The sequence below is a fragment of the Durio zibethinus genome, chromosome 3, assembly GCF_047325235.1.
Source record: "Durio zibethinus cultivar Kanyao isolate XHJ-2024 chromosome 3, ASM4732523v1, whole genome shotgun sequence".
Lineage (NCBI taxonomy): Eukaryota > Viridiplantae > Streptophyta > Magnoliopsida > Malvales > Malvaceae > Durio > Durio zibethinus.
Genome location: NC_143164.1, coordinates 10,253,122 through 10,325,210, shown reverse-complemented (window position 1 = coordinate 10,325,210; position 72,089 = coordinate 10,253,122). Strand labels below are relative to the sequence as shown.

The 72,089-nt window shown below is 30.9% G+C and overlaps 3 protein-coding genes, 2 long non-coding RNA genes and 1 pseudogene across 6 annotated transcripts; 3 read left to right on the top strand and 3 right to left on the bottom strand.

Moving 5' to 3' along the window:
* The first annotated feature begins 2,626 nt into the window (after window positions 1-2,626).
* On the top strand, window positions 2,627-4,283 carry LOC149519608 (uncharacterized). Its single transcript, XM_089757809.1, has 4 exons — window positions 2,627-2,949; window positions 3,260-3,553; window positions 3,728-3,740; window positions 4,123-4,283. Exons 1-4 carry the CDS (start codon window positions 2,860-2,862, stop codon window positions 4,281-4,283), a joined length of 558 nt encoding a protein of 185 aa, XP_089613935.1. The 5' UTR covers window positions 2,627-2,859.
* Window positions 4,284-5,445: 1,162 nt separating this feature from the next.
* Window positions 5,446-6,576, top strand: LOC149519607 (uncharacterized). Its single transcript, XR_016338878.1, has 2 exons — window positions 5,446-5,968; window positions 6,082-6,576. It is a non-coding gene; the product is annotated as an uncharacterized LOC149519607 (long non-coding RNA).
* Window positions 6,577-32,518: 25,942 nt separating this feature from the next.
* On the bottom strand, window positions 32,519-35,118 carry LOC149519606 (uncharacterized). Its single transcript, XR_016340933.1, has 2 exons — window positions 34,997-35,118; window positions 32,519-34,894 (listed from the first exon to the last, which is right to left on the bottom strand). It is a non-coding gene; the product is annotated as an uncharacterized LOC149519606 (long non-coding RNA).
* Window positions 35,119-35,432: 314 nt separating this feature from the next.
* On the top strand, window positions 35,433-37,373 carry LOC111299176 (uncharacterized). Its single transcript, XM_022894221.2, has 2 exons — window positions 35,433-35,580; window positions 35,668-37,373. The coding sequence occupies exons 1-2, from the start codon at window positions 35,433-35,435 to the stop codon at window positions 37,143-37,145; spliced, it is 1,626 nt and encodes a 541-aa protein (XP_022749956.2). The 3' UTR covers window positions 37,146-37,373.
* A 6,416-nt stretch (window positions 37,374-43,789) lies between these two features.
* LOC111299169 (protein BYPASS1-LIKE-like) lies at window positions 43,790-45,600 on the bottom strand. The gene has a single exon (XM_022894213.2). It carries the CDS (start codon window positions 45,369-45,371, stop codon window positions 44,133-44,135), a length of 1,239 nt encoding a protein of 412 aa, XP_022749948.1. The 5' UTR covers window positions 45,372-45,600; the 3' UTR covers window positions 43,790-44,132.
* Window positions 45,601-64,763: 19,163 nt separating this feature from the next.
* Window positions 64,764-66,033, bottom strand: LOC111299163 (uncharacterized; annotated as a pseudogene). Its single transcript, XR_016335979.1, has 3 exons — window positions 65,968-66,033; window positions 65,801-65,871; window positions 64,764-65,588 (listed from the first exon to the last, which is right to left on the bottom strand). The product of XR_016335979.1 is annotated as an uncharacterized LOC111299163 (transcript).
* Window positions 66,034-72,089: the final 6,056 nt, after the last annotated feature.

The following is a 72,089-nucleotide window of genomic DNA, read 5'->3' as shown; positions in this document are numbered from 1 at the left end:
AAAAAATAAAGCTCATAATCTCAGATCTTTATCATCAAAATAAATTTAAAAATGAGCTAGAAAACAGATTAATTATTTCAAGTTTCAACCATTCAATCGGTATTTTCGGCATTCAAATTCAAATCAGCCTCAAGTTTTCAATCAACATTCAAGATCAAATAAGGTAAGAAAAGAAAGTTAAATTACTTTTTTTTTATAAAATTTTTGTAAAATGATATGTTGTGTCTTGTGAGAGTTTGAAAGACGAATGAGGTATCTGTAGATATTAGGCAAGTCAGCAAGTGATAGTGATAAAGGGATGTGAAAGAAAATGAGAGATGAAAAAAAAAAGAGATAAGAAGAAAATTCTGGAAAGCCAAGGAATGCAGCACGAAGAAGAAGATGAACAGAAGAGAGTATTAGCATTTCTAGAAAGGTCTGCCGTTTGCTAGAAAGAATTAAACAAATTTGAGATATTAGGCACGTGGGGAGAGATTGGATGGGTGGGGAGGATTGGGTGTGGTGGGGCATTGAGGAGAGGGTGGGGAGGGATTGGGTGTGGTGGGATGTTGGAGGGAAGGTGGAGAGAGATTGATAGGGGTGGAGAGGGATTGGGTGTGGTGGGGTGTTTGGAGGGTGGGATTGAATTTTTTTATTTAATTTTGTAATTAATTTTTGAAAATTTTTTAGATAAAATTTAATTAGTGGTTTTGAAAATTTATAATTAAAAAAAGAGATTCATAATTTAATATAATATATAAATTTTAAATGAAAATTTTTGATAAATTTTTTTGTATAAGTTAGATGAAAAATAATTAAAATTAAATATTATATTTTGATTTTGTTATTATTAATTTATAATTTTGTATCTGAATTTTAATATTTTTTTTGTTGTTTTGATATTTATATTATTGTCAATTCTTTTGATATTAGATTAATTCTTGTTATTTTTGTGTAATTATTGAAGATTGTGTTTGTTAAATAATTATTAAAAGTTGTTTGTGACAAAAAAAATTTTATATCAATTAATGTATCAAAAAAATTAAGTTACTTAACAAATTTAGCATTTTATGATCTATTACTCTTATTAAGATTAAAAACTAAAAAATAAAAAATATGGGTTTGAAAATTTTATTAAAATATAAGTTTGAAAACTTTTAATTTTTGAAATTTTTTTAGATAAAATCTAATTAGAGGGATTGAAGATTTATAATTAAAAAAAATTAAGAGATTAATAATTTAATATGATATACATAGAGATTGTAGATGAAAATTATTGATAAATTTTTTATATAAGTTAGTTGAAAATTAATTAAAATTAAATATTATATTTTGATTGTGTTAGATATTAATTTATAATTTTTTATATGAAATTTAATAATTTTTTTTGTTGTTTTGATATTTATATTGTTGCCAATTCTTTTGATATTAGATTAATTCTTACTATTTTTGTGTAATTATTGAAGATTGTATTTATTATATAATTATTTGAAGTTATTTGTGATAAAAATTTAATATCAATTAGTGTATAAAAAAGATTAAGTTATTTAATAATATTCTTAAGATTAAAAACTAAAAATTAAAAAATTTAACGTAAAATCAATTTTTAATGATGTAATAAGAAATATTAATATTTCTAAATATAAGTTTATTTTGTTTTTATACAAAATAGCAAGTATGCCACCATGTGAAGAGTTCTCGAGTAAAGGAGTAAAGGGTGCGCCAAATGATGATATAGGTTGACATTTTGGAACACCTGTGCCAAATACAAGAGGAAATATTTTATGTAAAACTTTGTGGTAAAGTTGTAAAATGAGGAACAACACGTTTCAAAGAACACATTGCTCATAAAACTAGCAATGTTACACCATGCCCCAACGTTACTGGTATGTTATGTTTTTTTAATTTCTTTGAAAATATTATTGTTAATTTCTTAATAAAAATTATAAAATTACATAAGCATGTGCAACTAATTTTCTCTTTATTTTTTAACTATATTATTAATAGGTATAGTAAGAGAAAGTATGATGAAACTCTTTCAAGAAAGCAAATAAAAAAAAGCTTACAACAAAAGGAGAAAAAATGAATTTTTATAACAGTTAAGAGGGGAAGATGATTATGAAGGATTTATTGATGAAGACATTGCTACTAGACAAGCCGTGCTAGATAGTATCCAATCACAACATGAGTGGCACAGAAGACAAGAATTCAGGCAAAGAACTAGTGGTTGGAGTAACGTATATGAAGAAGGACAAAGCTCTCATGGTTCAGTTGCTGAATATTTTGAAGAAACAATAAAGAAATCAACTCCAAATGAGTCTGAATTTTCATCAAGGGGAGTTATTCTTGAATTGGTTAGAAGTAAAAGTTCAAGACAACCAAAAGTAAGTGATTCATTTTTAAAGACATTAAGAAAAAAAATGGGTGAATCAATATCAAAATTTTTGATATATGATCGACTTCCTTTTCAATTAGCAAATTCTTCATGGTTGCATAATTTGATTTCTGTGGCAGCAGAAGTTGGCCAACATGTAAGACTTCCAACACCTTATGAAGTCTCAGATGTGTATTTAGAGTCCGAGTATCAACAAGTTCATGAATGGGTTAATGGATTAAAAGCTTATTGAATGAATTGGGTGTCACTTTGATGTGTGATGGTTGGACCAATACTTTGAATCAAATGCATATAATTAATTTTCTTGTTTACTGTAGTAAAGCGACCATTTTTTGAAATTCTGTAGATGTCTCAAGTGTTCGTAGTAGAGATGCAAACTTTTACTACAGATTATTAGATGAAGTTGTGGAAGAAATTGGAGAAAAATACATTGTTCAAATAGTCACTGATAACGAGGCAGCACTTAAGGCCGCAGGAAAAGACTAATGGAAAAAAGAAAACATTTGTATTGGATAGCATGTTCAGCTCATTGTTTAGACTTGTGTCTTGAAGATATTGGGAAGAAAAAAAATATGGCAAAGGTTTTGGATGATGCAAAGAAAGTGACTTGTTTTATATACAATCACATTTGGACTGTTAATTTGATGAAGAAATATAAACAAGGGAAGCAAATACTTCATCCTGCTTTTACTCGATTTGCCACTCATTTTATACAATTGGAAGAAATAATGAGGCAAAAGCAAAGTTTGAGAGAGATGTTCAATTCAAAGGTTAGTACTTAGTAATTAGTACAACTATTTAAATCTAGCATCTTTTTATGATATTATTGTTTTAAAATATTAATTTAAAATATATTACTCTAAAAATTTATTGATGAATATATAGGAATTTAAAGATTCAAAATGGGGACAACAAAAATCAGGACCTGCTTATGAAGCCAAAAATATCATTTTGGGAAAAGATTTTTGGAAAAAAGTAGGCGATATAATAAAAATTTATGAGCCTTTAGTAAAAGTGTTGCGCCTTGTGGATGGTGATGAAAAACCAACAACAGACTTTATTTACGAGGTTGTGGATAGAGCTAAACAAGCAATTCAAAAACTTGTTGTTATTCTGCTGAATATGAAAAGATTATTAACAATAGATGGAGTTTCATGCACTCTGACTTGCATTCAATTGGTAAGTAAACCAAAAATATATATGGTATTTAAAAAATATGTTTATTTTTATACTTAATTGCTTATATATTTATTTTTTATTACTTTAATATAATATTATTATAAATTATGTTTAGGTTACTATCTAAATCCACAATTTCAATTTGGAGTGGAACATTCTGCAAATGTATTTAAGGAAACATTAGAAGGTATAAAAGCAGTTTTTGAAAGATTAGAACCTTCGATAGATACTCAAATTAGAATGATTAATCAGGTTAGTATTTAATACTATTTTATAACTTTAACATTTATTTTATGTATTAAAAATTAAATTATTTTTTATTTATTTATTTATTATTGTATTTTCAATCGATGTAGTTGTTATTATTTCAAAACAAGCATGAAACATTTGGTAATCCATAAGCACAAAGAGCTTGGAAGCAAATGAATCCAGTTAAATAGTAAGTTAAATAATTATAATTTATTTATATTATTTAATTGTATAGCCCATTGAAATTTAATTTAAATAATTTTATACAGCTGAGTGGTGGATGATATATGGCACTTGTGTTTCTGAATTATAAAAACTAGCAATCAAAATGCTTAGTCAAACAACATTTGTATCAAATTGTGAACGTAATTGGAGCATATTTAGCTATATTTACACCAAAGCAAGAAACAGATTGAAGTTTGAAAGACTCCAGAAACTTGTATATACCTATTATAACATGAGGTTGAGGATGAGACATTAGAAAAGAATGAGCATTGATGAAATAAATAATAGTTTTAGTCCTATTAACCTTGACCATATTTTTGAAGATGATGATCCGCTAATAGAATGGCTGCAAGAGAAAGAAAATTCTCTATTAGATTGTCAAAACTCTGATTGGTTGCTGCAGATAATTCTGATAATGAAATGAATGTTGAACGATCACGTCAATCTCAAGAAAGGAATGTGTCTCATTCAAATTCAAGTCCAACACCAAGTCAAAGTGATAATGGTGGTGGTTTAAGTCCAGATGATGATGGTGATGGTGATGGTGCGAATTTTGGTGATAATATGGATGCAAATCGACCTTACAGCCCATTTGGAGGAGAATTTGGGCTTGCTGCTACTGGTGGACTTTTCATTAATATGACAGAATACGGAGGAAATCCATTTGCTGAATCTAGTGAGGGTCAAAGTGCACGTACAGCTCGATCAAAAGGAAAAGCGAAGAAGCACCACTATGAAATTTTTATAGGTTCTTCATCTTTAGGTGAGAGAGCAAATTTTAGTAACTTTGAGTATAGTGAATCATCTACTAGTACTCAAAGACATTACTATCCACCAAAACAACTTAATTTTTGACCTTCTCATGGTTATCCACCTTCATATGGTTATTATCCACCTCAAATGTATCCTCCACCTCCTCAAATATATCATCCACCTCAAATGTATCAAGAACAAAGGCCTTAGGGATGGAGATGGAGTCAACTTCGCTCTCAAAGTGAAGATAGAGAATCTGATCCTCCTCATCATTCTATTATGTGGTAAAATTTGAAATATGTACTAATAATTGTAGTTAATGGAATTTGAAATTATTATATTTTTAAGTTTGTAATTTTATTAAATTAAATGCTTGGTATTTAACTATTATGTTTTGTTAATATTTGATTTGTCTAGAATTAATATTGAATATAAACTTGGCCAAGAAAAATTTTATGGATAAATCAAATATGAATGCTTTTTATAATCTAAATAAAATTGTGAATAATTTTTTTTAAAATTAAAAAACATAGAGTGTCATAAACTATTTTTAAAATCATTGAATAAGAGTTTTTATAATTATAATTATAATTATAATTATTATATTTTATAATAAATTGTGCAAAAAAAAAAATTTACAACCGTGATAACTGCAGTGACCGTAATTATCTTCGTTATATCCGAAAACGTGATAAATGTTGCGCGATCGAAAATATTACAGCAATCGCTATTTAAATCTCTAGTTGCTCCATCGTTCACTGGTGTCAGAACTGCTTCGAAATTTTCCCACGAATTTGTCTCAATCTTTTCTTCCTCGTACTCTATCTGATTTCTTCTAAAACTGTCTAGATTATCGTAGATCTGTGCTCGAAAGTCATGATTTCCATCTCAGTTTCTTCGTTGCTATGGCTGTCACCCTAAGATATGTTATTCACCTTACCTTTGTTTATCTTTTCACTGCATTTTGGAGACTTGAAACCTCTTGGAGAAAACCCAAATCAACCCAAGAGGGCATCTTTTCCTTTTTCTTTATTTTACCATTTCTGATTCTTTGTTTCTTTTTTTTATTCTTAACAAGAGATGCTTGGTGGATAGTAGATGATGGTGGCAAACTGATTTTAGGGGCGATTAGACGAGTCTCGACTATGATATGGACAGTGGTTCATGGTGGTACTAACTTTAATTCTGGTAATGAGATGATTGCACTTAGTTTTTACTGTTTTAGGTTGTTGTCTGATATGGGATTATGTGGTGGTTGGGTTTGCCGTGCTTGGGGATTGGATTTATTTTCTGTGTGCAAGGTTTAAGCAGTGTCTGTTTGGCTGAGCTTGTGGTAGAAGCAGGCTCTTTGGAGGTTGCGTCTTAGAAAGAGGTGGGTTGATGGTTACTATTTGGCCAAAGATTTGTGATGGTGGCAAGACTTGATCACGGTAATGGGAAAATGGCCAATGGTGGTTACTATATGGAGTTAGGCACCGATGACTAGATAAAACTGGCAATTCTTGGCCTGTTACTTTTTAATTTGGTAGAGCCTTTGAACTATGTAATATGCTGAAAATGATTTTTTAGTCTGGGTTTAATTAATTTGTTTGAATTTGCTTGGGGCTGTTTTAGTGGCTTCTTGAAGACTGGGTTTATTTTCCTATTTTCTTGTTTTCTGGGTTATGGCTGGGATTATGGTTAAGCTATGGTGGGGTAAAGATGGTAATCGAGAACTATCTTTTCTATGTCTGCTATTGTGTTGGTTGTTGATTGTTGGCTAACTTAGTAATAGATTTCTATGTAGTTTGTTAAAATCTGGGCCGAATTTTGTTATTGCTATTTGATTTTTAGGGTTCTGCTAGTATTAACACTGATTGGATAATGGTTGAAGGCGAGCTGGGATGATCAAATGCCTTTTTTCTACAACTATTTCTGTTTTCCTCTTTTGCACCAAAATTGTTGCTGCTTAAATAAGGACTAAGACCCCATAGAATACAAGATCAAAATACTATTCAGTTGAATGAGATTTTCATTCCTTATCTTATTTAATTTCAATTTTAATCTCAACAAGCTTATCTCTTAATTCTAATTTAAATTCAAACCTAATGGTTTATCTTTTGAAAAAAAAGCAAAGCAAACAATTACAAAGAGTAAATGGGCTTATTTTTTGTTTAAAGTCCAAAGGATGCCCAAAATTCAAATGATAAACCAAAACCAAATGGGCTAACCCCAATTCAAACTAACTTGAGAATAGTTCAAATAATCTCGTATAAAATAGAGTGTTTACATGCATGGAATGAACGCAAAGTTCTCAATATGATGCATGAATGTAATACATGTGGAAAAATACAATGAATGTCATGCAATTCATTTATCTTTTCAATTGTGGTAAATTTTATCTTCTTACTTTTTTTAACTCTCAACACTTGTGGTTTTCAACATGAGCTATCATATTCTATTAAGTAATTTCATCCATTTTATTATCTAAATTCAAAGATTTCTTATCAACATAGGTTATTATGCACGATCCACATGAGATATTATGCACTATCAAGTAATCTCATCTACTTCAAGGATTTTATTTTGAATTACTTGGGATTAACAATCTTTCAAGCTTTCTTATTACCCCTACTACTCCTTTCCTTTTTCTAAACAATATAAAGATCTTTTATGAATATTTGATTTACTCATCATTATTATAATATCACAACAAACACAATGCAATCATGTATTTCCTCAATCAAAATAGAGAGAAATAAGGCAATGTGAAAGGTCAAAAGGATATTTATTGAAAGAAATAAATTTGGTAAACAAAAGACAATAATCAATCAATAATTGAATGGGTATCAAATACCCAGAGAAGAAAATGACAATGGTCAATCAATAATTGAATGGATAATAAAATATCCAAATAATGAATGTTCCAACAATCTTGAGCAAAAAAATCCAAATTTTTTTTCTCAAAGCCTATTCCATCAACATTTTTAACATGATGAGCTTTATTAGACTAATTTTTCGCCATTGTGGTGAGACTTTCATGATGCTACTCCGTCCTTACATTTAAGCTTCCTTTTTAGGTTTTCAACTTAGATGCCCTCTTTTGACTCAAATTGCCTTTTTTGGGTTTTCACCTTAAGTCTTTTTTTTTTTTTGTTTTTCTATTTTACTTTGTTTCTTTTCTCTTTGCACATATTTTTCTCATCTTTTCTTATTTCATTTCCTTTTGATCCACAAGTGACATTTCGATCAAAATTTCAAACAATCCCATTACAAGTCTGTCTTAGCTCAATTCATGATTATTCAATTTGAGTATTCTCATTCGATCAAAATGGACTTTTTAAGGGACGTAACGTAGGCTAAGGTGGGGGTTATGAAAAAAATGGATAAAATAGGCCTAAAATATATTTGAAGGGTTATGAACCAAGAACCATTTCTTTTCATGTAGAACACTTTGACATTTTACACCACCAATTTTTTTTTCTTTCTTTTCATTTCTTTTTTTTTCATCATACTTTTTTTTTTTACATTTTTCATCATTTTTCAAAAAGATCTAAGCACAAAGGGTTTTGCCTTCAAAATCATTAAGGACCTTCATTATTCTTTTTTTATGAATAAACATTTTCACCTTTGCCCCTTGTGTGGGAGTGAACCTTGGTTAGTGTTTCTTCCAAAAAAATTTCAATAAGCTCAAATAGGGTAACAAATAGATAATTTTACTTCTTTTGTGAAAAGTAAAAGAAAGACGGTCATTTCTCATATCAAATATGAATACTCTTAATGAAAAACATTTATTGGCTAAGAGCAAACATGTGAATGAATCATTACAAAAAATCACTTATTGTATCTTTTTTAGCTTCCAATGATTAAAACTCTTTTTTTATTTCATTAAATCTATCATCTTTAACTTCAGCAATCCTAGTAGATTAAGAATCTTAACTAGTCAATCATATCAACATGAATAATACTTTCAAAATTGAATCCTAAATTATTGTTATGATTGTTTGAACATTCATTATTTAAAACATGGGATGGGTGCAATGGAAGGATATGGACAAGTGTATGTGTAAAAGAATGAAAGAATAGAAAATTTGAAAGAGGTGATGTAATGATAATGCATTATGCAAATTGTTTTATTGGAATAATAATAATTAAATTGGCCCATACATAAAAGATACCCTTAATACTTGGGTTTAAGTAGTTAGGTTTGACCCACTATATTATTTTTCCAAAGGTTTAATGATAGTAGGTAACTTCATCATCTTCCAATTTGTCACTTCATTGGCTGGTAGGATAAGATACGCAAATGGCTTTTCTTTTTGATCTTTAGTAGTTTCATCATTCATCATCATAATTGAGAACCCAGAAAAGGTTTTCTCAGATTCCATATAGCTTCTTCATTAACAACTTGAGATGACTTAGGATACGTGTATCTTTCAAAACAAAAGGTATCACCAAGATAAAGAATGATTAACTTTTCATTTTCAGGTTCACATCCCTTGAGATCAACTATTCTCTTATCTTTTCTATCTCTATCTACCATTTTAGGTTAATTACATTGTCCATTCTTGGTTAGCCTTTTACTTTAGTTATATTTACAGAATCAGCTACAATTTGATTATCACCCAATCCTTAAATCACCCCATCATAATTGTATTCCATGACATATATTTGTTACTTTGATATGAAAAGGATTTGGGGCTTTGATTGTCAAAACTAGTTTTAGAGTAGGTTTCTTGTGATTCTAAATTGACTTTCAATAGATTGTGAAAAGTTTGACCTAACTTTGTAAGGTTCTTCTTATTCCCTTATTGTATTCATTATAGCTTCTTCAACTTTCCCATAAAACTCAATTCGAAAGGCATCCATCATCTTTTGTAGCTTTTGACGAAAAATATCACAATGCTGGATAAAATGCCTCAAAGCCCCTTTATAATATTTGTAAGACTGGTTCAGATTTATCTTGTCATAATGATCTTTGTGACATAGAAGTACTAGACAAATCATATCCACTTTCATTAGAGCTTCAAAGACTTGTTCCAATAAAGTCTTAACATCATCAACATTTTCCTTGATGTGGTAAGCTTTATTACTACTTATAGCATTAGTTATTCTTGCATGATTTGGTAGAGGACTTCCATTGATGTTTGGCCCCTCAAAGGTATCAAAATTCAACATACGTTGCTCAATAAGTTATCCCACCTTGAATTTCAAATCAAGGCAATTTTTGGTTGGGTGACCTATATTCCTAGCAAGGTAGTTACATCTAGTATTAACATCGTACCATTTAGGATAGGGAGGCCTCAAAAATGCCAAATGGCTAGGTGCTATAAGGTGGCCTCTACTAAATGAGAGAATAGCTTAGTGTAGGTCATAGGGACGAGATTAATCTAGATCTTTTCTTGGGTAGCTCATGGCCCTCTAGAATAGTTGGCTTGTGCATTTGGTTGGGCAATAGGAAAAGGGGGTAGGGCCATTCATGATGGTTATTGGTTGAAACTAGGTTGATAAACAGGTGGTGTGGGATAGTAAGGATAGGTGTTTAGTGAAATGTTATGGATGGAATGGTAAGGGTCTTGGTAAATGGGGTATGAAGGAAATTGAGGGGTACCCTTTGAATTATAGCCCATCATGAAATATAGCCTGAACATTAGCCTTTTTTCTTTTTTTGGGTGCAACTCTTTTCTTTGTACAGACGTTTCATCCCTTTCCAACTTCCCATTCTTAATAGCATTTTCAATGATTTTCCCAAAGATTATCATATTAGCAAAATTCTTGGTGGCATTTCCAATCATTCTTTTATAGTAGAAAACCTTGAGAGTATTGACAAATAAAACTGTGGTTTCTTAGTCAGCCAATGAATTTTGAACTTGGGCAATCATATCCCCTCACCTTTAAACATATTCATTGAAACTCTTACTCGCTTTCTTCTCCATACTTTGGAAAGATATATGATCTGGTATCATGTCTATAATATGCTTATATTATACAATGAAAACCCTTGAAGTTCTCTCCATCCATGAACATGAGATCTATCTAGTTGCACATACTATCTAGCAGTTAAACTAGTAAGATTATATTGGAAAACATGGATGAGCAACTTCTTATTATGAACGTATACAGCCATCTTGCAACAATACATCGTAACATGTATAATAAGGCATTTGGTCCCATCATACCTTTCAAACTCAGGCATTTAAAACTTTGGTGGAATCACCACATCAAGGACCAAGCAGAGTCCAACAACATTTATTAACCCATAGAAATATGTTCCCTCGATAGCTCTAAGCTTTTGTTTAATAATATCTATCTTTTGAGTTTCAAAGCTTTCTTTAGTTTTAACAAGGCCAATCTTTAACTCTTCTTATTCTTTAAGATCATCAAGATTTGAAACTTGTGTAGGATTAGATGTCTTAATGTCAAGAACAGGGATAATGGAAGCAGGAGCAACGGTTGTTGGCATGTCAATCTATATATAAGGATAGTTTACGATGAATAGCATTTTACGCTGACCCCTTTTAGATACATTTACTGAATATAGGCCAAAACATTGGGGATATAATGGATCAATCTCATTTTGTATCACCACCTCTCCCACCATTTTCTTTCCCTTGCTTATGTCTTTTAGCAAGTAATAGTTTCCAATTACCCTTTCAATTATTCTTGTGCTTTTTCTAACTTTTAGAGGTAAATAGTGTTTTCTTCCTCGATGATCCTTACTTGATATCTAGTGTTGTAGTGCCTTAGATTTTTTGAAGATTGAGCTATCCTTGAACCTTGATTTATCATAATTTTTAAGAATTGTGATGACTTATTATCATGCACTTTGCAAAGATGTTTATACATGAATGCGATAATGAGGATTTACCACATAACAATTGTTAACAAAGAAAATCTTTATTAAATTGAAAGTTATTTCTAACCAAATCCAATATTACATCTATGAAAAGTTTAAAATTTATTATGGAAAGTAATCCCTCATTTGTCAGTATTGGCATTGCATTTCATTAAGGAAATCTAGCAACTCCAGGCCATGTTCTCCTACTGATGGCACCTTTGTCTTCCATTCTTCAACTTTGTCTACCATGTCCTTGTCTTTGTAAGTAGCCATAGTGAGTAGGCACTCCAACTGGTTATGGTTTCTCACAGATGCCTCCTTTGTTTACTCACATTTTTCACTAACAACACCCATTTGTGTTTCAATTTCGACCACTATCCCATTAAGCATTTGGATGTGTTTTTGTGCTTTAGTAAGTGCTTCCTCTTTTTCTTGCATCTTTACTTGCAATTGTCCATTTTTCTTCAAAAGTTAGGCTAACTCAGGATTGGTGGATGACTGTGTGATGTTCATATAAAAAAAAAAAAAAAAACTCTTTCATTCATCCCTTTTTTGTCTGAGTGCTTAAATCTTTTTGTCCATTCTTCCCTGTAACTCTTTTTTTTTTGTTTTCAAACCCCAATTCATCTTTTTCAACTTGGAGCTTTCTTTTAATAGTGTCCACTACTACTAAAGGATCAAGAGGTGGTAATTTCATTAGGCCATTTAGAGCTATTTCTTCAAGGAATGTAATGTCTTTACCTTGCCTAATATGCCACACAAAGCACTCAAGGGTAACCTCATTTAAGCGTCTCCTCCTATATTCCCTTTGAGGCAAATTCTAAGTTTGTAGGGCTTTAGGTATTTTTATGGAGAAATCAATTTAAGCATATGAGAACTCCATTTTACTAAGTTTGAAAATGGTTGGGATAAATTGTTCATAGCCATATTATCTTTGCACCATGATGGGAGCATAATTCACTACACCCCAAAGGCCTAAGAAAGAAACCCAAAGCTTATCTTCACAACCATACAACACTAGTCCATAAAGCATCTAAAGAGCTTTCCATATTACATCTTAGCCAGTAAACTTATGTAGAAATAAGATCCATGCTTTCTTAAATTTTTGTGTAAGCCATTCATTTTCACAGAATTATTTAATAGGAGTGCTTCTAGTGAAATATGGCCGGCGAAATTTACCATCATTATTTTAGATATGACTTTTTGTCCATATGGTTAACAATTGAGCACATCCAGTAAAACACCCTTCTCCATTTCGGTGACAATGATTCAAAAATCTAATAGTCTCAGCCAAAATTACAGGAATAAGGTTGATTTGGTAACCAAATTGATCAAAGAAATCTACCACTACAACATTAATATAACTAATTACTTTGGGAAATACCATATAAAGCCAGTGCTAGCAAATCCATTCCTCTTTCAGTCACTACAAGGGTTTACGTTTTTAGTGGCATTTTTTTTTAATGTTTAGCGACGGTTATAAATGCCACTAAAAGATTTGTGGTGTTTGCAAAAAAAGCCAGTCAGAGTACCGACTATACACGCGTCATGGAAAATAATGGCGATTTCTATAACACGCTACTATATTAGCAATGTTTGTATATGAAAAACACTACTATATTAGCAACGTTTGTATCTAGAAAATATCGTTATTTTAGTTGCATTTGTATCTTTGAGACATCATTAATTTAGTGATATTTTTATAAAAAAAAAACGTCGTTATTTTGGTGGCGTTTGTATAAAAAAATATCGCTAATTTAGCGGCATTTTTTTATAAGAGCACTACTACTTTTAGTGGTGTTTTGTGGTACAAATGCCACTAAATTATTCATTTAGCGATATTTTTGAACGCGAACGTTGCGAAATTAAGAAATTTATTTTTTTAAATAAAAATTTTCTATTAATATTTATTATTTTCATAAACAAACTTAAATTCAGAAATTGAAATTAATAAAAACTTAATTCACGTTCAAACATGCATCTAATTAACATAAAGTTTAATAATTAGTATAATAACATTTAAATTTTTTAATACATTAACAAAAAAAATTAAAATTTATGAAAATGATGACTGTATAGTTTTGAAGGCTGCCAATTGATGAAGGAATTTTTTCACTTTGGTCACTAGCGTGCTCAAGAATCTACTGAATAATACCATATAATTTTTAACACTTCATAGTAAGCTTTGTTTATATTAAAAAATATAAATATTTACTAAATATAATACCTGAGTTAATGGACCACCGAGATAAGATCCTGGACATTGTTATTGCACAAAATTCATAAGATGATTAAATTTATCATGTAACTACTAAAATTTTGCACGCTCTTACTCCATTATAGCACATTCTTCCTCAATTTTGGCACGCTTTTATTCTCTTTCTACTTCCATTTGATAGAAACGTTATTGCATAATTTGCAACTCTTCTCTCAATATCGAAATGTCTTGCGAAGATTGACTTGCTAAGAATATAAATCGTTGAGAGCTACATCTGTAGAAGGTAGATAGTGTTGGACCTAACCCAAGTCCTCAGACCTGTCCATGCCTTTTTTTTTCTAGCAACTTTTATGAATATCCAATTTTTTAATTCTTACACGTTGAGAGAACCATCAGATGCTACTTCAATCTTAGTAGCCATTTTCTATTTCGTTTTCTCTTGTAAATTAGTCATATATAATTATCAAGTTTAATAATTAATTGATAATATGTTAAAACAAGTAAATATTTACTTTCTGTTAAAATAGATGTTACAAATTATCATAATTTCTTGTGTTTTGACATTCATATAAGATTCATATTTTTTTATGCGTGTTAAGCGAAAAAGTGTCACACGTCCAATTTTATCACCTATCTCAATCTCCTATACAAAAACATATGTTATTGTTAAATATATATCAATCACAACTTATTCATGCATATCAAGCCTGTCAATCAAGTTTAAAATTTTTGAATAATTTTAATATCATGTATTTATATTTTGGCCCCTTAACAATACAATAGTCTTAAACAGACGCAAACAATAAAAGCATTTTGGCCTTTCACACATATTGATCATGGAAACCAAATTTAATTATTTGGACAAGTTTAATATCATGGATTTAAGCCATTCAAATTGTTGAAAGCCATCCAAAATTTTAATTTGTATTTTTGCCTTTTAAAGGCAAAAATAGTCCCAAATAGACATCAACGATAACTTTTTCACCCATATCACCCATAGAAACCAAGTTCAATCAATCGGACAAGTTTAATATAAAGTATTGAAGCTATTCAAACTGTTAAAATAGAACAATAACAATGAATTTGTATTTTTACCTAAATAGACATAAACAATAACTTTTTCATACATATCATCTGTGTCAACTAAATTCAAAACTTTCGATAAGTTTAATATCATGTATTGAAACTATCAAAACTATTAAAACATAACAATAACTGTTAATTTCCATATTTACCTTTTAACAGTACAAAAAGTTCATTAATTGGAATAAGTTTAAAATCATAAACTTACTATTTCTTTTTGCTTTCTTGTAAAACTTTTTGATCCACTTGTGTGGCTATATTTCTGTTGCTTTCTGCTACCAATCTCAATCTATTCTCTTTTTTGTCATAAAAAATAATTGCGTATATTGTAGAAATACAAATATTACCAACTTAAAGCATAAAACACTTTCATTATTTCATTATATTATACAAAGTTATAAATTAGTACCTTTCTTTTTCTTGTAAACCAAAATCTAACAATTGTTCAGTTGCCACCTCTATAGTAGTATTTCGATCAAAATACTTATTCTTCAAATTATGCTTATAATCTTTTTATTTCTTTTCTAATGACTTAAGCACAAATGAAGTTGGTATTTCAAGTACAAATCTTAACTATAATAATACAATAAGAAAAGTTTGAATAAGTAAACAAAATGTAAAATAATTATATTTTTATATGTAATTAATTATACTAATACCTCAATAAAGTTTAAAGCATTGGCCTTAACTTCTACTGGAACTTTATGCTATGTTTTATAATGAATAGGCAATTTCATTCTATTACAGGCAAACATACCTAGAAATCCAACCAATAATTGAGTCTCTTCACCAATTGGTTGCCTATCAGAGTTTGTAGACACTACAATATGCTCGTTTGGGGTAGTGCAAACAATTCCTTCAAAATTGTCTAGCCTCTGGTCCTCCGTTGACCATTGTTATCAACTACAAAAAATAAAAAATAAATTTGTAAAATGCCAATACTTTTATCATTATAATCGAATTCTAAATATAGGGTATATGATACCTGCATTCAAATTTAAAAGATAATCAATTGATGGGATACTATCTAAACTTGGACCTCTTATATTGCCAGATCCAATATCAATTGAAGAGTTGGAAGTGACTGAGTTAGATCTGACAGTATATTTATTCCCTTACAAAGGATTCAGTCCATAGCTAATATCAACAGGTGCCGCAGATGGTTCTGAACTAATATCTCTGATATGTATTTCTTTCAATCTACTCCTCTGTATTATAGCTTATCTGCATCATAAAAGTGAATATATAAAAGATATTAGTTTAGAATATATATAAAGACATTGAAAAGTTAAGAAATCATAACCTACGATATATAAAGAACATATCAATTGAAGAGTTGGAAGTGACTGAGTTAGATCTGACAGTATATTTATTCCCTTACAAAGGATTCAGTCCATAGCTAATATCAACAGGTGCCGCAGATGGTTTTGAACTAATATCTCTGATATGTATTTCTTTCAATCTACTCCTCTGTATTATAGCTTATCTGCATCATAAAAGTGAATATATAAAAGATATTAGTTTAGAATATATATATATAAAGACATTGAGAAGTTAAGAAATCATAACCTATGATATATAAAGAACATATCAATTTAATTAAATAAAAAAATAATGTATGATTTACAATATAATAAATATACAATAGCGAATGCAACATTAATTATATACAAGCATTTACTACATTATGTCTTAAACATTCGAATTACAAAATATAGATGATCCATCATGGTTCATAAATGTCTTCAGTAACATCTTCGTGGACTCACTGAGCGTAGGTACTGGAGATATTTTTATCCATATTTTGTTCAAAAAAAAGATAACATTCAATTCCATTTTCAACATCATCTTTGGTATCTAACCCTATATCAAATAAGTCTCTAGGTATGTTTCGAAGAATAACAAACCAGCCCAATTCTTTGGGATCTTCAGAATAAAAAACTTGTTTGACTTGAGATGAAAAACATAAGGTTCATTGATGAATTGTTGTCTAGTGTGAATTAATCAAAAAAAAAATTCATAAGTGTAAATTCATACTGATCTTTCTTAATACCTCTCGTACTATTCACGTAAACCTAATTACGTCGAAATAAGACAAATTTTCACTTGCCATAATAATCTAACTTAATGATGTCATTAATCATGCCATAATAGTCAACATTTCCCTCTAAAAGGTTTGTGTCCTTAGCAATAGCATAGCTAGTAGTTGATGAAGTAACAACAATTCTTGAATTTTGTATACTTCTAAATCTCTCACGGGATCTAGTGTAAAATTTAAATCCATTGATGATGAAACCTTTGTATCGTTTCACAATCATGTTCAGACCTTGTTAAAGACACTTCATCTCTTCACTAACAAGCCTTCCACCCAAACCTATAAAAGTGGAATAAATATATATGTTATTAATGTTAGTTATACCGTAAGCATTCTATGTAGATTTCTCATAATAGAAAGTATGGCATTACTTATAGTTGCTCCTAACCATTCATGAAAGTTTTCGACAAACAACTTATCAAGCTCTCAAGGGTTTGATCATCGATAATATGCAGGAGCTCTCAAATTATTTTTATACTCACTATAAAGCATCATGATAAAGTATTAACAATAAATTATGCTTAATGTAATGAATAATTTCCCTGCTAAAAAAATTATGTGCGAAATGATTCAATTGAGTCATGATAAAAAAGAATATGTCGATGTGCATGTGCCTAAGATTTATCATCTAACTCTACCATTTCAGCTTTACCTATTGATTGTCTAAAACTTTCAAAAAGATAACTATATGTAGAGTCAGTATGCTGTACACCAACATTTCTTGATAGTCTATTAAATCTCATTTCAACATCTTATAAATAATGAGAACAAAATGTCATACACTCTTCTGCTAAATATCCTTCAGCAATAGAACCTTTTAGATTGCATTTGTTATGACAATAAGACTTTAACATCCCTAAAAACCTATCGCATAAAACATTAGTCATATATCTTTTTAACTAGAGTGGCATGATCATCAATAAAAACCTAATCAATCTATTAACAAATAATACATTTTGATAGGATACATCCATTGATAATAAACTGGCCCATTGACTTTTGCTTCATATGAAAGGTAGATAACCAAATGCATCATAATAGTGAAGAAGTTTGGAAGGAAAATCTTTTTTAAATGGCATAAAGTAATCGTGGATTGATCTTGAAGTTTGTCAAGCTTTTCCACATTCATACATTTCTCACATAGAGATTTAAATATGTTACTAAATTCAATTACCACAGAAGTGACTTGCTTTGACATTGATAAATGTAAAGCAATTGGAAGTAAGTCTTGCATCAAAATGTGATAATCATGTGACTTTAATGAACAAAGTTTTCACTCTATCAAATTCATACACCTCAGTATATTTGACACATAGCCATTCAAAATTTTGACATTTTTCAAAACCTTGCAAAACACATCTTTTTTAGCTTTAGAAATCCCAAAACAAGTAGGTAATTGATATTTACCATTAGGAAGCAACTTCGGATGAAGGTCAGAGCGAATCCCCATATCAATTAGGTCAAACCGACTATTTAAGTCATCATTTGATCTTCTATTCACATTAAAAATTGTCTCAATAAAATTTTCACAAACATTCTTCTATATGTGCATCAAATCAAGGTTATGGTGTAATAAATTATATTCCCAATAAAGCAACTAAAAAATACTTCTTTTTTTCCACTACTCAGACTCATTAGGGTCATCTTTTTCATCGTCCTCTTCATTATTTTGAACATCAAGATTACTAACCTGAGTATCAGTATCACCAATTTGCCTAATATGAGGCCAAACACCTTCAAAGATGTCCCTCACTCTTTTCCTTGATGGAGTCATTTTTTCATAAGTAAAATTGATATCTTTTAACTTTGACAAGATATTAGACTCACTGATTGGTAAAGACGATCTCCTTAAATATTCAATTCCATCATAAAGATGTTTTTAGAATCTAAATTGATGATTGTCATCTAACCATCGACGATGTCCCATATAACAAAACTTCCTACCATTAGGTAACCACTTTGAACATGTTTGTGTAACACAACATGGACAAGTATAACGACCTTTTATACTCTAATCAAATAAATTTGCATAAGCAAAAAAATCGTTGATAGTTTATAATAAAGCAGTATGTATATTGAAGTTCTCTTTTTTTTATGCATCATAGGTCTCAACTCTTTCCCATAATTGCTTTAACTCTTTAATAAGAGATTGTAAGTAGGTGTCTATATCATTATCCAGACCTTTTTCCCTGAAGATTATCATAGACAATATAAATTACTGTTGCTTCATAACAATCCATATGGCAAATTGTAAGGAATCAATACAACTAGTTAAGTACTATAAGAAGTACTCATCATTTTGAACGGGTTGAATCCATTATATGCTAGTTCAAGCATAAAATTTTAAGGATCAAATGCAAAGTCTAAAAACCTAGAATAAAATGATTTTTATGCCAAAGAATCTGTAGGATGCCTCAATGATCTATCATCTGTACGCTTTTTATGATGCCACCTCATTGAATCTATAATTTTGGAAGACATGAAGAGTCATTGAAGTCTTGGTATTAATGAAAAATAGCATAAAACCTTAATAGGCTTTTTTTTTACATAAACCTCATCACTATCCTTATTTAACCTTTCGTTAGGGTTTTTATCCACCTAATGAGAAATACCACACAAATGATAAGATTCTTGATTTTTTTTCATCACCCCAATATAACATGCAATCATTAGGATAACTATGAATTTTCTCATATCCAAGACCTAAATCCTTGATCATCTTATTTGATTCTTACAAGATTGAAGGATTTTTTCAAAAAGAAACATTTTTTTCATAAACTCTAATAATAAAGTCAGAGAGTTTTCCATTCATCCACATAAAATTTTCAAGTGAAAAAGATGAACACAAAAATATAACCTTGAATGCTTCGATCCCTCATAAAGTTCTTCATTCATATCCTCAAGCAACCTATAAAACTTTGATGCTTCTTCTCTAGGTTATTGGTCACCTACACCTATCCCAGGTTCACCAGATTCATTCATTTCAATATTTGACTAATTAAATCCATCATTTTAGGGAGAAAGATTATAGGAATGTTGGTTATGAATGTTAAAAGCATTTCACAACATACCTTCAATATCATTTGTTATAAAAAGATCATGTTGGTGTTGGAGAGCTTTTGAAGTTGAAAGAACCCTAGTTGAAGACCTTGATGGTATAGACTCTCCATGAAAATACCAATTAACATATCCTGAAAGAAATTCAATACAAATTAAATGTTCAAAAATAATTTCACGCATTTGCCAATCGATATTAGTACACTTCACACATGGGCATAATATCATATTATCTTCACTTGTATTCTCAAATTCAAAATTAAAAAAAAATTTCACTCCATCTTGTACTTTTGACTTAATCTTGACTTTTGTATCCAGCTTTTATCCATTTAGTACTTGCTACATTATTAGACTAAATGTATATAAATAATTTTTATGAAAACAAACATATAAAATACTTGAGTTTACTATGTTTTAAACAAAAGATAATAACAAGACTAGTACTTAAAGAATACCAGAACTCCTTGTTGTGAAGTATTTTATCAGCTACATGATATTATGAATGTTAAAACTCTGCTGCTAACGTAAACAGTACCCTAGAGTATTTGTAGTTGGGGTTGAAATAAGGTAAAACAGGTATAGAGAAAACCTAGAAAAAAAAAGAAAATGAAAGGGAAAGAAAGTGGATGATGGGTTACAAATGGGTATTTGAGGAATATGGGTTTTGGAGAAAATTGTTTAAACCAAAAAGAATATCACAAATTACAAAAGCTAAAGGAATAGTCAAATGAAGCAAAAGCTAAAATAAATAACTAATGAATAGTCAAAATAGGGCTCTAAAAGACAATGCTCGAATACTAAAAGCTAAAGGAAGGGGAAAGTAAACTGTAGTTGGTCTGGAAAGAGAAATAGTAAAATAATGAAGATGAAGCTTGAAGTTGGTGATTGATGTGCTAAGTTTGGAGATAATTTTATTGGATCGGATAATTGAAGGTGTTTACTAAGAAAAATGCCTTTAATAATTTCTTATTAAATATTTTTTGAATATATTATAGGCTCCTTCAACAGAGTCGTAGTAGAATTATTTTTTATTATTAAAAGCATTTATGCCCCAAAGATGCCTTCACTAATTTCATCTAATTTTTATGGTGTATTTATTGAAGGTATTTTTTGCATAATACGCCTTCAATAATTCTTTTATTTTTATCAGTGAATGAGGTTTTCTACTAAAAACATTTTCAATAATTTCTTTTTAAAAATTGTTTGGGATTATTAAAAGTGTCTTCTATAGAAAACGCCTTTAATATTACACTACTAAATTTTAAAGGGTTATTAAAGGCGTTTATTCCAGAAAAATACCTTCACTAATTCATTCTAATTTTTGAAAGAATTTATTAAAGGCGTTTTTTGTATTATACACCTTCAATAATTTTTGTAGATAATTATTGAAGGTATTTTTTTTAAGAAAAAACACCTTTAATAATTTCTTTTTAAAAATTATTTAGGATTATTAAAAGCATATTCAAGTAGAAAATGCTTTCAATATTCTACTAATAAAATTTTAAGATAGTTATTGAATGTGTTTATTCTAGAAAAATGCTTTCACTAATTTGTTTTAATTTTTGAAGAAATTTATTGAAGGTATTTCTTGCATTAACACCTTCAATAAATTTAAGGACATTATTGAAGGCGTTTTCTAGTGAAAAATGCCTTCAATATACCAATACTCAAATTTTAAGACGATTAGTGAAGGTGTTTGCTCTAGAAAAATGCCTTCACTAATTCATTTTAATTTTTGTACATAATTATTGAATGTCTTTTTTGAGAATAAATGCCTTTAATAATTTTTTTTAAAAAAAATTTTTGGGATTATTAAAAATGTTTTTTAGTGAAAAACACTTTCAATATTCCACTACTCAAATTTTAAGTGGTTAGTGAAGGCATTCATTCTAGAAAAATGCCTTCACTAATTCGTTTTAATTTTTGTACATAATTATTGAAGGCCTTTTTTTAGAACAAATGCATTCAATAATTTTCTTTTAAAAATTTTTGAGATTATTAAAGGTGCTTTTAGTATAAAATGCCTTCAATATTCATCTACACAAAATTTAAGATGGTTAGTGAAGGTGTTTATTCCGAAAAAATACCTTCACTAATTTGTTTTAATTTTTGTACATAATTATTGAAGGTATTTTTTGAGAACAAACGCCTTCAATAATTTTTTTAAAAAAATTTTTGAGATTATTAAAATCATCTTTTAGTATGAAAAACCTTCAATAATTTTAAAGGGATTATTGAATTATTTTTTCCAAAAAAACGCCTTCAGTAATTTGCTATAATTTTTTTAAATGAATTTATTAAAGGAGTTTTTTTGCATAATATGCCTTCAATAATTCTCTCCATTTTTATCACCGGAATATTAGCAAAGGTGATTTTTTACTAAAAACGCCTTCAATAATTTTTGTTCAGAAGTATCAAAGGCATTTTTTGAGGAAAAATACCTTTAATAATTTCCTTTGAAAATTATTTTTTGGATTATTAAAGGCAGCTTTTAGTAAAAAATGCCTTCAATAATCTCCAACGAAAATTTTAAAGGGATTATTGAAGGTTTTTTTTCCAGAAAAATGCCTTCACTTATAATTTTTATATCCATTCCCTTGTCTTGAAAATCAAAATCACAAACTATTAGTACAGAGAATGATTAAAAGTTGCATTAATCAACCAAGCCAAACCCATTTCTATCAAACTTTTGATTTTTTTATCTCTATTGTTGCTACCGACCTTCAACAAATCAACGATGTGCACCTCTCTGTTTACTAGTATGTCTTTATTTTTTTTGTTTACTGTATTATTTATATTATTTGATAGAGGTATTTTTTTAAATTTTTTACTATTTACATATGCATATATATTTTTATTAATTTCACCATAAGCATAGTTGTCCAGGCACCTTTCATTGTATGTATGTTGTTTCTATGTAGTTTTTTTTAAACATTATGGTTTGTTGAATGGTATTGTGTGATATTGTTTTGCTAAATGTTATTATATGATATTGGTATGCTGAATCGTATATTGAATGGTTTGCTTAAGGGTGTTTTTGAATACATTGCTGATTGGTTTACTAAATAGTATTTTTGTACGTAATATGGTATTGGTTGTATTTAATTAAATACAATGTTGAATTTAGATGATCATTTTATATATTTCGTATAATTATGATCAAAATCACAGGTATTATGGACTCTAAATAACATAATTCTCCTCCTATTGAACATGCACAAGACACACCTATAGGCCAAAAAAAAAAAGAATGGGTTGAAATAAACAAATTAAAGTGAGTGACATAAAAATTCACATTGACTTCAATCAAAGTGGGCAGCCTGTGTCTGAAGTAGCTGCCAAGTTAGCTACTCATATTAAAGTTGTTGTCCATAGTAAGATTTCAATTACATACACCAATTGGTGACGAGTTCTTAATGATCTAAAAGATGATATATGGCAATTAGTTGTAGTATTTTATTCAACTATTTCATAAAATTTGTTAAATGATCATTTAATTGAAATTCAATGTGTTCGTACTAATTATGTTAAATTATTTAGAAATAGTTTGATGTCCTAATTGACTGTAAAAAGATTATGTTGCAATTTGCTGAAAAAGCATTTAGAGACTTACAAAGTAGATTGACAACCCAATATATTTTACCATTGGTTGATCAAGGTGATGCATTGGTTGTTCCACCTGCGTCATATGCAGATGTAATAAGTATTGAATATTGGATAAATTTTGTTTAATATCGACTTTCAGAAGATTTTTCAGTACACAAACTTATTACCAAAAAATTTATTTATAAGTCTTTATGCAATATATCTTTTGATCTTCATATGTGATTAACGTAATCTCTTTCTTTTGTAAAAAATCAAAGAAAACCAACGGAATATTCGAGCCAAACAAATATATCACCATTGGACAGCAAGAAAAGGATATGCAAATGTAAATTATGAGCTTGTATGTATTCGCACACTTGTTTTATACTCATTAATGAATATTTATGAACATTCATATCATACATTCTGATTCTTATATTGCTATAATTTAGTAGGAATCAACTAGCTTTGGCATCGAAGTTTCTAGATAAGATGTTTAGAAACAAGGACATCTACGAAAGGACTGATCCTTTGCAGATAAAGCAACTGAAGAAATGACAAAAAGATTATATGTATAACTACTTTTTTAATATCTTGTATGATTGGCATTGTGGTTGTATACATGACTGTATACTAGCTTGTATAGATTTGTTGTTACAACTCATCTTATTATTATCTTTCAGGATAATTATGCTGCCAAAGTTAAATCTGGTAAACTGGCAACCCAGTATGGCAAAGATCCATTGTCTTTAGCATTATGCACCAAAAAAAGGCTTGGTCGGGTTGGTGGGGTTGGTAAATTTGTCTTGCCATCAAAGTTTTTTAGTAATTAACTCAAAACTTCGTGTATGACAAATGCACAATATGAGGCAATCATTGAGCAACAACAACAATGACTTGATGACCATGAGTAATGCCTCAAGGAGCAACAATAAAAACTCACTACTTTTGAGGTCATGTTGGCAGTAAGACAGCATAGCATACTAGTAGGCCAATCGAATAGCATCATTCACGTAAGACAAGTTTCTGTTGCAAGTTAGACAGTGAACCTAACCTCCACTACTAGCCATAAAGTATGATTTTGTTTATAAGTTTAATATTAATTTGTTTATTATATTTATTGATTTAGTTTTAATACTTATATTTCATTAAATATTGTAGTAGGATGTTGAGACTCAGAGTATGACCCTTGCTCAGGCTACCATGGATGAGTTATCTAATTATTCACTGGAGCATTTATCCAGAGGAAACTTCATAATTATTAAGTTTGAGGAAAGGTTATTTGATAAACCATCATTTCTTACATTGGTATGGAGGAGGTTAAAGAATTTTATGAACTGAATGAAATATCAACTATTGATATTGTTGCTTATATGAGGTTAGCTTATAAATACAAATATGCACACTCAATATATATTAATCTATATTATGGTGTAATACTAACTAGTATTGTTGATTGTTATCATGTAGCTTCCTATATAGAGAGCTCAAATGGAGACAATTGACTAATAGATTTAGATTTGTTAACCCCAACTTCATTAGTGAGCAGAGTGACACAGTCGCTTATTGTGCTAATCATGTGATTGAATGCATGAAAAGATCGAATGATTATTATTTGCTCTTGTATAATGCGTAGTAAGTTATATTCATACAAATAATTATTCCAACTTTACCCAAATATGATATGATGCCTAATCTGAGTATATCATTGTTATTATTTTGCAGTCATCATTGGGTGCTTATTGCAATTGACACCAAATCCTTAACGCCATACTTACTTAATTCAGTTAATCCAACAATGATGCCTAACCCCGAAATTCAAACTTTTATCAAGAGGTATTACATTTTATTATATTATATATCTTTTGTTTATTCATAAGTAATTTTATTTATGTATTAAGTAAGGTTTTCTTTTTAATTTAGGATCTGTATTCGATAAGAAGGCAAAGAAGAAATAGGTGTCATTACTGGTAAATGTGAAATTTATCCTTTTATGCTGAGTTTGTATAGATAAATATTTCCTAAACCCACTCAATTTAATTTTCAGGGACCTCATCGACTTGAAAATACTGAATGTGAATATTATGTCCTTTGTTTTATGCAGGAGATAGTTTTATATGATTTTATGACCATACCATTCAAGGTTAGTATAAATAAATTTCATAAACTTGTTATATCTTCAGAAAAATAAAAAGCTAAATTATGTTCTCATTTATTAATATTTACTTCTGATATTTTTTTTAGTGGGAGAGTAAAGAAAGCTTCACGGTAGAGGAACTGGATGAAGTCCATAAAGAATGGAGTGAGTATGTATTATCATTTATTGATAAACCTTGAGGTTAGACATTGTTGGTTGAATGTAAATATATGAGGAACAAATTGTTATAATATTTTTAACATGCCATGTTGAATGAAAAATTTAAGTTTGAAGATTGGGGTATTGGTTTAATATTATTGGTATATATTTGTTTTATATGAATACACTATGTGTACTTAATATATTATTAAGTATGATTATTTCAGAAAAGTATATTAATATGGCAACGTTATCAGTTTTAAATTTGGATGTATGATCAATTTATTGTTATACAACAATGTTCATTTTGTAAATTCCAAAATATAATTCGTAGTATCACATATATAAATCAAATGCTTTTTAGGCATAAATATACAACTGACTTTAAATGTTTTTTGGGTATAAACCTACAACTGACTTGACATATATAATATCAAAAATATTTTTTTGATGGGATTAATGAAGACATTTTAACAAGAAAACACCTTGAATTATCCATAATAAAATGTTATTGAATGTATTTTTTACCAAAACCACCTTCAATAATCCCACCTAAAAATATATTGTGTGGAATATTAAAGGCATTTTGAGATAAAAACACCTTTAAGAATTCGTTCCAAATATTTTGTATGGATTATTAAAAGCAATTTTGACAAAAATCACCTTCAATAATTTCAACTAAAAATTTATTGATTGGATCATTGAAGGCGCTTTCGACCAAAAATGCCTTCAAAAATTAATTTCATATTTTTCCTATGGATTATTAAGGGCATATTTAGCAAGAAAACGCCATGAATAATACCTAATAAAATATTATTAAATACATTTTTTACCAATATCACCTTTAATAATCTCACCTAAAAATTTATTGTGTGGAATATTAAAGGCATTTTGGACCAAAAACACTTTCAAGAATTTGTTTCAACTTTCTTTTATGGATTATTGAAGGCGATTTAAAAAAAAAATGGCCTTTAATAATACCAACTAAAAATTAATTGAATGGATTATTGAAGGTGCTTTTGGCCAAAAATACCTTCAAGAATCCATTCCATATTTTTCCTATAGATTATTAAGGGCATTTTTTTATAAAAAATTACCTTGAGTAATCCATAACAAAATGTTACTAAAGGCATTTTTGACCAAAATCGCTTTCAATAATCCCACTATTCAAATTTATCGTATGAAATATTAAAAGCATTTTGAGCCAAAAACACCTTCAAGAATCCGTTTCAACTTTTGTGTATGGATTATTGAAGGCTTTTTTGACAAAAACCGCCTTAAATAATCCTAACTAAAAATTTATTGATTGGATTATTAAAGGTGAGTTCAGCCAAAAATACCTTCAAGAATCGGTTTCATATTTTTTCTATGGATTATTGGAGTGTTTCTCTACCAAAAACGCTTTCAATATTCTTTCCAAAATTTTTTAATCGATTGGTGAAGGCATTTTTGCCCAAAAAATGCCCAGAATAATCCATTACAAATAATCTCTGCAAAAATCCAAAAAAGGCTAAAAGAAGAGATCGAACCTACCACCTTATGGTTAACATCCGTACGATCTTACAATTTTGATAGGATATTTATTGAAGGCATTTATGACTAAAAATGTCTTCAATAAGCCTATGAAATTTTTTCGTGAAATTATTAAAGGCATTTCTTGTAAAAAATGCATTCAATAATTATATACATTTTTTATGAGGGGATTATTGAAAGCATTGTCTGCTAAAAATGCTTTTAGTAATTTCCTATCAATTTTTTTAACTGGATTATTTAAATCGTTTTCTACCAAAAACGCCTTTAGTATTCACTCAATTTTTTAAGACAGGATTATTCTAGGTGTTTTAGTTGATAAACGTCACTAATATCAAGTCTTAGGTGACGTTTATAAGTAACAACATCACTATTTGAATATTTAGTGGTGTTTTGATAATAAACACCTTAAGTTTTATAAAAACACAAAAGCTAGCGGCATTTGTAAGTAAAATGCCGCTACAACTACCACTAATCTTGCATTTTCTTGTAGTAAGTGCCAAAATACTTGTATATAAAGTCACGAACAATGGACCAAGGAATACCAACACTTTTACCTTTTTCTTTTACCCAAGTATCAATAGTTTGGACATCTATGACCATCATTTGAGCAAGCTTTTTTTGATAACCAGTCTTTTTATTTTTCTAATATACTTTATTAGGATTAAGGAGATTCAAGCGAAGAAGAGTTGAGTATTCTTCAATAGTTGGCATCATATCAACCTCATTGAACACAAAGTAACGATATGAAGGATCCTAAAATTGAATCATGGCCCTAATAAGTTGATCATCAACAAGGATTGAAAGAAAAAATGTAAAATCCCCAAACTTTTTTTAGAATGCCTTTTTTATAATGACACCCCAGTGGTTCCAAAGACTAATCAAATTGCTAAGATCATTTCATTTGATATTGAGGTGGATTTTGGTGGGCATAATAGTTATATAATTGGTTGGCAAACAATCACCTCAATTAAGCTGATCTTCCTCGAGCTTTATTCTCAGGCACATAAGAAACTTTGATAAGCTCTTCAAGATGTAATTAAGATTTTTTTTGCATAGGCTCTCCATTTATGTAATTAGGATTCTTTTTGTTAATATTATTTTGTAATAATCACTTCTTATGATAAATCTAATTATGCATGCATGCACAATAAAATTTTTTTTAAAAAAAAGTTAGTTAACATAATATAATATATACAAGGAACAATATAAAAGGTTAATATGCAAAAATATATACAAGGAATAATAAACTTACAAGAATAATAATTGTCCATCATGTGTCCTATTTAGGTTTTTTCTAATAAAAGGGAAGACAAGGGTTTAACGTAGGTTTGGATCCTTATGGTTCATGTACATGCTGGGTTCAAAGGCTTGATAATCTAAAGGCTCTCAAATTATTTCCTACATCATCGTCAATTATAGATTAGAAAGACACCCCAATCCTTGCCCACCATAATAAGCTCAAATAAAAATGATTCAATTTGTGTGAGAGTTTTAACTAGCTCGCACGGAGGTTATCACTTTAGGAGAGTGTAGGTACTTGATCCTTCCTAATAAAAGATAAAGCCTAGGTATAGAGCTCATGCACAAATGCAAGTGTGGTGTGTGTAAAGGGATATGTCGAGTAATCAAATAGATATATGTGAATAAAAAATAATATATGCAAAACAAACAAATAAGAAATCACAAACAAATAGGTTAGTCCACAGAAATAATTACATAATATAAACTATTAAAGTAAGGTTTAAGATAACACATAACTAATTAATGGCTTGACTTTCTAATGTCCTTAGTGGAGTCACCAAACTATCATAATGTTTAGCTTGGGAGAACCTACTAATTCGACACAAAAATTCATAAAGTCACCACCAATCTTTTTTACCTAGGTGTGATTGGCCACCTAAGTGAATCTATCCTTTTTAAGGTTGTTCTAAGTGTAAATTAAAAGTCCCTAAAAAAATAGGTTTTGGTCTACATCAACAGAACAAAGGTTCGAAAGTCGGTTACGTACAATAAAAGTATTAGCATCCCTTTACATCCAAAATTTATACTAAATTAAATATGTGTTATCTAATTTAGGTCTTATCAAATATAGTTTGTATCATGTAAATAAATCAATTTCAATCCTTTTATTTATTTACAAAATATGGTGATACAAAAATTCTATCAAAATATCAAGCAATCATGCAATAAATATTAAAAATCATACAATGCAAAAATTATCATGTAAATATATTATAAATCACACCAAATATCATATAATAATATCATGCCTAGATCATACAAAAATATTTATGCAAGAATGTCATACAAATATATTAATTATTATGCAATAATAATAATAATAATAATAATCATGTAAATATATAATATCATGCAATAATATAAAATACCATGCAAAATATATCAATGACCATAAAAATATGAAATCAAGTGTAATCACACAAGTATATTAGTAATTATATAATTAAATATAACATTCAATTATGTACACATGCAATTCGATATCAATCAAATATAATATTAATCATGCAATAACATATAATATCATATCATACAATAAATATAAAATCATGCAATAATAATAATAATAAATAACCGTGCAAATAAATATATTAATAACCATACAATCACACAAATAAATAGATATGCAATTAAATATATAATCATGCAATTAACAATATAAATCATGCAAATAGATATGCAATTAAATATATAATCATGTAAATAATAATATAAATCATGCAAATAAATATGTAATTAAATATAAAATCATACCAAGATCACACGAAAATATCTGTGCAAAAATATCAAATAATAATATAAAATATCAAGTAATAATATAAAATATCATGCAAATAGATTAAACATGCAAATATAATATTAATCATATAGATAAAATCATGCAAATATAATATAAATTAGCATGCAATAATATTAAAATATCATGCAAAAAAATCACACAAATAAAATATTAATAATCATGCAAATAATCAAACTCGTGCATATATATATATATATATATATACACTATCCATGCAAAAACATACAATTAAATTAAATTCATGAAAAAATAAATAATAAAAAAAATCATGCAAATAAAATCATAAATAAAACATACAAATTATAAAATATCTTATCAAAATTTTTTTTTATTTTAAAGATAAAAATAAAAATAACAAAATTGAAACAAGGAAAAAAAAAGAAATTACCAAAATTGGGCTTAGGCAAGGTTATTGTTAGCCTAGTCAGTTTAAATCTTAACTTGGTCCAAGTCTTGAAACTTGAGTTAGGCTTCCACTAATTGGGCCAAGTGCTAATCGTTGGATCCTTGCCTTCTTTTAACTTTCCTCTTTTGCTTAAACTTCCAGAATGTTCCTTTTTTTTTCAAGCAAAGTGTTGTGTTTTTAAGCAACTTTTTTTTCCATATTTCTTTCCTTTTTTCTATAGCCTTATGTTAACATACCCTAAGCTCCACCATAAATTATCGCCTCCAAAGCCATTGAGCAACTCACTTTTTCATTTGCTCATTCCTGGTCTAAAGAATATCGAAAAATAGACTCGAAATCTTTCTAAGAAATTTGCTTGCTGCTTGATGCCTATTCTTGCTTGATAATTCTTTTTCATGCTTTTCAATAGGCCCCTAGTTGATCTTGATTGATATGCTACTGTCCAGCTCCATGATTCACAGATTGGGTCTCTTTTATAAGGATTCAATACCTTTGAACTAGAAAATTATGAAATTCTACCGAATCTATGACAAATCTTCTAGGATTAAATTTTTATACAATCTTTCCTTTTTTTCATTGAATTGGGAATTAAATTTTCCTAAATTAATCCATCATTAAGTTTCACAAAATCAGAATCCAAAATCTTCAAGGAACCAATTCACACGTTATTTATTTATTTTTTACTTCTTTTTTCCCCTTTTTTTTTTTCATGAAATTAACAAAAATAAATTAAAATTAAAATTAAAATTAAGATTTTCTGACTTTTAATTCTCGGATCCAAAACTTTTGAATTAGTGCCCAATATTCAAAACTTAATGAATTTCAAGAAAATCCCCAGATAAAATATGGTGTTTACATCATATTTATGCACATCATCACAATGAAAGGCTTTAATTGCAAGCTTTGTTCTATGCATGTCATTATATATGAATGACATTGATTTGATTTCATGAGTACCTATATTTTGATGAACTTCAGCAAATATTTTTAAAGATTTTTTGATATCTAATCATGTATATAAAAGATAAAAGACACCTATAGAATAAGATATAATAAGATTAAAAAACAAATCAACGAAGATATTAAATCTCATGTTGCCCATAAACAGATAATACCAAAACATTGATTTCCAATTAAAATGATACCCTGAGCATTTAATCATGAATTCAATATAGAAAACATACTTTTAGATGTATGTTATTATTTGCATACCTATTAAGGATTTGATATCAATGAACACTTCACACACAATCTTGAAACATTAGATGTGATGAGATAAAATCAAATCTGGATATCTAATAAATCAGTCAAGAATCAAGATTTTAAATCAAATGTTAACAATAAACAGATAATGCCAAAACAATGATTTCCAAAAATGAGATAATATCAAATAGATTAAACTCAATCAAGAATACATCCATAATTTAAAATTTGTATCATTGAATATATACAGAATTAAAAATAGGAATATGGTACTAAAAAACATAAGAATAATTCAATTCAATGAACATGAAAAACAAAAATATGTAAAAATAAAAATAAAAACTCCACTAAATGCATACATGATAATGGGCGAGATGTAAGAGTACAACTTTTTTTTTTTTGAGATGAATTGTAAAAATAATGAAACTTTGCTAAAAGTAGAAGTAAAGCTAAACCTGTACCCTAAAATTTATTGCCTTGCAATAGCTTCATAGCTATGATGAAGTCAAAGATCAATATATATTAGAAAATGATCTTCTTGATATTTCGTTTCAAAACTTCAAAACTTTATCTTTCCACTCTAATTCAAAATAAATGGGATGGACCCCTAAGATAACTAATCGATTAAAGATAGCCAGCAATTAGAAATTATTCAGGAAATATGTAGAGTACTTTAGTTTCTAAATTTGGGAATTAATGACTCGTAGCAATCTAGAAAAGTAGTTATCTAAGAGCTATACCTATATCAGACACTGGCAACCAAACATCAAGGTTGCGGCCACCTTTATAGTCCTCTTATGCTTTCTAGTGAATCCAACCCAATACAATACTATAGCAAAAATAATATAGAGACACTACACATTACCCAATTACATTAACTTGCAAAAAAAGGAAAACTATAATCCAAATAATCGAAAGTAAAAGAATACCCGCTACCATCAGAAACATCCCTAGAAATCTTCATTTTCTTGGTAGTCTCTTTGTACAAATCCTCCAAACTGCAAGATAATGTTTGTTCAATTGCAGGTCCTTTTCAAGGCTTATAGAAGTTAGCAATATTTTGCATCCAGCAGTTGAAAATTTTTAGAGGCTTCATTATCAAATGAGATCTCATCAGCTTCAAGGCTAAGTTTCTACTAGAGGTTATCTAAAATTATGAGGATCATTTTGCCATTCTTTAATCGCTAACATAACCACATTACTCTTCCATTATTAGTCGTTTCATAAAAGAAAATGATCTCAAAGAATCTAGATCTAAAAAAGTATCTAATCAAAAAGTTTTTAAAAAATGAACCCAAAAATGGCAAGCGCTAGTGGCTCTTACATTGGAACAGCCTAAGATAGCTTGATCTCTTTATTTTCACCCTATCACTTCATTTCTTCCCTCTTCTTCTTTCTGCTTTCCCTCAAAGCATCCAACCCTTTCTTTAGTAGGTAAGATAAAGAAAAGGAAGAAAAAGAACAAAAAATGGAAATCCTCTCTCACCCACCTCTATGCCATTTTTTTAGATAAAAAAATAAGTTTGCACACAACCTCTAGCACATGTAAAAAAAATGAGAGAAGGAAAAAAGAAACACCAACTGTGACACGTGGCTTATCTTAGAAGGAGTCAAGATGTTATCAAAATGTGCTTTTTTTTTTTGTTAAAATTACATTTTTTATATAAAAAACATGATTTTTGTGATTCAAAAATTACATTTTTAACATACAAAATGCAACTTAAACAATTTTTATATCTAACTCTTTTTATTTATTATCAATCACATTTTGAAACCAAAAAAATTATCTCTCATAAATTATCAACAACGTTTTCAAATACATGCTTCGATTTTTTAAAGATCACGTTTCTATATAAGAAATGTAATTTTTAAATTTTTTGAATTGTATTCAAAAATTACTTTTAAAGTGAAGCTAACAAATATAGGCTTTGGCTTTTCAAAGATCATGATTTTTAGATTTTTTTGGATTGTATTAAAAACTACATATTATAAATAATATAACATTCAAAATGAAGTTGACAAATACAGATTTTGATTTTTCAAAAATCATATTTCTATATAAGAAACATGATTTTTTATTTTTTTTGAATTATATAAAAAAATTACATATCAAAAGAAAGACTATAACCTTTGTTAATTTTTCAATTATGCTTTTTAAGGTCAAAACGTAAATTTTGTTAATTTTTCATTTCAAAAACCTTTCACTTACCCTCTCTCATCCTCTTAAAGAATAATTACTCGTCTCTTTTTATCAAATATTTTTTAAATAAAAAAATTAAAAACCAAAAAAGAAAGAATCACTCCCAGTGAAGACTCTTGTTCTCTATATATTTTTAAAATTTATCTTATAGATAGTTAAGAATGCTTTTATTAATAAAAAAAAAGGGAAATTTTTTGCACTTTTCTATTTATTTTATTTTTAACATCCTTATTGACTAATTCACGATGGTTTTACCCTTTTATTGGTGAGATGAAAATTAAACATATTTTGACCAAAAAATCATGATGAAATCGTTTTGAAAAGCAATCTAAGTTCACATGGGGGAATGGATCCAGCTGATACTGAGGAGGTAATATTGAAAACTCGTAAACAAAATCTTTTGAAATATGTCTCATTCAAATGCATGAAATCTTCAAAAAATATCAATTTGGAGAGTGTTTGCTTCTAGTCCGTTTTTGCATTAAATAAATTATTTAATAAATATAAATAAGAACCCTTATACCAAAGGGATCCTATATGCATGGTTGGTCTCATTTCACTGGAAATTTAGCAACCATACCTTTCCTATTTGCCTTTCAATATATCCCAGTGTTATAGGATTCGTGTTCTTGGTTTCTTTTGACCAAATAGTACTATCAAATTAAAAATTTGATGACGCAATAAAGATTATGATGACATAGAAGCCTACTTGTAGCAAAAGATTTGGTAAAATCAAGTCCTAAATACCAAGGAAACTCATAAAGAAAGTTGTGGGAATCACAACTTTTCACCTTTCAAATCTGCCAAAGAAAAAACCAAAAAGGGATAGAATCATATGCAATCTTTTGAATGGAAATTAACAGTAGGAAAGGTCATAATCATGTGTAAGATGTCATACATACCTTTGAAAGATTGCTACACCATAGATAATTATTGCCCTTTCTTTGAATTGCTACGGACCAAATGCAACCTTAGACATTGAAGATGAAGAAGGCAAATTTCTTGGGTACTTGCCAGGCCAAGTCCAAATAGCAGCAAAACTGGTTTCCTCTTCAGTCCTCACATATAGGGCTGGCAAAACAATATACAAGCAACCGAAGGCTTCCTGCTAAGGCAAGACAATACACAAGCAACGGACTTTTCTACCGTTGTTCTAACGCCCTTCACAAAGATCCTGTTCGGAAGCAATGAATATATCCTTTACTCTTATAACACACACCACAATGCTTCCATTTTCCCTACTCAACATTGCCCCACATTACTCTGTTCATCTTCTTTTATTTTAATCAAGAAACAGAATAGAATCAAAATCTTGCACAAAAAGAAGAAAAAAGAGTCATGGAGCTGGAATTAGGACTCAAGATTACACATACAAGAGATGATATTACTTCAACAGCCGATCTTCGGATTAGCAAAGATCCTTTTGGTCCTGTTTTCTTGTCTAGAGAAACTGACCAAATGTTCATCCTCATTGCTCATCTCAAAGGTCCCTTCTCTTTTTTAATTTTCTTAGAATTTAGTTTCTGTGGATGTTGATTTAGTGATGCCAATGGAAGATTTGAAACTAATGCAGGTTTCAGAAGAGAGAATATCTTCATTGAGATAAATAAGGATGGGAATCAGATAGCAATAAGTGGGGAGAAACCTGTTCAGGAGATGGTGATGATAGGGTGGATTATGTGCAAGAAGGAGGTTGAGATAAAGGCTTTTCGAAAGGTTTTTCGGATACCTGATGTTGTCAATTTGGAACGAATCAAAGCAAAGTATAATGAAGAAGAATCAACATTGAGAATTATCATGAAAAAGAAGGTTAAAGGAATCTGTGGTGTTGGGATTGAGGAAGAGAAGGAAGAAGAAGGAGAGCGTAAGGTGATTAAACAAAAGGTACCAAAGGAAGAGGTAGTTGAAAAAAAGGAAGATGAAGAGGTACCAAAGGTAGAGCTGGTTGATAAGAAGCAACCTGAAGAGGAACCAAGAGTTAAGTATGTCAAAAAGAAGGAACCTGAAAAGGTACCAAAAGTAGAATTGGTTGAAAAGAAGGAACCTGAAGACGTACCAAAGGTAGAGATAGTTGAGGAAAAGATTCAAAGCGCTGAAGAAACTGATCAATGGCAAGTTGAAGCACGTGAAGAGGTTGAACAAGAAAATAGTATTGAGGCAGAAACAGGAGAACCTGAGGTAGAGCAAGAGGAAGAAATTGAAAAGAAGATTGAGAAAGAAGAACCAGGGGCAGTGGAAAATGTAATTTATGAAGAGCCTGAAAGAATTGAAGAGGTGATGCAAAAAGAACCCGAAGCACCTGAGATTGAAACAATGGAGGAACCTGATCAGGTGTTGGAAGCGCCGAAAAAGATCCCAGAAGAAAAGGTTGCAGCTCCTGCTGCTCCACCAACATTTCCAGAACCAGAGATAATGGAGTCTGAGGTAGTTGAATCACAGATGACAGAGATTCCATCAATCAAAGAACTAGATGAAAAAGAACCTCCTGATGATGAGATACAAAAGGTTAAAGAACCAGAGGAAGAGCCAGGAAAAGAAGAAACAGGCGATACAGCAGGTCAAGCGACTGAAGAATCAGATTTACCGAGTTTACCACCAAGTCAAGCTGAAGATGAAAAAATTGCAAATGATGATGATCAAGCAGAAGATTTAACTTCGGAACAATCAGAAGAGCAGGAAAGTGGAGTAGATGTTCAGGAATCCAAAATGGAACCTGAACCTGATCAAGAGCCAAAGGAAAATGAAACTCCAACCCAACAACAACTTCAAGATGAATCAGATAAACAAGAATCAGATCAGGAAAAGGAAACCGAGTACATGGCAGGAGAAATCAGAGAAGAAATTGATCAGGAAGAACATCGTCAAAAAAATGAAGGCGACACAGATACATCTCCTGAGATAGACGCTGACAAAGCTCCAATTGAAGGAGCAGCTAAGGTGGATAAGCAGAAAAGGAACAAACTGCGTAAACCTTTAATGTTTGCAGGATCAGCATTTCTTGTGTCTCTCATAGTGTTAGTTATTAACTTACTTAGAGCAAGAAAAAGATAAAATTTGTTTTCCATTTATACACTGATGATAACCTTGATGCTGCATACCGAAAATACTGTCGCCTGCTGACTTCTGAGAGCATTTTAATCTGATTGTAATTTGCATTGTTCACGCCTTTAACTCTAAATTTCAAGATCACATAGATATCTGGTTCAGACTTCAAGTCAAAAACTAGAATTAGAACAATGAGATTACTGCCAGTCTGCTAGAATAAACATATATTCTTGGCATGGAAGGTGTGATGGCTATGCTGAGTCTTTAAATCTGAGTGCAGGTGCAAAATTTCCCAAGCTCTGCAAATTTTATCTGGCAAAGAAACATTGGAATAAAATTACAAAAGAAATGGAACATTTATTTTTAGATCAATTGGATTTCTTCTCCTGAGAACAAAATCCAAAAAAGAGGTCTTGGCAAGTCAACAAAGAGCCAATGACACATCAAATTTAGATTTGGTTCTTTCCCAAAATCAGAACTTTGAAACTCTACAGGACATTCTGAACTGCGTAATAGTACTATTAAATCCTCCAATCAAAATATAGTAACCATTTGAATAGCCCAAAATCTAGTTAAATCTACGCGTGCATACATACCACCTGCATTCGTAGTATATAAGCGCCTGTGTTTCCTTGGAAACAATTCAATGGCAGACATAGGTCATTATCTCTGACTGACATCAGCTGTTACTGTCAGTGGAAGAGATTATACAGACTACTTATTGTTAACATTGACAAATATCTTAGCAATTAACTTTGTTGATCCAATATTCTGCTCTTATCTTTGGTACAAAGCATGCAAAACAGAATACTCCAAGGCATGAAAGAGGAGCAAAATGTTTGACACACTGTTCATTGTTCAAGCAATTCAAAAAGTTATTCTCCTTCCAACCACTGTTTCAATGTCGTACCTAAATAAACAAAGGAACATCCTGATTGTTAGAGTAATTGCTTCATTAAGGTCAACAGATTCATAACTGTGATCTTAATTTCCTTCTGGTACGCATGCTGCTGTATATATATACTGTTTGAACTCCAAAAATGGTAAGACTTAACCCTGAATCTTTAAACTTTATTGGAGTCTAAATAGAGAAGGTTCTGCAGAAGTTACATCTAACTCTATAAAGCTTGGCATGCGAGAAGATCCCCTTTTTCCATATCAAAAGGAAGCAACTTATTCAGAACGTATAAAAGCAAACTTTCTTAACACTGAAAACCAATAACTTGAAATAGTCTGATCGGGGCAATGAAGGGATAAGTTGTGATTCCAAATTGTGAAAATTAGGGGGAAAAAAAAAAAAAGATAGGATGAAGATATCGATATCTTTTAATGTCAAAATTAAGCATAAGAACCCACTGAACGATGGATACAAGCAGATTAAAAAAAAAATGACTATAGTAGTAGTAATAATAATAATACTAAAATTATGAAATGAAAAGACTGTCCTTAAATATCTAAAAAAAAATAAGAGAAATCTAGTCTGCTTCCACAAGCCTTAACGGTCTGCTAACCATATATTAAAGTTTGCAAGCCTTGGATGCCTCAGCTGGAAGAAAGTAGCATACAATCAATGCAGATCTTAACAACTAAAAACTTTAGAGGTAACTTTGATAAGCTTAAGCAGAGATGAGACTTATGAAACAGAATATCAGTTAATTGCACTACAAAGTATGGCAGTCTGTAATAGCAAGTGGTTAAGTTTTATACGGTAAAAATAAATCAACTCCTCTTCAAACAGTAGCATCAGAAAATTCTAGGTCGAGACTAGGTTGCATCGAAAAGCTGTTAACTAGTGGTAAGATACTAGTCAAATACGGATATCTATTATTCATTTCATACATGTCAGAAAACATGTAACGTTTCAATCTATTATTCATTTCATACTTCAGAAAACATTTAACGTTTCAATCCGGCATAGGGATATATCAAGGATCCATTATGGTATATATATGTAAAGATTTGACCCATTTCGGAAGGTGTGTTTCATGAGTCAAAATCATGAAATTTTCAGATCAAAGCGGACAATATCCCAATGATGCGGAACTCCACAGAACACAGCCAATATCAATAGACAAATTGGAAGAGATGCAGAAGTTGAGATCAAGAAAATGTTTGATTAAAACCCAGAAATTATATCATATTCATGCCTTCTCTTTTTCTGATATTCTTGTTGTCCTGATATACACATAGATTGTCTAATCATGCTTCTTTCAATCTTCTGCATGCTATTCTTTTTTCATTTTAATTGCAAATATCCATTCCTCTCAAGTACTTTCGTAAAACAAAGCTAAAAGGAGATATTTTGCTGATAAGTTCAGCCTGGCTCTTGGAATGCCATAAAATGCCAGTCATTTTCTCATTATGGATTTTTTTGAGACCACATAGAGGTACTTCAAATGCAAACCAAATAAAATTAAAAGAATATCTTTTAATAATTAAAATTCAGATTGTATGAACAGCTAGCGAGGTGTTGTAGGTGGTCCTGCAAAAAACTAAATTTGCTTTCTCGGTAGATCTGATTCTTATACCATTGCTTCATATCAAGGATGCTGACAGAAAATGATTTTTATTTAATAAACAGGTGACTGGCAGCTGTTATGAGAAGGAATATGACGCTTTGAGGCATTTAACGAGGCAACCATGGCAATTCAATTAAAAGATCATTTCTTCAGCTCTGGTGGGCACAGCTGCGACTACTGTTTTGTCAATACTGAATTATTAGCCAATATTGAAGAGTGAAAACTCAAAGAGTAGCAATGACTATTTGCACAATTGAAACCATTAATCATTTGCAGCTTTTGCCTTGATAATCCAGAACCATTTGTCAGAATCCTTTATGTAATCAGGATTTTTAAAAGCTACAAGATACCCTGAGTTGCAGACAAGTAATGTGCTTCTGACTGTGTTTCCATAACTAGGTTACGGTAAGAGGCAGACTTTGAAATTTATGAATTTTGGAAGTAGAACTTCAGCTTTGTGTCTGACAGCTACCTTATGACCAAAACTAAAAGAAATCATTGAGAGCCAAGGTAAACAACCATGATTGTGCTGTAGGAAATATATTGTTGTTTTTGTCATCACCCATCTGAACAAAGTCATCACACCTTTTACGTTTCCCAGTTAATGCAACAATAGTCGAAATGTCGAAATGATATAGCATTACATAAGACTTTATAAAATCAGATTAATTAGAGTTTCAGTTTCTTTTCACAGTTAATGAGGAGCAGCTCAAGCAGATGCCAGAAATGTCTTCCACCAAAAATGTTACACGTCAAAGAATTTGACGGTACCGAAATGCTTGCCTGTTGGGCCCTGAAAGCAAATAAATTGACAAGTTTCAGTCGCTGGCTCGCAGCACAGTTTTTTGTGGTTGTAAATTTGTAGCGGTCAAGTGGCTTGTATTTTGCAGTACGCTGCGAAGCAATAGGAGATGGCCTCAGCTTGAGGCCCCTCCCCAAATATTAATGTCAGTGTTTTAAAACATCCTCTACTCGCTTAAAAAGCTAAACATAGACCGAGGAAAGGTTTTTTTTTTTTTTTAATCTAGAAAAGGGTTTAAAGATCCAAAAACTGAAACCAAATTCCAAAATATTGGGTTATTAGATAATTTCAGTCTGACAGCCCTTGCTCTAGTTCTACCAAAACTTCAAAGAAGCAGTTTGGTTGCAAAGTTAAAAGTAGATAAGACAATCTGCACAAGTAAATGGAGCAGACGCAGTAAAAGTCAAGACGAGTTTGATTAATACAAATACAATGAGAAATATCTGTTTAATCATCTTTTTCAACATTAAAAAACTTGAAAAACCATATATGTGATTGGGGGTGTAAATGATACATTAGTACTCGCAAGCTACTCGGGTTCGATTCGAAAAAAATTCGAATTCGGTTCGATTATTGTCGAGTCGAGCTCGAGCTCGAGTAGCTCGACTTACCGATCGAGCCGAATTCGAGTATTCTTATATCTGACTCGAGTAGCTCGCGAGCCTAATCGAGCTTTTATATTTAAATATATTTTTATTTTTTTTAATTAATAAAATATTTCGAATCCGAGTTCGAGTTCGAGTTCGAGCATGAATAATCGAACTCTTGTCGAGTATACGAATCGAGCTTATTTTTACATATTAATCGAGCTTAATCGAGCGAGCTCGAGTAGCTCGAATTCGATCACGAATCGAGCTCGAGCTTGAAAAATAAAACTCGATCGAACTCGAACCGAGTATCGAGCCCGGAGTTGTGAGTCGAGCTCGAGCTCGAGCTTCTCACTACTCGGCTCGGCTCGGCTCGGCTCGTTTACAGCCCTATATGTGATAAGTGGGTTTTTCCAATGTCACTTTATGCCCCCAGTCTTTTTCCCATGAAAAGCCTAATGGCAAAAACAGCCGACTCGGCAACTACAAAAATTCCTGAAGTCCACATAAATAAGCTCTCACTTCAATAGCCAGCCAATAAACCAAAACAAGAAGCTTTTAGTAATTAAAGTTCTGAGTTTTATGACAGCCAGCCATTGAGGTGTCGTTAGGACGGACTCTTCAACCCTTTTGGTAGGTAGCAAATGGGTTAAATTCGCTTTCTCTGGGAGTCTGGAGATGTTATATTCCACCAATCATGCCACTGCTGCATATATCAAGAAATGGGGCAGAGGGAGCGACTTCCTCCTTCAACAATAGTAAAACAGGCTACGAGAGAGAATATGGGGAATTGATGTCTGAACCATACAATTGAATATTAAAAATCAATTATTGTCTCAACTGGATACAGCAAATATGACTTCCTTGTTCACATTAATTAGCAGCCAGAAAGCATGACCAAAGTCTGATGCTCTGTTTTACCACAAACAAAAAATGTTAAATGCTCTCAGTAATTAGTTAACAATAACAAACATCGATAGACATAGTCAAAGCAATCATTGGCATTGCTACCTTTTCCAACTCTCACAAGCATATCCAAGCAAACATCGATAGACATAGTCAAAGCAATCATTCGCATTGCTACCTTTCCCAACTTTCACAAGCATATCCAAGTAACTTGGTAGGAGAAAATACCTTTATAAATTACAAACTCTCTCACGATGCGTATACAGACCATAAACAACCCACAACAGTTTGAGAGAGATTTGCGAATGTTAATTTAGCTAGAAATCATTTACATGTTGTTACATGTCGAATGCAATGAAGTCCAACTAAAGAGAATTTTGTATTTATTTTTATGGGAAATCTTTGGTCCAATGAATCCAATGTGCTGATTTCGAGGAAAAGAATGGCGCATTAAACAACCCTATCTATGTATGCATTCTGACATGTTGCATTACTCGCTTTTGTTTAGAAGTGACTTCAACATCCATAATATACCTGGACAGTCCACATCTAGAAATTCAATAGTCCTTTCATTCTTTGAAGCTGGTCATTGCCACATCTTTTGAACGGACGATTATTAGAACCTATCTGCTTTTAGCAATACCAACCAAGAACAACAAAATTCTGCTTGCAAACAGAGAGGGTGAGAGAGTTAATACCCTGCTACTCTAGCCAGACAAGGGTGACAAAACTGCATGCACAGTAGAAGTTACTCCAAACTGCATTAAGGGACAAAACGCTTAAGGGTAGAATTACTGTGCTGAAATATGTGCCAAGAAACAGTGATATAAGGGACACAGGAAGCCTACACTGAAACAATCATATTGAACACAAGACAGTTGCATAATTAATCCTCATTATAAAAATAAAAAGGAGCAGCACTTTATCTAATGCCTTGATGTCAATCCAGATCTCTGATCCCTTCAATGCTTTCTTCACTAGCATATTGCAGGTCGGGAAAATTAATACGCTTAAGAAATCCACCATCAATACTGGGGTATTCCAGCAAATCCAATTTAGAAAAAAACATGCTCAGGTCCATTGCACAAGAACAAGAATTTTATTGGATATCAGTTATCTTAATATCTTCATTGTCTTCATTCTCACAGCAAGCTGGGAATCGATGGAGCGTTCCTTTTGAAGCACTCAAGAGCAGGGAAAAGCAGACAGCTTCCTGGGATGACGATTTGCATGACATAATAGCAAGCATTTTTCTTTAATAAATGACGGTGATAAAAATCATTCGTAAAATCAGAAGGCTACCAAGGACTTGAATCAAGATTAAATGCCAGAATTTGCTCAATAAGATCATATTCCTTTTACAGCAGGATATAAAGAAAACCAGAAATCATAATTTCTCTTTTAGCAAGGCAACTCATAGGAGTCAAAATGTAAGACATGATGATGAAATCATGTAGTCTGATGCTTGCAAACACTTAATGAATAACCAAAAAGGAAAAATGAAGACCAACAAATCCATCAGTTTTCTCTTCTACCTGGTACTTCATTTTAGCTGGTACAGGCGAGATCTCCTTACACCAGTCAATGAGTATTCTATTTACAAGCCCGAAAGAGCAAAGAGACAGTTTCTTCATCCTAGAAACCATCATATTAGTTTTCTGCGTTTCATCCGGTGATTGCAAATTTGCAACTTTGTCCAAAGAGCTTACCAACAAAAAGCACTCTTTCATTCACTATTATCCACGTTATTATCGCATCTAAAATGCAGAATATTATCAAAGAAGCACAAAAGGTGTATATCATTGACAAGTAGACAAAATTTCAACACAAAATCACTAGAGACTGAATATGCAAATTTACTTAGGAATTTGATTATACAATAACAACCAAAAGGCTGGACATCAGCAACAGGACCAAAGGTCCAACTCCATATCCTACTTTCTTTACACCGATACATGGTGATAAATACAAGAAAATCTTTTTTGTTTTTCCTCCTTACCCTTTTTTATTTGTGTGGCGCAAGCCTCAAATCCTTCTTCATTTCTTCTCCATCTTCGTCTTCTCTTCCCTTTCATGTTCAGGATCCTGGAGTTTCCCTGAAGCTGAAAGCAAAACACGTTTGCAAGTTGCACATTTGACACTTAACAATTTAAACCACTGCAACCCAACAACAGACTTTTTACTCGGGATTGTGCCCCCTACCCAAAGAGTCAAGCCCTTCAGTTCGGCTCCGAACAATCCTATGAAAAACCTCCCTAACCTGCCTCTCCAGTGGCTCTAAGCCTTCCTTCATTGCGTGACAAACCTGCCCCAGTTCCTTCACTCTCTGCCTAACCTCCCCTTCCTTCTCCTCACTCAACGGAAACTGCACAGAATCAGTCAATTCACCCAACAACCGTGAACACTTCTCCATCTGATAAATCTCCCTCAACAACCCACAAGCATTTTTCCTATCCCTCTTCTTCGACTCCTCCATGATCCTCTCATGCAATGAAAGAATTGGAGCCGCCCAAGAAAACTGCCTAGGCACATAAAAATGAACTTGCAAACCCCGATCCTGACACGGAATCGCAGCCACCAAGGCCCACATTACAAACAACAAAACACAACCCATTGTGTAAACAGGCATTGCAAGTCCATTGGTAGCCACAACCTCATTCCCTCGTGGTGCAGCTAAGTTGTTCCCGATCGCCTGGAGCTGCCTAGCAGCAGACCAAGATCTCGAAACACTCCAAGACAACGACCTGAAATGACCCAAAGAACGATGGTGATGATCCTTGGAGTGACTGCTGGTATTATTATTTCTTCCAAAGGAACGATTCCTATGAGACAAAGATTGACCGGAATCTTTCTCATCAAGCATCCCAATTGCTAAATCTATCAACGCCTTTTTCGCGCGACGAAATTGTCCTTCTCCTAGGGTTCTCTGATAACAATTATTATTACCATTATTATTCGAATTATTATTGACATTACTATCACCCAAAGCGCAAAGAACGATTTCTAGAAGCTTCTGCCATTGCTTGATCTGTTCAATTCCGTCGCGAATCGCATTACAAACATCAAGCGCCTTAACAGTACGCTCGTAAAAATCGGCAATCAAACGGTCCATGGGAGGTTTCATCACTTGAGCTTTATTGTTAAAAACGATGACCCGAAATTCCTCTTGACAACAAAGGAAAACGTCGAGCAATTTCCGAACCCATGGAAGAGAAAGCAATTCATCGGAAGGAACAGAAGCTAAATCGTGAAATCGGTCAGCTACTTGCCTTTGAAACAACTCGAGCTCCACCTCGTGCGAAGCCGATCCATCGTTCGGCGATTCCATCGCATGTACTTGATCCCTCCTCAGGGATAATAACGAACGGCCGATATTTGTCAACGGTGCCGAGCTTCCTTGATAATCCGTCGCGGGCATTCTCACATCGAATGATAACAATAATAACAATAAAAATCAAATTTCGATTTTAATTGGATCCAATATTTAAGAGAGAAAAAATGGGAAGAAATGAAGACGGATATGGAGAAACCCTAATTGAAGGAGATGGCATTTTATTGGGGATTTTTGGACCGCGTTTTATGGTGGTTGGGAAAAAGAAAGGTCCAAACCGTTTTTTTCTTTTTCTTTTTTTTTTACTTTAATTAGATAATCAAGAATTAAATCATTGAACAAAGTTTAAATTTATTTTTTATTATTTTTCACATTCAGGTTAAAATATGGTTTAACAAATCTAAGGTTTAAGTTCTGAGCAGATCAAGCCCGTTGATCAGGAATATTCTATCCATTGGGCCCACAAGAGATTTTAACTCGAGTGATTTCGCTTGGTGGGAGTGACGGAGGAGTCTTTTCCAGGTGGGAACATGACATTGGAGAGAAGACAGAGTCAGTTGTACACGTGGTGCGCACAGCTGGGTCTTCGTTGGCGCGTGATATGGAGGGGAATTGGTCTGAGCTCTGATTCGTTCTTCTAGAAAGGAGAGAGATCATAACGTGTGCTGTTCGTCAAGCAAGAAGTCGGAATTACCCCCTTCCAATTTTTGGAAGTTTCAAAGTTCAATTCAACATAAGAAATGCATTTTTATATAAAAAAAAAATTATCTATATTTCTTTTTAACTGTTTGTTTTGTCCTTATGTTCTTTTCATTTTTCACCTTACTACTACTAAACTCAGAATCCAACTCTGCCCTAATTTTACTTTATTTAAAGTAATTTAAACAAATGGCATAAAAAAGATTATTACATAATTAATATCTTTATTTAAATAAATTTATATTCTGCAATATCCAATAATGCTATACATCGTTAATAAATTATAAATACTTTATTAAAAAATTAATTTTAAAAATATTTTTAAAATTAAATATATTTATTTTTAAAATTTAAAATTTAATTTTTATAGTGACATATAATTTATTATAATATATAATATTTATGCACAAATAATATATCAAGTATAAATTATATTTAAATTATCCTCTATATTTTAACATTGTATTTTGTTAAGAGCAGTTAATGATCAAAAGGGTATAGTAATATTTTTTTATATTAGAAGCTTTTAATAGATAATTAAGAATAATTTCAACATTTGTGCTTCCTTGACATGTTAGATCAGTCTAATATACTCAGTGCCACATCAACTCGGCACTATCTTTATTGTCCCTTTATGGTCTTTCATCACTTATCTATATATATGAAGTTTCATGCATCATTAAGGCAAGTTTATTCTACTCATAATTCTCCTTATTACTCTTCTTCTGACCTTACTTATTTTGATTTGCACATCGAAGTGCAAACACAAGGAACACTCCTCTTTTTTGCCTCTAACCATCATTCTCTTTTGTTTTCTCAAAAGTATCTTGAAATCAAAGCTCAGCACTACCATTTGGGGCGTCAGGTAGGGGACTCCTTTTTCACTCATTAGCCAAGCACGAAACAATGCCACCAAGGAAAAGAACTTTAGAGAAAGGAGAAATGGTCATCCCAACTAGAATAGAAATGCATAATAGTCAACACTCAGAAGACCTTTCTTACCACAGACGGGCCCGACTATAGAACAATTTCAGGCCTTGATTGAGCAAATCCAAGCCCTTAAACAGATTTTGTAGACCATAACCCCACCACAAGTTTTGAAAATGCCTAACCTAATCACCTCTGGCTTAGCCTCATCGGCATCTAAAGAAGAGAAGCATAACACCCTAGTTCACCATTACCTCTGCCACAACTCAAAAATTTAAACAAATAAACCTCGAACCCTAACCAAACAAAAACCTAAAAACTAGGTTGCAAGCCATGAAAAAAGAGTTAAAAATAAAGGCAGTGACATTCAAGGACGAGCTCAAGTTCCTGGAGACATTACCCTTCACTGAAGAAATTGATAAAACCATACCTTCAAAAGGATTTAAAATGTCGACCTTAAAAACCTACAAATATACTTATGACCCCTTCGATTATTTAGAACTTTATAAGACTAACATGATGATGAAGGGTGCAGATGAAGATTTAATGTGTAAAGGCCTAGCTACCATTTTGAAAAGCATATCTCGATCTTGGTACAGCAACCTGGAACCAAGGTCAATTACAATGTTCAAAGAGCTCAGCTACTCTTTCTTGTCTCGATTTATGAATAGTCAAAGAGCATACAAAACAACTCTGAGTTTGATGTTGATCCACTAAAGTTGTAATAAATTTTTGAAGAGCTATGTTACATATTTTAACACAAAAGCTCTAGAGGTTAAAGACCTAGAGCAAACGGCTACTATAGCTATCTTAATAAGTGGACTCAACAACAAAGATTATCACATGAAGTTAACCTTGTCTTTAGAACCACCTAAAACTCTAGCCGACATCCTACTGATAACTAAAAAATATATAAATATTGAAGCTTTAACAAGAAACAATTGAGGTGAGAGAGGCTTATCCCCAATCTTCAGTGATCATGGTGAGAGAAGCTCATCCCCCTCATCGGTTGTAAGAGAGGTAAAGATTTTTACAATTTCCCTTAAGAGAGAGATGATATATGGCTAGAAACTTCAGTGAAGAAAAAAACTACATTGTACTAAATACCTCTTGAAAGAAGATTCTAATACAAATTAAAAGAAATCTTGACCTCAGATGGTCGAAGCCACTAAGACAGAACACAATGAGGGATTCAACCAAAATATGTGCCTTTTATAGGGATGTAGGCCTTAACATCAAAGATTGTATTAACCTAAAAAATGATATCCAAGCCCTAATAAGAAAAGGTCAATTGAGAAGGTTTGTAGAATAGCGAAGATAGAGCCAACCCAAAATGAACTATAGATAAACTGAAAAAAGTTTATTTGAGGTAGAGAGAGAAGGCTAATAAATGGAAGAAGAGAAGTCCAAGGAGTCAAGCCAAGGCAAAAAGAAGTTTGAAATAATAACAACAAGCCGATCGTCAGAATAATTAATGTGATCACTGAAGGTAGGTCAACCTTAGCCAAAAGAAAGTTTAATATAAACATGGTTATAGCCATAGGCATCTCGACAAAGAGAGAAAAAGACTAGAAAATGAATTGATCTTATTCAGCTTAAAAGACTTAAAAGGAATCCAGCACCCACGTGATGACATTCTAGTGATCACAATTATAGTATACAACTATGTAGTAAAAAAAATCATGTTTGATAATGAAAGCTTGACTGACATCATGTATCATTGCACTATAGAGAAAATGAAATTTGGTGAAAATCAATTACAGTAGATCACTACATCATTAGTGGGATTTAAAAATGAATAAGTACCAGTGAAAGAAATAATTAAGTTACCGATTTCTTTAAGAACAACCAAATACTATCACCTTAATCATAGAATTTATGGTTGTAGACATCCCATCAGCCTACAATATGATATTGGTCCAACCGAGCCAATTTGTTATGTGGCTCATAGGCTCAACTCTCTATCTGAAAGTAAAATTTTCAATACCCAATGGGGTTGGAAAGGTTAAGAGAGACCAATCCATAGCACAACAGTATTATGTCATAATAATGAAATGAAAGACTGGGAAGTTGATTGGCAGTTCGGCCAAAACAAAAAACACTAAGGGAGGGCAAACTTTGAAAACATAAAAAAAAGTAAAAAACCATAAGGCAAAACACACAATGTAAGATCAACCTGATAAAAGCACGTTCTTAAGCCGTTTTGAGCTTTTAAACTCAAACACAAAAAATCTTTTGTTTTATTTTTTGAATTTTTTGAAGTAATCTAAAGACAATCGAACTCTTAAGCCAGCATGAATAATTACATGTCATTTAGACTAAGCTAATATGTCTACCAAAATATAGCTTGAAATAAAAAATACATACTAATTTCACTATATACATATTCAACAAGTTATCAATAACATACTAATCATCACGTTATGATCTATTTTTTTAATAAATGATCTCGACTTAATATAACAAAAAAAATAATTGATCAAGGACTGAACTTAGATGAAACTAAACTTGAGTCGGTCAAGGATCTCATAGCAATTTCGTTATAGGATAGCATCCCTAAAAGATATATACAGATCAGAACTAAATTTCAACATAAAGGTTAGTTAATTCAACTTCCAAGAGATAATATCGACCTATTCACCTGGACACCATCTAATATGCCTGGAATTGATACCAAAATAATGGTTTATAAGCTTCATACCAATTTCGAGATAAAACCAATTTGATAAAAGAAGAGAACTTTTACCCTAAAAAGACAAAAGGCCATTGAGAATGAGGTCGATAGATTATTACAAGCAGGCTTTATTGAAAGAGGTCTATTACTCTGAATGGATGGCTACTGTGGTCATGGTAAAAAAGCACAACATAAAATGAAGGATGTGTGTTGAATTTACCAACTTAAATAAAGCATGCCTAAAAGACGGCTTTCTTTTCCCTAGCATAGATTAGCTGGTAGATGATAATGCCGAGCATGGCCTCCTCAACTTTATGGATGCCTATTTTTGTTACATCCAAATCAAAATGCTAAAGGACGACGAGAAAAAGATAACTTTTATTATCGAGAACGGCTTTTATTACTATAAGAAAATGCCTTTCAGATTAAAAAAAAAAGGGACGACCTACCAAAGATTAGTAAATAAAGTATTTAAAAATCAGATCGATCGTAATATGAAAGTATATATAGATGACATGATAGTAAAAAACAAGAGCTTGACTGAGTATCTGAAAGACCTTAGAAAGACTTTTAACACCCTAAAAAAGTATAATATTAGGCTTAACCTGAGCAAATATGCCTTTAAGGTTACATCAGGTAAGTTTCTCTACTACATAATTAATAAGAGGAGGATAGAAGCGAACCCAGAAAAGGTTCAGGTAATCCTAAACATGACAACACCAACCTCAATAAAAAAAAGTATAGAGGTTAATTGGAAAAATAGTTGCCCTAAGTCGATTCATGTCCAAATCGATAAAATGATGTCTGTTATTTTTTAAAATTTTTAAATATTTTTGACTTAAGGTGGACCCCTCAATGTCAAAAAATTTTTAAAGAACTCGAGCAGTTCTTATCCTTTGCACCTATTCTATCTAAGTCGGAGTTTGATGAAACTTTATACTTGCATTTGGTCATTATAGAGCAAGCCATCAGCTCAATCTTGATTTGAGAAGAAGAAGAGAAGCAAAAATCGATCTATTTTGTGAGCAAAGTATTGACAAGGCCAAAAATCAACTACAATGGTATAAAAAAATTAGCTTATGCAATTATCACCTATACTAAAAAATATATACCATATTTTCAAGCTCATGTGATCCATTTATTGACTAATCAACCACTGAAATAAGTCTTACAAAAGTTAGAAATATCAAAGAGATTAATCAAATGGGCAATGGAGCTAAGCGAGTTTGACCTACACATACTACCCCAATTGGCCTTGAAATCTTAGATGCTAACGGACCTCGTTGTTAAGCTCACCTCGGTACATATTGAAAGACAACTTGAAGAAAATAAAAAAATCCCAGACAAGAAAAGTTGAAAGCTTTTTGTTTATGGATCGATCGTAAATCATAGTCGATGAGCCAGCCTCATTTTAATCAGCCTAGAAAGACTGTAGTATCCATACGCCTTAAGATTTAAATTCAAGACATCTAATAATGAGATAAAATATAAGGCATTAATAATTGGTTTAAGGTTAATAACTGAGTTGAATGTTCAATATATAACCATGTATAGTGACTCTTAATTAGTGGTTAGTCAAATCAATAAAGAGTTCTGAGTTCGAGAAAAAAAAATTAAAAAATATCTAGATAAAATACTGGCCCTGGTGGTTGATTTTAAAAAAATCAAGGTAAAAAAATATTGAAGTCAGAAAACTAGCTGGCGAATTTGTTATCTAAATAGGCTTCAAGAATAACAACAAAAAGTTCGGACTAAGTCTTGGTAGAAGAACTAGCACACTAAAGCATTGAGAAAAAGCTTGTAGGATAGATCACGAAAAAAAAAACTTAGATGACACAGATCAAAACATATCTAATCATGGAAACATTACTTAAAAACAGGAACTAAGCTAAAGTATTGATGAGGAAAGCTTTTTAGTACATGATGATTAAGGATAAATTATAAAAAAATATCTTTTAGTTTGCCTTATCTAAGATACATTAACGAGAAAGAAGCAGAATACGTCTTACGAGAAATCCATTCAAGAATATGTGGAAATCACCTCAGATCTCGACCATTAGCCTACAAAATACTTAGGCAGGGCTATTATTAACCTACCATCACAAGGGATGTGACTGAACTATCAAGAAATGTGATAAGTTTTAGAAGCTTACTTATATTAACATCTTCTCTCGACCAAGCTCACTCCTATCATTAGCTAGTGTGGCCTTTTATGTAGTGAAAAATGGATGTCCTATGACCATTTACTCCGATCATGGGTTAGAGAAAATTTATCTTAGTAGTAGCAGACTGTTTCACGAAATGGCTCAAAACTAAGGCCTTAACCACTAAAACAAAAACTCAAGTGAAAAATTTTGTGTGAAAGAATATAATTTGTAGATTAGTCTACCTCAGTTCATAATAATGAATAATAGCAAACAATTTGAAAATCTAAGGTTCAGGGAATGGTATTCAAACATTTACATCGACCTGAGATTTACGGTAGTCACCCACCTTCAGTCCAATGGATAGGTCGAAGTAGCAATATGACCATATTAAAAGCTTTGAAGAAAAGACTAAAACTATCAAATGTGCTATGGGCCTTGAGAACAACCATTAAAGTACCAATACGTGAAACTCCATTCCACCTAGCGTTTAGAACAAAGGCCATGGTAACTATTGAAATCAACTTTTCAAGCTTAAAAGTCAAATTAAGGTTAGAGAAAAGAAATGAAAAAACACTTAAGGTCAATCTAGACCTCATCAAAGAATAGAAAAACATGGCCTTAACATAAATAATGACTTATTAGCTAAATGTATCTAGCTATTATAACAAAAAGGTCTAATGTAAGTACATCAAGAAAGGTGCCTAGTCTTTAGAAAAATTAAAGTCTCAGAAGTAGATGTTCGAGGTGGTAAATTAGCCTTAACTTGGAAGGACCATATGTAGTTAAAGAAATCATCCTTGATGCAACTTATAGACTATAGGATATGAATGGCAACATCATCCTAAAGACGTGGAATACGAATAACTTAAAAGTCTATTATTAATAACTCGGACTAAACTAAGCTCACATTTATACTTTGTACTTGAATATATAAATCAAATTATGCTCAGTTGATGACACTTATGCTAACATTAAGCTTAACTGATCTAATAAAATCTTACTTGGCTGTTGATAGATTCTAAAGTTAACTTAATTTGTCTAATTAGGCAAACTCTTAGCCCACTTAACCGAGCTTGATTGAATAAACTAAGCTTAGACTTGTGCAAATAAAAAAAATCATTGTGATTATCATGATTAACTGAGCTTAAACTTGTGTAAATAAAAAAAAATTATCATAAAAGAACTGAGCTAAAGCTTAAATTGAACTAAACAAAAATTTACATCTGATTTTCTATTGGTATAAAAGTTGTTAACAAATTATTCATCAATAGATCATTCCTATTCGAGATCATCATAAAAACTGACCTCATACATCAATAATTTTGAAACAAAAAATTTTACAAAAGTTAAAAAGAAAAAAAAATTATGTGTCAGTAACATCAGCAGTAACAGCGACAGTAATAGCATTTTCATTAGCAAAAGTAACAGCAATGACCTCAGCCTCCCTAGCTTCGTCCACCTCATGCTCAGGCCTTAGAGCTGCCTCGAGCTCGACATCTATGGCCTCATCACCGTCATCTTTTTTTTCTTTTTTGTTGAGTTAATTTGGAAGAGGCATCGATCTGATATTATTGATATCAATATTAGAGAGATCGCGGTTGAGGTCTAAAAATTTAAACTCCACCTTATCATTGGCTTGATTATAGGCCTCTAAGCACATTAGACTGGTAGAACTCTACTTTTAACTAGAAGAATTTGCTAGAAGCCCAAAAGTCCTTAATCATTTTTTTTTCAAATCTTTTTTTCTCTTTTCCTAGCCTCCAACTTAAACCTCAGCCTTATTATCTCGACCTAAGCATCATTGAGCTTGAGCTTGGCTTACTTTCTTATAAAATTGACTAAGGCTTTCTCAACCAAGACGGCCTCCAACTTCGTTATTAGCTCGTCATTTATCTTTCTTTGCTCGACCTCCTTCTTATAAAATCACTAAGATTGGATCTGACATTGCCCAAAGAATCCGTGCTTTTTTTATACTTCTGAATTAAGGCATTTACATCTTTTTTTACTTTAAAGAGATGGGCTATAGGGAGATAAGCATAGTGGAAAACCTGGCTGGTGTTGTCCAAGGGCTAAAGTGAGGGTTTCTATTAGACTGCATGGGATGAACTCAAACTTAAGTAAAATGAAGAACAATTAAAAAATTGAATTAAAGTCAGATGGTACTTACCAAGAAAAAGGACTGTGACTTTGCAAAACCTTCTCGCCACATCGAAGTTTTTGGTAAGGTCGTCAATGGAAATATAATCTAACCTTACGAAAATCCTTTCTGAACTGGGCCTTAGCACCCTCACTTTGAGATTTTTCAATATGAAAGTGGAGACTTTAACCTTTAGTTTTTTGGGCAAAAGTGCTACAAAAAGCTCCTGACGAGCTAAAGGCTTCATTTTTTGAATTACTAGGGAATGTTAGGCTAAAAGGTTAATGACTTTGTCCCTTCCGTGAGACGTAGCCCTGAGCTAAGTATTCTTTTGGCCTAAAGGCATGCTAGTATAGGGAAAAGTCAAAGTTTTCATCGACAGACATCTCTGCAAAATTGAGTTAACAATTAGACAAAAACAAAGTTAAAATAAAATCCTACATATTACCTCACACCTACCCCAGTACTTTGTTTCATTTATTACTTGAAAGAAGGTCAACTTATGGGCATCAATGATGAGCTCCTTCTACAGGTGTACTTTATTATTTTATCCTGATTTGTTAGATTCAAGATGGAAAACGCTATTAGTGCATCCATAAAAATATCAAGCCCACTTATTATCTCTCATACCTCAACTTCGACGACTTTGGTCTCATTTTTTTATTTATTTTTTGTTTTTGAAGGCAAAAAGAGAGCAGCTTTCAATTTTGTATTGAGCTCAGACAATTTGTGAATAATTTTTTATTAAAATAAGCTGTTACATAATATCACCTCTTACCATTGGGGTATTTTTTAATAAAAAAAAATTTCTAAATAGAGGAAGAGTGGGAAGAATGTGTAGATATTGACAAAGAATAATAAAGCCTACTATGTACTATATAGAATTATGAGTGAGCCGAGTGATAGTCAAATTATAAAAATTAAAAATTAAAATAAACAAAAAATGAAGTAAAAACCTCAGACTAGCCATGAATGAATCTTAATATCCATATGTCGATATAGTTGTAATCTATTAATGACTCAATCTGAGAAATTTGGCATTAATATGCTATACCCTTCTTTAGGAAAAAAGAAGATTGTCTCCAAAGTGCAAACATGATTAACTAAACACATATGAAAATAGTCTTAAGGATTAGCTTTGCCTTTTAGTTCCCTCATCATAGCCTTAAGGATCATACCGAGGTCACAAGGAGTATATATAAGAAACTCTATTAATTCATCCTATTCTATAAAATCCCCCTCATCACCATCACTTTCCCCAACCGTGGTGTTTCCTTCCTCTTATTCTTCATCAGAACCTTTCTCATCATCAGAATCTTTATCGCTAGAAAATTCTGACTTTTAAGCAGGAGCAAGATTCCAAGGTTAACCGTGGTTGAAAATAACACAACTCTAGAGGAAAAAGGACGAGGTGAAAACTCTTCAAGAGAAGAAGTAATCTCAACAAGAACTAATTAAGGTGGAATAAAAGTGACAACGGGAGCATCAATTGATATGAGAGTAAAAGTAGAAGAAAACTGATAAGATCGAACCTTAGAAGGGAGAACAATCGAAGATGAAAAAGGTTAGTCATAAAAGATGGATTGACTTGAGAAATAGGGAAAATAAATGGATTATGTAGTTTAAAATCTATCTGAGCATACAGTTCTTCTATGCTCAAGGCCTTTTTCCTCTTACTCGAGCATTGTCCTTATTTTACTGCTACCTTTTTTTAGACATTAGGTTAAATAAAAAAGCCATCCTCTGACAATCACAACCTTCGATGACTGGTGAAATTAGGTCATCGTCTCCCTACTTGAGCTGACCTCCCTAAGTTTTACCTTGAAACTTTCGACCTCTCCAAAACTTAAACTAGAAAACATGCACCTAAAAAAGTGAAAAAAAAATAACTTTAAGGTCGAAAAGCTTTAAGATCAAAAAATTCAAATCGGATTGAGAGAAAAAAAAGTACAAAAGTGAAAAACGAAAGCCCTAATGGCCCTTTATATAGCCGCACTATAGATCAAATGAACGGCACAGACCATGCATGTACCAGAGCGAAGATAAAATGATGTTTTTTCATCTTCTCTTTAAATTTTTTCACTCAAACTACCTCTCTCCTCATTTAGTGCCATCAAACTAGTCAATTCAAACAAACCCTAATCAGATCAACCAGACCAGACATCTTCTCGGGACAAATCTGATGCTCGATTCATCATCAGAGTTTAAAGTAAATACTCAAATATAAACCTTGAAATAAAACATAAGTCCCATGTCAACCAAACAAACTCCAACATTAATCTCAAATCATCTTGAATAATTAACACCTCGACGACTTTTAAGTCAGCTATACATTCAACCCAAGACATACGTGCAAGATTAAACCCCTACTAGGTTGGACCACAACTTAAGGCTACTTGTCTCCCAATGCCGATCTCCTCTATGATGTTGGCTTTGAAGATTCAAATTTTACGTCACTCCTTTTACCTATTTGTCCTACACCAGGTGTGTCGATCATATACTATGTAGTCTGATACTTAGACTACTTGATAAGGGGATAAAATGTTGAGGGCATTTAGTGGTTAAAAAAGGTATAGCGATCTTTCTCCATTTTGAAAAGCCTTTAGCAGACAACCAAGGGTAATTCTAATATTTATGCCCATTCTAACATACTCAGTACCACATCAGCTCAACACTGTCTTTATTATCCCCTAATGGTCCTCTATCACTTATTTATATATATAAAGGTTCAAGCATCATTAAGATAAGTTCATTCTATTCTTAATTCTCCTTATTACTCTCATTTGGAACTCACCTATTTTGACTTACGCATTAGAGTGCAAACGTAAAGAATATTCTTCAGTTTTGTTTTTAACCAAATTTTTTTTTATTTTTTTTAAAAATATCCTAAGATTGAAGCTCGGCATAAATAAACTTAAAATCAAATGATAAAAAAAAAGTGTTTAGAAAAATTTTGACCTTCTAAATTTAGATACGTTCTTTTTTGAAATTGGAATAGGTCAAATTCAGGGAAGCCCTAAAATGATTGAACCTAGCCTATTATAAATATAAATAAATTGAATATTTTTCATTTTAAAACTTAAAATTATTGGTTTTAATTAATGCTAATTAAAACAGATAAGGTTTTTAATGTTAGTTGAGCTTTACAATATCAAAAACCTAGATGTGTCCCATCTCTATACGACACGGAAGATGCATTCTTTTAAAGTTTTTGTTTTAAGAAATACTTTTTCTATAACAAAAATTCTAATAAAAAAATTATTACAGGAATTAAATTAAAAATTAGATGTAACAAAAATTTTAAATTATTTAATAATTATGAAATTAATAAATAATTAAATTATTTTTATATTAAATAATAATTTTGATAATAAATAGTAAAAAATAATAATACATCAAATAATTTTTTATTACATTAAATTAATAAAATTATTTCTCAACTTTTAGATAAAAAAATAATAATCAAAATAAAAAATAATATAATAATAATCAAACTATAAAGAGTGAAAAAATATTTTGACCAAAACAAAAAGTATAAAAATAAGAGTGACGATTGGCCACTGGACCAAAAATACCAACTAGCCTTAATCGTGCTAGTTGTTTACGTCCAAATTATTTTATTATGTAGTTTGGCACACAAAATTTTAGCAACTGCATCTCACTGATGCTTCAATTACTTCCAAATTAGGCCAAAGACCTACATGACATATTTGGTATAAAATAAAATTGAAATGGATATTAACATATTGTTATATTTGACTTATTAGATAATAATTTCATTGCAATAATAATATCACTCATCATAGGATTCATATCATAATTCATATGAATGATCCACATGCGCATGTTAGGATATTACATATAGATAGCTCATATTTGGGTACTTGTTGATAATTTACTAATTTCATACTAGCTTAAGAAAAATGACATTTCAAAGTTCAGTAGTTAAATCTCTTTGGTATAAAAATTGAAATTTTAGATGATTTTGTTGGATATGATTAAAAGTAAATTAATGATTACAATGAAATATTAAGTAAAAAAAATAGTAAAACCACATATTTTTTATTTGTAAAAAAATTTAACTTTAATTTAAAATATACAAATTATAATGTTTAAATTTATTTTTAAAATATTTTTTTACTTTTTAATTTTTAATAAAATTTTAATAAAATTTGACTCAAACTCAATAAAATAATTTATTTATATTTAATTTGATTTGATTTTAAAAATTAACAAGTTAAACTTAAAATAATCAAAACCCAAATATTCAAGTGTCAAATCCAAAATAATTCAAATTTGAAATAACTTAAATCTAAAGTAATCTAAATCCAAAATTAACACATTTTTAACTCAAAATGATACAATATGAATTGATCTGATTTAAATCTAACTTGATTCGCATAATTAATAGGATCTTTTTAGTGTATATATATATATATATATATAACTAGTTTTTTTTTTTTTTTTCAAGAGATTTAAATCTATTCAAATAGTTGAAATTTTTTTTTTCTTTCACGATTGTTACTTGAAATTTATCACATAAGTGGCCTCAATCTTGTTCTTGAGTTGACATGCTAAGAAATAGTATCTTATAGAAATGAAAAGAGATAATTTTAAGTTCAAATGTCGATTATTCAAATTAATTAGTACAACAAAAAAGATATGGAAAGAACAAAAAATTAAAAAGTGATAGCAAGTCATTAAGATTGATTGCTTTTTGAAATTATGAATAGGATGAAATTATTTTGAAAGCAACAATATTTGCTTTGATTGTAAGTTTATAACAACAACAAAAAGGGCATGTCAAATGCTTCGATAATGAACAAATTATTTTTTTTTCTTTTAAAATAATGAAGTAGTTAATTATGAGATAGAGACAGAATAACACAAACTTAGAACTGAATCTCCTTTCTTTTTTTTTTAATTGAGAAAACCTTCCTCACGTGTGGCTTGGCGCTGTTCCCTTGGGGGCATGGATTTGCTCAACATGACAGCATTTATCAAAGATTGATTGATTATTAAGAAAGAACTAGATTAAAAGATTTTATAAACACTTATTACGATTAATTAAACTATTATTTTGATTATGGTAAGATAAATTATTAAGAAAAATGTGATTTAAAAAAAAAAAGAAATTAACTTAAGAAAGAGAGAAGAGAAAGTGATGGAGGAGACAAAAATCTTCTTGGTCTTTTAACTCATAATAATTAATGAGAAAACCTTATTCTTAGGAGACTTATTATTATTTTTATGTATTCCATAATGTACTGTCATCATTAAGCCTTCAAATGGGTTTATAAAATTCAAGTATGGCATTAATTAGGTTTGGATTTATCTGAATCAATGTAGGCCATGTCAAATTGTCAAGTACACCTTAAACTTACTTCATCTCAGGCCCCAATTTTATTTTTCAATTTTAAAAATAATTGAGTTAAATTTTGTGTAATTTAATCATTTGATTATTATTTCTATTGATTTTTTATTAAAAAAAAAAAACGAGGCTAAATAATATCATTTGACGATTAAAAATATATATAATTCTTTTTGCTAACAAAATAAAATAATGAAATAATTAATTAGAATTGAAATCATTCACCAATAGTTGGCTTAAATGGTAAAAAGAATATGCTTCTCTTTTTATTATTTGAGTTCAAAAACATTAAAAAATTATGAAAAAATAAATTTTATCAAATTCGTTAAACTTGACTTAAATAAATTTACTTGAATTAAATACAAAAATGATGTATTAAATAAAATTTAAAAACCTTTCACCGTTAAATATAAAAAATTAAAATTCACTATTTTACATAAAAGAGTAAAACATATTCAATCAATTCTACATAAAATTAAAAAAAAAAAAAAAACCCATGTGGCCATCTTTCGATAGACAAATAAAGATACAAATTTCAAATTATCTGGTAAAGATACTGTAACGTCCTCAATTCCACATCAGGAGGATGTGTGAATAAAGAATGATATATATGTAGAGACTTAATCTCAAACTTGTGAGATGTCTTTTATAAGACAAACCCTAAAATTTTCGGATCAAAATAGATAATACCTCGTAAGTTGGGTGCGGATCTCTACAAATGGTATCAGAGCGGTCACCAGTCCGTAGTCGTGAGAGTCACTAAGTGTTATACGATGGTCTGGTGTGATCTTAGTCCTGTGGATGAATTGGACTTGACAGGAACATCAAGCATTAAAGGTGAAGAGATTGTAACGCTCCCAATCCCACATTAGAAGGATGTGTGGATAAGGAATGATATATATTTAGAGACTTAATCTCAAACTTATTAGATACCTTTTGTAGGATAAAATCGTGAAACCTTAGGATCAAAGCGGACAATATCTCACAAATTAAGTACGGATCTCTACAGATACAAATTCCAAAATATTATCACGTCAAGATGTTTCATTTCATCTCCAAGAAAGACAACCTAGCATGCTAATGCCAATGTTCCCACTTGCTTTAGGAGCTTCTATGTTTTCTTTTTCTTTCACTAAATGTTATTTTAAAAGATTAGAAAAATATTATTAGTATTTGATAAAAATTATCTTTAAAAATAAAATTAATGCATTAATTTTTGTTAAAATATTGTATTAATTGTAAAATTCTTTCTTAAAATAGTATTTAACTAACTTTAACATGTGAGTATAAACACTCCTTAATTCGATCTTACAAAATTTCACTAAAATTATTACTAAAAAATGACACTTTTTTTTCTAATTTATTTAAAATAAATGTAACAATTAAACGAATCTAAATTAAAGTCAAATTTGAATAAAGTTTTTTCAAATAAAAAAAATTCTAGCTATTTCAAGTTCAAGGTTATTGTAAATTTGAATAATTTTACAGTTGGGTTTCATATTAAGTTATTCAATTCGGATTTTTTCAAATCCAAATTATTAATTAAATTTAAAGTGAAATTAATTTAATTTTGAATTATTTAAAATTATTCATTTGAATTGTTCACAAGATGTTTTAAATTCGAACTAAATGATTTGTAATATTGACCTTCGTAAGTCAAATCAGATTGAATGATTTAGAATTTGAATAAATTTTTTTTTGAATTTAGATGAACTTTGTTAACTAATTAAAAGTCATTAAACCGTTAATTAATTATTGCAATTTAGAATCAAATATTCTAATATGAAAATTTTAGATTTCAAATCTTTGAAAGTGAACATAATATTTATGAATGAAAGAGTTATTTTTTTATGTATAACTCAACATCAAATATAAAGTAATAATAATAATAATTTTTTTTATTTACACCTCAGTAAATTCTCTTAGAACACTGATTAACAATTTTTTCTTAAAACAGAAACTCAACAACCAACCTGGTAAAAACTAGAAAAAAAAAAAAGTATTATATTTACAAACAAACTATCAACATCAGTTAAAAATTTTCGCATACTACTCCCTGAACCCGAATGTCATGGATCTCTAACAAGATGCAATTTCAAAAAAAAATTTTAATTTAAAAAATCATAATTTTAAAATAAAATAATTATAAATTAAAATTTAAACTCTACATACGAAGAATGACACCTGTTACGATGCAGCTTTTCCTCTCCCAAAAACTATTTTATGGCCTACTACCACCCTACGTTGTGGTCCTCAATTGGGAAAATGAACATATTCTTTTTCGGCCGATTCAACAGTTTTGGCTCTTTTCACGTCTCTTTATTTCTTCTATTAAAAAAATTAAAATTGAAAAGAAACAATTATCTATTTCTCTAATGTTGACATTGACAATAAATGTTGAATTCATTCATTTCGTCTGATTTTATTTGTTTTTATTAATTTTTTAATCACAATTTTAATTTTATTCATTATTTTTAATAAATCATAAAATTAAAAATTAAATTTGTAAAATTTGAGTTTCAAAAATTTTAAAACATATATATTTTAAAATTTTAATTTAACATAATATTTTAAATAATAATAATCAAAATTAAATTCTTGATAAAAAAAATTCATACCCAAACATGCAAAATAAGACTAATGATTTTTTTTTTTTGGGTATTTAAATAAAGCTTGAGGATAAAGATTTACTCTTTAAGATAATATTTAATATAAGATGATCACTTTAAAAATTATGATAATTTATATATGGTGATTAAATTATTTTATTTAATAACCACTTGATAATTTTATATGGTAAAGGTCTTGGATCAACGACAGTAATAAAATCATTGCTTCAAAATGTTATATAATTCTATACTAAAATATGAGAAAATTTTATTATTAAAATAAACTAATATATAAAATTAACAATAATCAATTTTATTTATTTAATATGTAAATTAAAAACTTACTTCATCTTAAAATTTATTATTTTATATTATAAATTTTTATATTTTTAAACTTATATTCATTATAACAAATTCAAAATAATTTGTGTATTTATTTTAATTTTTTAATATTTTATATATAATATAAATTTTTATTTTTCTTTCATTATAAATTTAATAGATTGGTTTTATATTATATTTTCGTCCCCATCATTTTGTGTCCTGTATTTAATACCAAGGCTCGATTTTAATCAAATGTTGGTCTATATATTCAGCTCACCACGAGCGTATAATTATAGGCGTGGATTCATTTTTCAAATTAAAATTAAAATGCCACTAGTAATTGAGTAATAAACACGAACTGTTGAGGTACCCACGATCTAGGGATAAGAAGTTGAAAATTCAGAATTTAGCTTTTCCAATCACGTTATATTACAAAAGCCAAAAGAATTAAATATTCAAAACTCATTTATATACTTAAAATTTAACTCAATTAAATTATATAATTATTTTTAAAATGTAATATTTAATAAGTTTAAGTTTGAAATTTAACATCTATAAAGACGAAAAGGAAAAAGCCGTATAATAATTTTACTAAAAAAGAGGGGATCAAGTGTTATTTTTGGTGGATGAGATATTCTATTATTCCAACGGAGGAAACGAAATTTTGGGAGATCATTGCCTCCATCTACCTCATAATTACATCTTTAAACCTCTGTAATTCTTTCTCTGCGACCTCTAAATTTATTTCTCCTATCTCAAAATGATTTTACCCAAGTGACATCTGACATTCATGTTTTAGATATTAATCTCTATTCCAAGGTATGTTTCATCAAAATAGATGGGAATAAACCTAACGCTCACCACAAAAGAAAAATCAATGGCAATTGGCGAGCTGTTGGTTGAACTGCTGATCCCAAACCATTGGACCCTTTTTTTTTTTTTTTTGTGATCTCATGCCAAAATCAAGCCTAAACCCACAAAGCCCCCAAGCCTCCAACCAGAGAGCAACCTGTGGATACCTCTTGCCAATTATCTGGAGTCATGAGTCATGACCTTGACCTTGGAAGTTTTATCAAATTGAAACACTAAACAAAAAAAAACAAAAAAAAAAAAAAAGTCAGGATCACAAGCCTAGCCACAAAGTCCTAGTCTCAGATAGGATAGTTTGGTCATTCACTTGAAAGTTGAAGCCATAAAATCTTCATTGACAAGTAAAGTGAAAGTGACAATGAAATTTTGGAATCTTACAACCACCATTCCAACTTCAAATAGTTGCAAATTTTCACTTTATATTATTCATTTGCTTTGTTTCCCAAGACCAACAGAAAGGGGGCAAAGCAGAGCTATACAATAAAGATAAAGAAAACAAACCCATGCGACATCCATGGATGATGACAAAAGCTTTATAAAAATAAAAGACGTCATGTGAAGGTTAACTCGGAAAATATTCTCTATTTGTCTTGGGAGAAAGCCAATAATGCCACAATTTTCTGTCTGGAGTTTCAGATTTTGGCTGTTTCATAATTATATTAAGCTAACAATCGAAGGATCTTGCTGATCAAGCCATCAATGACTAACATTTTTTTTTTAAAGAAAAGCCTCTGCTTAAGGATAAAAAATTATAAACATTGAAATTTAAATTTTAAATTTTAAATTTATTAATATCATCACTTATGATTGATTACATGAATCAACTAAATTAAGATCCGAACTTTAAAATCTAAGTTTTATTAGTAACTTAATAGCATTAAATATTCAGAAGAATATGGATCAACACAGATTAAGAAAGCTTAATAAATCAAATTATCAGATGAAGGCTTGACCTTTAGGTGATGGTATTCTGTAGACAATAACATACACTGAAATCTTGCACGGACTCATACAAAGTCAACTTCAAACCACAACTAATGCTACCTTCAGGAAAAAAATGCACAAGGTCTCTTAATTGGACGGCTTGACTTGGGAAAAAGCGGATGCTTGAAATTACTGCATGAATGTATAATAATGAAAGCCCTAGATTTTAACAGTTTTGACGCTACAAGCGACTTCATGGCTTAGAAGGCAGATGAACTATCACTAGAAAATCCGTTAACAACACTTTTCAAGGTTCCTTTAGCTACAATGTCATCGACGAAGATGCTACCCGAATCACACCAAGTATATCCCTGTTAAGGACTCCAGCATCCATTAACATAAAAGACCAGTTAAATGACCTCCATTCAATAGCAGCACCAGCTAGAAACAGTTTAAATCAACGGGGACCTAGGTTGGCCTTTCTGAGATTACATCCAGGTTTGACATTTTCAAAGAAAGATGTCTGTGAATTCTATGCGTGAAAGCAGAGCATCACCAAAAGAACTAAACAAAATTATTGTAATTATTACTGCCAACAACCACGTGTGGATGAAAAGAAATGAATAGAAAAAATTATATTCATATTGTTACTAGGCGATGGAGGACATATTAAGCCCCAGAGAGTTCAGTTTTCAGCAGAAAACAGATAATAGATGGTCTTACTGCCATTCTCTACCCAAGATGAGCCTAGGCAGGCAATCAAGATAGAGTTGCAAACTCTTAGCGTTTGCTTTAATGAACTATCAAAATTCAATTTTTCCATTCACAACAACAAATAATTCCTTCAAACAATATCAGTACACCATAACCAAAATGAACATAAATTTCAACACGACCACTCAAAACCAATATAATCTAATCATAAGCTCAATCAAAGAAATAAATCACCTCCTTAAAAAAATAAAAAAAAAACCTGATTAAGCAGAAGCTTTTGTTCTCACTATAGTGTCGGCCACTTTCCTTCTATTCAAGGTAACATTGGAAGAGTCAAGAAGCCTAGACCTCCTAAACAATCTAACAATCTTCTTGACTTCCTCATCAGCACACTCATCTACAACTACCACACACAATCCAACTTTTCTGAGAGTCCTCTCCATCTCCCCTGCTGCATACCACATGGGTTACAAGGCCTCTGCCAAATGACCAGTAAATGCAAACATCAAAAGCCATATCAAAGGGAGGATTATGGCGATCAACACTGCTGACCAAAGGCAGGGACTCTTATCAGTTCAACACCTGTAACATCCTCAAGAACCATTTTGGATAGAGCCATAACCTGATTGCCAGCCCCAGCAGACACAAACGACTTTGGAGTGGTTCTTTAGGAAACCCATTTGGTACAGTTGGGTGAAGAATTGAGTAAAGGAAGAGAACTGGGTCATCAAAGATTCAGAGGATGAGAGGCAGGCATTCTTCTTGGGAAAGGGAGGTAGTGGCGAGGGGAAGAATGACAGGTGAATTTTGGGAATCAAGGGTGAGGCTTTGGGGAAGCATTGGGTGGGATACATGTTTCTGAGGTTTGGAGGAAGAGGAAGAAGAGAACAAGTGCTGCTACAGTAACACTTTATTTAGGAATCTCTGTATGAGTCTTTCTATTTTGGTTTTCTCTATGATTTGAGATTGGGGCAGTCACTTTCTCCATCAATGATGCAGTCTGAGCATCACAATAGAATCTGTTTATGAGAGAGCAAGAGAGGGCTTTTTTATGTCTCTGTGTTTTGCCTTTCCTCTCCTTCTGTTCACAAAATATTGTGCTTTGGTATTATTGGTGAACGTATGAAGCACATGTTGCATTGAACCGGAAACAATATCTGTGAGTATCTTGTATTCTATAGCATTAGCAAACTGCAAGACAAGAAACAAAACATGGAAATACCATTAGACCAAATGTAAACTGCAAATATATTTCTCCAAAACAGAAAGTAGGTTTGAGCAATGTACTTTGGCTGACTTGGTTACGTACTTCCCTTTAGGGAGGAGTTTCCTGCACCGGGGGTTTATCCCCATAGCCTCAGCAAAAAAAAGAAAAAAATAATAAGAAGATGCTCTCAGATCTCATAGCTTAGAATTGATCATATGTGGTATGAGGCCAATGACATTCATTAAAAGTCTTTATACACCAACCAACATCTTACACACACAACACACCACCTGTGGTAGATAAAGACTCTTGATGAATAATCCATGCAACGACAAAATAAAGTTAATTTGTCCATCATCAGGCAAAAAAGAGGTAAATACACTATACATGCATAATCCTAAACAATGCAAATAAAGTGATACATGAACTAAACAACCAATAAAATGTCATTAAAAATGGGTTCCAGAAGAGTCATGAGAAAGAGAAAGATGTTGATTCCATTCCATCATATAGGCCGGTAACAGGGCATTTCAGATATAATAATGAAGCAAGAAATAAACACTACAAAACCAAATTAAACGAGAAAACATATTGCCGATTTTTCATCCAGTAGCTACAAAAACCATTAAGATGTAATGAATAACAAGAAGATATTTTATCTAAATAACATTTTCTTTAAACTATGAACAATAACTGAAAACAGGACTCAAGCCTTGAAATATACATTATGAATAAAGGAATTAAGGTTCAAGTGTGCAACAATTGAGCAGCCATGGCTCAGGCCAGTGGCCTCTAGGCTATTGAAAGAGCATCTCAACATGGTCATGGTTATATCAAATACTGAAAAGCACAATATCTAGCTATTATCGTGAACAGTGGCAGTGCCACATGAGAGCCGGAAGGGGCCATGGCCCCCCAAGAATCTTGAAAGTTATTTACACATTCAGAGTTTATGTGAATTTTTTAAAAAAATATATCTTTCAAAATAAATAAATGTTAACTTAAAATTTAAACATTTTCAGTTAATTTTCATTTATAACTTTTTAACTTATTGAATCTTAAAAAAAAAATAAAAGTATCACAATTTTTTTCAAAGTTTTAACATTTAAACTTTGTTTTATTTAAAAATGAAAAATCTTTAAACAATGGGAAGGATCAATTTATCTTAATTGTAAAACTAAAAAATTTTATACTTTTTGAACTATTAATTTTAGTAAATCCTATGAATAAAAGAAAAAAGTGAAAAAGAAAATAAAAAGTTTAATCTTATCATTTAGATCTATTAAAATCAAATTAAAAAAAGTGTAAAACATTTTTGTGTAAGTTGATCCCTTCTCCATGATTAATAGCTTTCAAATTTAATATTTTTGTAAGTAGTGAAGTTTTTTTATATAAAATAATTTACTCTTTTTTTATAATGTCAATAAATAGGCCAAACACTTTTGATTTGGGATGAAGTAATTCAAATTATGCTCAATGAGGAATTATGCATTAATCACTAAATTAAATATTCGAGTGTAAACAAATTAAACACTTTAATAATAAAAGATAGAATAACAAAATATATAAATTTTTAAGTAAAATTCATGAAGTTCACAACTAAAAACGAGTTACACGAAGACTATGAATGAAAATAAAAATTAATACTCATACTATAATTTAAGAGCTTTGATTAGATTATTTACTTGAAAATTTTAAAACCTTTAAAATAACAATGTATTGATCTATTTATTAAATTTTATTAATCTAATCTATTTTAATCTTTAAATTTTTTTACATTATTTTCATTAGAAACTTTCAATATTTCATGAAAGGTTATTTCTAATTAATTTGTCTTGTAAAAAATACTTAACATTAATTGAAAAGTTGACTTAACTAGTTATTTTGAATTGATAAAAAAAATTTAATAACAAAGACAAATAACATGAATTAATAAAAATAGACTTCTAATTAAATATTTGCTTTCATTATAATTTAATTTTTAATTTTATATATAAAATATATTCCTACAAGTATGTAAATGATTATATACTTACGTATTTGGCCCCATCTTAATAAAAATCCTAGCTCTGCCACTGATCGTGAGGCCAAATTATAATTGAAAGCAGCATATTTAAACTCCTACAACCTGCAAATCATTCAATGAGAAACCTCAAAACATATGAACTTTCCATACACCTCTAAACTCCTACAACTTACAATGTTCTCAGAGCTCAAAACTGAGACTTATGACAATTCACTGATGGTGAATCAATAAGTTTTCACTGCCAACACAGTAATAAGGCCATATAACTTAATATTCCCAAAACAAAATAAAAAAAAAAAAAAATTACATGAGTAAAATACATATCATAAACTAATTGGAGACATAAACTCATAGAGAAAAACAAAAGTAAGAATCAGTCAAGCCCGACTGCAAAAATTTAATATTCGTTAAACTATGTGTGTGAATGTTTGAAAGAGGAACTGCTCAATTTGTATTCTCTAATGCTTAATTAAAACTTCGATAAACAATGAACTAGTCATAAGTTGGAGTTGTATTTGGCACTAATGAATTCCATAATTCAAACATAACTCAAAATTTAAACACACATCATTTGCCCTTTGGACTAAGTTTGGCATCTAATTTATTGTCCTTTTTTTTTTTAACTAAAAACCACATCTAACCTTGAAACCCATAAAAGCGCAATTTATAAGAGCCCCATAGGGCTTAGGGCCAAACTCTTAGGGGAAATCGTAGTGACATACTTCATCACCTATCGATTGAAGGGGCGGATCTCTTTGATCTTCTTCGAGCCGAGGGAGAGAAATGACTGACTGTACTCTCTTCAAACACCCAAGCATACGTGAGTGATTGGGTTGCCTTCCAATAACCACCCCAACTATGACAAATTCATTGTGGAGCACATGAAATACTATTCCCTTTCAAAAATAAAATTACCGTATGCGAGTGCGTTAAATAGGGGAATTCCGAAATTAGAGGATGGTGATGCGAAACAAGTGGAGGCTTTAGAGTGTGAGAAATTGTCCTTCACTAAACTTTGTTAAGCAGGAGAACATTCACCAACACTGTTTGGTTATGGGCGAGGATAAGAACCAGTAGGCCACAATCCAAGAGGTGTTGGATCATAGAGCCTCAACTCCTACATCCAAGGGAAAAAAAAACCTTCGTGGAGGCAAGAAAAGTAACTTGTGTGTTTGTTTGAATGTTTATTGATGTGCATTAACAGTGTCTGATCACTTGTTTATTTGCTGAGCTTCAATGTCGGGCAATGTACTTACATTGCACTAGTGGATTGTGGGTCTGTTTGCTTGATGACAAGTGCTTACATTGCACTAGTGTATTGCAGGGAAGAGTGGAGGGAAGTTGTTGTCAATGAGGTTGTAATCGATCGTGTTTGAGTCGATACAATATTAAGCTTAAGCTTGAGCTCAATTCAAAATTCAAGGCTCGAAACTCGGCTCAAACTTGATCGAGTTTTATTTTTCTAGCTCGAAGTCGACTCAAGATAAAAATCGAGCTACTCAAACTCACTTAATTAGTCTCGATTAACATGTAAAAATAAACTCAATTCTTATAGTAGACAAAAACTCGATTATTTGTGCTCGAGCTCGAGTTCAAAATATTTTATTAATTAAAATAATAAAAACATATTTAAACATAAAAGCTTGATTAGGCTAGCGAAATACTCGAACTGGGTAAAAAAATACTCGAACTCGACTCTATCAATGAGTTAAACTACTCAAGCTCAAGCTCGACTCGATAATAATTAAGTCGAATTCGAATTTTATTCGAATCGAACTCGAGTAGCTTACGAGTACTAATGTATCATTTACACCACTATATATCAAGCCTATGGGATCTAGTGTCCGCAAAGAGGCCAACGTGCCCAAGGCTACTGGCACGCATATTTCAACTTTGACAAGATCGTGTATGGTTTGCAATAACGATATTCACCAATTGCTTCTCACACACAACCAAAGATATACATACATGCTTACAATATGCATTCACACAACATGTGCATGTATAGAGAGAGAAAGAGAGAGAGAGAACGAAGGTGTTGCATAAAAGCTATAGATGAATTAAAAACCATAACTGCTTGATCAAAATGAGTTTTTCCATCACTTGGCAAAAGCAGCAACGCTGATCACAATGTATCCCAAGACACAAATACCAAATACCATAATCAAACTAAAATAGGAAAAAACTATGATCTACTATAACAACTTCTTAAAAGGAATTTATTTTGAGCAACTCAACCATAACTTCAAAGCACTACCTTGAAAGATCCATAACAACTACTTTATGAAATACAAATCTTTTACACTATGTTTGGATTGAAACAGTAAAGGAAAGGAAAAGAAAAGATTTAAAAGGATTTGCCATTTCTATGTGTGGATAGCTAAAATAAGGGAAAGGAGAGGGAGAGATTATAGAAAACCTTGGTTTGTTTTAAGGAAAGAAAAGGATTCCTCACTACTAAGAATTACTCACTGAAGCCACTCAAAAACAGTATTCCATTTATAAATAATTCCATTTAATTAAAATAAGGCTTTGGCCTCAACATGCATAATTCTCAATAAAGGAATGAAGGTTTAAGAAAATAAGAATGCAACCATTCATCAGGCTGATTACTTTAGACATTAGTTATGGTAATATCTAACTCGTGATACAGTCAAATTAAAATTAAAGCAGTATATTTACACTCCTATAACCTGCAACGTCATCAACTTAGAGACATTAAAACACTTGGAACTTCAAATACACCATATGCTATTAAATTTTATTAAACCAATACTACCCGTGCCATCAATAATCAGAAGACAATGAATGATAATAATAATAATAATAATAATAATAATAATAACAAAAACAAGAGGTAAAAAAAAAAGAGCCAAAACTAGTGATGATAAATAGTAGAAAGGATGGAAACAACAATGGCATAGTAATCTATACGCAAAAGTAACCATCATTTGGCAGGGCAAGTGGATAGCAAACTACTATCAAAGACTGCTAAGTAGAAGTGATCTCAGGACCAAACTTAAACAACTAAAAGATATCTCTATGACTGCCTGGAAAAATATGCTCGTAGAAAAAAAAAAAACCCCAAAAAGCAAAAAATGCATACATACACATTATCATATAAAACAATAGAAAATCAAACTCACATGACTGCAAAGATTAAAGGTAAATACAAATACGTAATCAACCAGAGAAATACAAAGTTTACATTTCTCTGATGCATTAATTAAAATTTCAATGAATTTATATACATTTATAGTGGCACTGCCTTTGGTATTTATTAATGCCAAAAGTTGGCCTCTTTTGGCTGAAGGCAACCTCTAACTTAGTAAACTCTAACTGTGCAGCTAAAAGCCCTCAGGTCTCATAGCTACGCCAAGATCATGTACAGTTCACTGTAAAGGCAATCATCAATAGCTTTTCACACACCACCTTACCGCCAAAGATATATATATATATATACATACATTCATACACAAAAACATGTGTACAAGGGGGGGGGGAGAGAGAGAGAGAGAGAGAGAGAGAGAGAGAGAGAGAGAATGGAGGTGGTGTGCAAATGCCAGAGACGAACTAATAACCAGAAGCCTTGTATCAAAAATGAGTTTTCCATCATTGGGCAAAAGACAGTGACAGTAGGAACTCAATGAAACCCAAGACCCAAATGTCTAAAACCCTACATAACATCATAGAAAGAAAGAATTATGATCTACTATATATATATATATATATATATATATATATATATATATATATAGAGAGAGAGAGAGAGAGAGCAAAAGGCAGAATGGTTACAAAGGCTCTAATCAAGCTTCAAATGCCAGCCCTAAAAGGCCTATAACAACTTAAAAGGAACTGTAATTCAGAGAAAACATAATAACCTCAGATTTCATCAGTATCGTAATTCAAGTAAAGTGAAGCTCACCATTTTCATAAAAACCAATCTATATCTTGGGAGATAAAAGAAAAAGACAACAACAACAACTTCTCATCATCCACCACATGTCAATGCCTTTGAAATTCATTAAGCATATATCAGATAGATGGTGTCAAAAGCAATGAAAGATTGACTAGATAGGTTCAATAGAACCACAATGAATCAGTAAGAATTTCCAGGTAAAAACATGGAAAGTACTAGTTGAGGTTAAAAAAGAAAGGGTTTCCTAGAATTCTTAC

Bases quoted from the DNA above. Each gene is read 5' to 3' on its own strand.
- LOC111299176 (XM_022894221.2), top strand. From the start codon at position 35,433: ATGGAGCTGGAATTAGGACTCAAGATTACACATACAAGAGATGATATT. The intron at 35,581-35,667 runs GTCCCTTCTCTT...AAACTAATGCAG, and splicing joins CCTCATTGCTCATCTCAAAG to GTTTCAGAAGAGAGAATATC.
- LOC111299169 (XM_022894213.2), bottom strand. From the start codon at position 45,371: ATGCCCGCGACGGATTATCAAGGAAGCTCGGCACCGTTGACAAATATC.
- LOC149519608 (XM_089757809.1), top strand. From the start codon at position 2,860: ATGGAAAAAAGAAAACATTTGTATTGGATAGCATGTTCAGCTCATTGT. The intron at 2,950-3,259 runs GCAAAGGTTTTG...ATGAATATATAG, and splicing joins TTGGGAAGAAAAAAAATATG to GAATTTAAAGATTCAAAATG.